Below are 72,089 nucleotides of genomic sequence, written 5' to 3'. Positions count from 1 at the left end.
TGCGGAGCAGACGGCCTGGCCAATCTAATGCGTCGGCAGTATTGCACATCGGGTAAACAAGCACAGCAGTGGAAAGTGAGTGTGTGTGTGTGTGTGTGTGCATGTGTGTGTGTGTGTGTGTGTGTGTGTGTGTGTGTGTGTGTGTGTGTGTGTGTGTGTGTGTGTGTGTGTGTGTGTGGCCACCACAGTGGTCCTCTAATTGATGGCGATGCTTTTTGTTTTTTCTTCATAAGATATCTTCAAGTACATGTATGGATGTGATGAAGGTTCGACTTCCTGAACGCTGTCAGGGTCAGATTGGCTCGGAGTTGTGACTGGAATTCAAAGTTTTCTGTCAAAATTCATCACATTAAACATGAATTATGCGAAATTATTCAGTGTTCTGCCTTAGACTTTATTTTTTAATTTTTTTGTCTCCTGACTCCAGAATCATTTAATATGTGTTTGCTACAAGCAAATCGTCTGCAAGTCTCGCATCACTAAATGTGTATTTATGTACTGTGTGTCTGATGTTTGTGTGTATCTAAAATGTAGGTTTGAATGTATGTATGTGCAACCTGTTTTGAGTTTTTTTCATTCCCATAGTCACGTAAATTAATCTGTTGAAAATGTCCTGGAGCACGATTGTCCGACTTTTTGCATGCTCCACAGAACAAATTAGCATGAACTAGCAAACTAGCATGAAAAAAAAGTGATACTTGTTTCACTTTTTCGTGTTCATAGTTATGAAAATGAATCTATTGAATGGTCTATAAATTCATGGTTGGGCGAGAAACGGATATAGAGTCATACCCTACGTATCAATTAATTCATAGATACTATTCATAGATACTATTGTTACTATATGTTATTTGTACGTCTGTATGTCAGAATTTATTCACGATATACTGCATACATAACTCGCATGTGCGCCTTGCTGAAAATTTGAATGTACCCATCAGCCAGCGCGGTAAACATTTCCAACATTTTCAAGAGCGACCTCCACCAATCAGAGACATCGCTGTTACACCTAAGGATTGTGGGTAGTGTAGTACTTGTCCATGCCATCGCTATTAAAACATTTCTGATACCATACAGACTCGTGGCTTCTACAGGAGTAAAACAAATTATTATATACATTGTGTAATATTTATGCAATTATTGTTCACCCTTTCAAACCCTAATCCAGAGATCAGACTACGTCAATTCTGGCCTGGTTTTCCACTCGCCTACGGGTTTTTGGAGATCGCCGATCAAAGCCCCTGATCGGAGGAAAATCATAGGGCGTGAGCGACATGCGTGCGGTGTGAACTGCTCGAAACGGATCCGACTGCTCAACGAGCGCTTGCCGACGCCGGCGAGATATCAAGCAGGTTTAATATCTGGCCATGTCGGGCTCGACTGGGGAGTGATGCAACAAACGACAGCCAATGAGAGCCGACGTGGGGTGGAGGGGGGCAGTGGGGGAGGGGGTGGAGAAGGAGGGACGGGAGTGCACGGAGCAGCAGTCAGAAACACACAATATACCTATTTCACTATTCTTCTCCGGCTTTTTAAAATCTTTTTAAAAAGTATCATTTATAGTCGGCTTTTTTTTTCCGTTTTTTTGACAAAAATTGTAATCTCTCGCGTATGTTTCCGTGACAAAACGTAGTTTGGAGAGACCCGGCAGACTCGTCGCGGATTTTCATGTGTGACCCCCTGCCACCGATCAGTCATGTAGTGTGAAAGCAGAACACTGCAAGATTCCCGACTACAAGACAGAAAGTCGTGTAGTGTAAACATTACAGCCATCTGACGCCTTTGAATGTTGTGTAGTTATGCCCATGGCATTACCCTCAGCCTAGTTCTAGAAACTACAAAAACTGCAATTTTGTGATGCATCTTGATGCAATTGCCTCATGGGTAAAGTAGTTAAATTATTATAAATCTAAAAAAGAAAACAAGGTTTGGGTGAAAAACGACACGCATGTCCTAATGTAGCCGCATTGTCAGAATTTACACGTCATTTGCAATGTCCTGAATTATTATGTTGGGATAAGTGGCGCCCCCTATTGACATTACCACCCCTTTAAAAGTCCAAAACAGTTGACATTATTTTGGTATCTCTTTTAATTACTGACATATACCGCATATCCCATTTTGAAATGCATAGGTTTCAATTTGGTTCTGTGTTGCACGAAAATGGTTGGACAGTCATTCTCTGGGACATGATTTAATACATTAATTCCACGACTATAAGCACCGATAAAGCTTGATAAGGGGGTGGTATGTATATATGTATATATGTATATATGTATATATGTATGTATGTATATATGTATATATGTATGTATGCTTGGCTTTCTAAACTTAAATACAATTTCCCTGGTGCCACGTACACACAAAGCCAGACTATCTGTTGAATATAGAATATATTAATTCCTAAATTGCCTTTGCTTTGTTTTTAAGTCGAAAAGTGAACATTGTTCTCTGAAAACGCAAATAAAAGCATAAATCATGAAACAAATGCATTGAAACCACAGCGGAAACAGCCACATTTTTATTTATTTTTTTTACTAAATGGACTTCTAATTTAAATGAAGCGTCAGAGGAAACGGAAACCATCCATTGAACTGTAGAGTGTATCCACGCTGGGATTTCCTAGTTTCCCAGTTTCCAGTCACTGGGCTACTTAGCGATATTAAAGTGGAAGAAAAGTTCAGGCATCAGCAGAAGAGCCGGAGCAGCAGTGAGACATTAGCATTAAAGTCTGTTTCCTTTCCATTATTTAGTAGCTTCATAAATCCAACGTAACTCAACGTCTGCTACGGGTACTTATTGTTAAGTTCACACACACACACACACACACACACACACACACACACACACACACACACACACACACTGAACTCTATGACATTAGATATGCGTTAACCCATTTAAATATCAACTTTCATTCTAGTGTGAGACTGTATGGAGGCCTTTAAAATGCAAGCGCTGCAGACTCGCAAACGAGCCGCCCTTATCGAGCAAAATCTCCGGAATGAGCCGGGCTCCAGGCTCCGCTCTCGATTCGCGAACGCAAAGGGCTGAGAGTCGCGATTCACCCAACAAGCTCGGGGAGTGGGTGAGAGCGAGAGAGAGAGAGAGAATGAGAGAGTGAGTGTTCTTCTCTCGAACAGAAAATTATATTCATAATATATTATGTGAAAAAAAAAAAAAAAAAAAAAGCTGAAGGCATTTGACATAAATCAGAGCAGCATTTCCACCGCGGGAACCGTCCTCAGGGACTAGGAACCTTTGGAGGAACTCAGTGCGTTTCCACCGCAGGGACCGGAGTCTAAATTAAGTTCCAGGGACATCATATTACCCCCCCCCCCAAAAAGCCCCCTGCTTGGGGGGTGGGTAGCACTTTTCAAAAGTCCAGGGACTTTGGGGGTGGGGTTTCGCTGCGCCGAACATTTCCGATCGCACGAGTGGTCGCAGCATTTTATTCCGGCCACCGGTTTTTAAAAAATCTGCAGCTGCAGAACCGACTGTACTGTATGTAGAGGTTGTTTTGTTTGTTGGTTGTGCTTCGACACACGAGCGTGGAGAGGAGGGAAATGTCCACTCATCGAAGGAACCTCTTATTCCCTCGAAGACAAAAAAAAAAATCCCCGGACCAAAAGTCACGGGCGCTTTCGGTGGAAACGTGGTGGAATGTGACCGACTACGCTTTGCGTTCCACCCAAAATAAGTAATTGGGACGGAATTAAATGATTCCGGTGAGAATTCCGCTCACGCCTCAGGGCCGAACCGACTCCTCCGGCTGAATCGAACAAAACCCAGGGTCGGAAATCCTTTTGCCGCAACGCTCGTAAAGCGTGGAACGTCGAAGAAGAGACTTTTCGTGGCAGCATACATAGAATTAGGGCATGGATACGAGACTTTGGGAGGAACTCGCTTCTGTGGCTAATTTCGCATCACGTTTTCATCACAACAACCTATTCTACATGGGGCAGATTATGTCCAATGGGTGTAATGGCCCTTTAAGGTCGACGGTAACTGCATTGACACCATTAGAATTTGTTTTTCACCAATTCAGTATTTTTTCACTTCACCTTCAGATTTTTATACCTCTGAAAACCGTTCCCGTTCACAAGAAATAGAGTGAGTGACCCCCCCGCCCCCGCCCCCCAACCCGCCCCCGAGTCAGTCTGAAAACCCGGATTACCGTTGCTCGCCATTTCATAGCGCAGCTCCAGTGTAATTTTCCAAACGCCAGGAACAGATATTGCCTTCAGCGACGACTGTATGGAAGTGTTAATTTTGTCGCGGGGTCCAATTTCTTGTTCTGTGTTTTTTTTTTTTAATCAACCCCCCCCCCCCCCCCCGGCGTACATCAGTAAATGGATGGAGTAAATGGGTGAAGTATTCAAAGCGATCGTGTCCACACTCAAAATGGATCCGCTAATGAAATGTTGTAAAACCTGGATTTACCTTCTGCAGACAATTAGTGCTTGAAATGAATCATTATCATGCCATATATATATATATATACGTATATACATATATATATATATATATATATATATATATATATATATATATATTTCTTTGTATTTCTTTGCTTGAAATGAATCATTATCATGCCATATATATATATATACGTATATACATATATATATATATATATATATATATATATATATATATATATTTCTTTGTATAAATTATATTCCTTATGCATGTTTTCAAGGCCATATGCAATTCAACTTGAGAGTTTAGGAATACATCTTAAAATCAGAATCCCAGAAAAATAAAAAAAAAAAATAAAAAAAAAAAGGTTAAAATTCCAAATGCGAAAAAATGAAATGGAGTTTACGTGGAACCACCAACTCCAAAGGCGTTTCTTTGGAGTTGGTGGTTGACACTTAATAAGCGCCGAGTAACCGCTGACCCACAGCTCCCATTCTGATCCCGCGATTTTTCGACTTCCCCGCCACCCCGCCCCCTCGACACATGCCGGGCAGAGGAAATGATTTGCCAAAATGGGTGTCATCTCATTCGGTTCGGTCCGAGCTCGGGAGATACCATCTCACCGTCTCTCCCCCTCGCCGGTCCCTCCCGCCACGGGCGGGATGAATACAGTACACTGTGCAGCAGCAGTGGCTTCTTTTTTCAAAAGATCTCAATCTTCTCTCTCTCTCTCTCTCTCTCTCTCTCTCTCGCTCTCTCTCTCTCTCTCTCTCTACTCTACCCTCCCATTGCATTTTATTACTTCGGGGGGCGGGGGCGTCTGACTAATGCAATGCACTGTTGGCCCACCGCCACATGCCAATTTATAACACGATAGCCGGGCTCCCTCCATGCATACCAAGTGATGGTGATTTGTCGCGCGTCTCTCCCTCCCTCCCTCTCTCTCTCTCTCTCTCTCTCTCTCTCTCTCTCTCTCTCCCTTCTTTCCACCCCCCAAAAAAATATAATCAGGGACTTTGACAAATAGCGTTCGGGCCCAGAAATAACTCAGACAACAGCGCTGGCGAAGCGATCCGTTCTCGCCGAACAAACCGGGAGTCGGGAGTCGGGAGTCGGGAGTCGGGAGTCGGGAGTCGCGCCGACAAAAGAGCGGCTGGTTTTTGCCTCGATCACGAAAAAACGACCTCAGAGCGAGAGCGAGAGCGAGCGAGCGAGGGGGGTCTTCTCCTCGCATTCAATTCACGACCCAGAGCCGAACCCACCTCCTCCGACCCGTCACGCCGGCTGAATCAAACGAACGACTCGGTGGGGGGGGGGACACAAATGTTTTTACAGAGTCACCCGTGAGGAACCAAACCTCCTCAAAGAGACAAATTCTCATCCCCTGCAGTGCTTCCCACCTCCATCCCAGTCATTAGAGTTTTGAAGAGTGGAAAGTGGACTTTCCGGGATGATTGCCGGAAACGCCAATTTCTAACACGATAGTTGGGCTCCCTCCATTCTTACCGAGTGATTCGTTGTACACTCCCTCTCTCGCTACCCCCCCCCCCCCCCTCTCTCTCTCTCTCTCTCCCGCTCTCTCTCTCGCTCTCTTTCCCAGCCTTCATTTGACAAATAGCGCTTAGGCCCAGAAATAACTCAAACAATGGCGCCGTAACGATGCAAGACTCGCAAACGAGCCATTCTTATCGAACAAATCTTTTAAATGAGTCAGGAGTCGGGAGTCACCCCGACAAAAGAGATGGTGATTTGTCGTACCTCCCTCCCTCTCTCTCTCTCTCTCTCTCTCTCTCTCTCTCTCTCTCCCTCTCAGCCTTCTTTCTTTCTTCCCAGAAAAAAACATCATCAGGGGTTTTGACAAATAGCGTCAGGCTCAGAAATAACAATTTGGGAAACAATAGAGCGCCGTCGTCTACAAAAGCTGGATAGCAATCGAGCCAGGTATTTTTCAACACAGTGTGTGTTATTAAGCGTGTGTTTAGGAAGTGTGTGGTCATTTGGCGGCGCCGACGGTACAAATGTTTAGGCACACACCATCCATCCGCCCGCGCCATTTGCCAACCCGGCCAATCCCGGTGTGGCCTAATTAGCCGCCTTCCTTCGTTAGTGCGCGCAGCTCTGGTCGGCGTGCCAGGGGTCTCTCGCCGTCCACCGCCGATGGGAAGGAGCCCGTGTCCGCTTCGAAAATTAAACCCCGGCAATTAACGCTTTGCTTAGGATTTAGGAGAGCAAAGAAAACCGAGGGAGGCGACGCTTGCCAATTTTGCGGGGGGAAATAAAAACAATAGGAGTGGCTTTGGAGTGAGGGGGAGGTTTTTTTTTTTTTTTTGGAGAACATAAACTGTCTGCTGCGAAAACGAACGCAATGCGCATACTGACGATGCAAGTCGTGCCCCCGCACTTTGTTTTAGCGCCGCGCCGGCGCTGGGGAGAAGGGCCGGCTCCGCCCGCCGTCGTTCTGGTGGAGCGGGGGAAAATAAGAAAAACAACAACGCTCCGTCTTGTTTGTCGTCTTTAAACCGATCCCAATCGCGCGGCGACGTTGCCCTTTGCAAAACAGCGTCGGGTGGGGACTTGCTTCGGTGGAACCTTTGCACGTGCAGAGGCGAGCCCCCGGCGCAAAAATGGGTTGGATCCGTGCGAGGAAAAAGTGATCTCGTCACCGACGGTGTGGAATGTTTTTCTTTGTCAAAACATGTTCTCAGCTGGTACCGAACGGCGAATCACGCGGCTCGTCTCGGAATGGGACGGCCCTTCTCTGTCCATAGGCTGGGTTCTTCTTCTGTAGAACCGGACTGATCAGAACACTGCATTAAAGCATGACTGTTTCTTTTTATTCTGCAGAATAGATCTCTTGAATACTCTCGGTTTTGTTTTCCTGGAGCGGGCGGACTGACCTCACCGACCACGCGGGAGAACTTCAACCTCATATCCCCGCAACAAAAAAAAAAAGAACCACGTAAAACAGTCGCACGTCAAAACGGAGAAGTACGTCGACTACGTGACACCACTTTTACGAGTCGAAAATACAAACATAACTTGGTCATCGGGGACCCGGTCTGGCACAGACAGACCTACCTCCACACTTTGTTTTCGCGCTGTGCCGGCGCTGGAGCGGAAGAGGAGGAGAACTCAAATAGTCGCCCGATGGCAATAACCTCCATCCGGGGATTGAGACTGTACTTTGCCATTCTGTGCTTATTGCTGCTCTTGTTGTGATGTATAATGTATTAGTATTATTTTAATATTATATGTTTTTTTTCAATATTATTTTACTTCAAGGGTATTGCATTGCATTCTAACGAGTGAAAGAAGCTAAATTGATCATTTAATATGTTAAAATGTTTAATATGTACTGTATGCAGTATATATAGTATACAGTATATATCTATATGCATCTATATATATATATATATATATCCATTAATTTATTTATATATACACATATATACATATGGATACATACATATACTGTATATACATAATAGATACATTATATATATATATATATATATATATATTTATATATATGTGTTTGTGTGAATTTATTGGTTATTGTCTACATAGTTTACAATTTCCAAAACTAATGAACTTAATTTCCAAGAGCCTTGCCAGGTAATCAATTCATCCATCATAAGATTCGCTGAAACGGTTTATTATTTTTGCCAACGTGAGAAAAAAAGCTAAATGAGAAACAGTCGCAGGTTTTCAAATGTCACTTGCTCGTGCTTTGCATCTGCCGCGGCGCCGCGGTTTAATGAACGTCAAGCACCTTATTTTCACAGTGTCGGCTTTTTCCCGGCGCGCCCAAATGTCAACAGCTCACGATGCGTCTGTTTGGCACCAAAACCTGCCTCCTCCCAACAGATGCATTTAAATATCGGCTTATTAGTTAAATGGATCATCCTCAAATGCAGCTGTCACTACCCCGTAAATATATTTAAAAATAAATGAATAAATGAAAGAAAGAGAAAGGCATCTGGACGTAAAGTGAGCCAGGGAAAAATCTTGGCATCAGCGGGTCAGCACAGCCAGCTGATAACTTTAAGCTCATTTTCACGTCCAATATGGTTCACAACTCCGTGTGGTTTGTCAGAGCTTGGTGAGACCCTCCACGAGGAGATTTTCCGTAATTGGCGACATTAATCATCACAGGGGGATCGCTCGCTTCAGCTCGGCGCCGACGCCGACGTCAGTTTGCGGTCGGGGCAGCGGCGAAACGATTCGTTCGCACCGAACAACGTCTTTTGGACCGCTCTGGGGTCAGCCGCTTGGTCGCTCGGTTGTTTGTGACTCAGCCACAAGCAGCCAGAAACACGGGCATTCATGAATAACTTTGAGAGAAGTACATCTGAGCGAATGAGGACTAAAGATATTTGAGATCCATGCTTTGCATTATTCCGCCCACATCAAACATTTTAATGTAATTCAACGTTTTGTTTCATTTCCGGCGATAGTTCCGGGTCCGACGGAGCGGGAAGCGGCTTCTCTGACCCTCGATCGTCGCTACAGCAACCGCATCAAACGGACGAGGAGTCGGAAAATCAAACATATATGTGACTCGCCAAGATCCCAATCTCAGAAAAACAAGAGCCGAACCTTTCGAACCTTGTCTTTGGAAACGTGATCAGCCGGTCAGAAACATGATTCACGGCGGTGTTTCCAACAAGGTACGTGTTCAATTCCAGCGGAATGATAAAGCCACGTTACCCAGAGCTTTCCTCTCACTTCCCTCCCTCTGAATGCATTAGTGTTTCATTTCTGGAAAAAGGCAAATTTCATGGCTGCGGGTGCCGGCAGGAAAGGTCGTCCGGACCTCGCCGAGCATGAAACAGCGGCGCGGCGGGTAATTCCCGCTTTTGAAGTCCGGTTGTGGTGGACGCGTTCACGGGTCACCTGAAAATAAGAAGCCGGATCCCCGCGAGGGGCCAACGACCGGGGGGGGGGGGATGCTGAGCTGAAGAGCCGGCGTAATTATCACTTCCACGGATACGACTAGGAGGTACGGCGACAGCCGGAGGCCACTCGGTGACGGAGCCGACGGAGAGTGTGCTTGGACGGCGGCCCGGAAACAAAAGGTTAGCCGGCTAAAAATAGCACGCATGCAGGTAGTGGTAGAGGTAGAGGTGGATGCGGAGGGTGATGGGATAGCCGTAGCGCTTCTAGTGTCATTAACTCAAGCAGCGTTTCCGAGCCGCCCTCCATGGAGGGCTCTCCGGCTCCAGCTCTTCACCTTTGACTCCTTCTTTTACACCTGACGTTATTGAGCCGGGAATCGAGTAAATGCCTCGGAGAATATGGGGCCGACGTACATAAAATGGAGTAACCCCGAAACGCATTGCCTCGATGCGGAAACATACAAGGGGGAGAGCGTGCGGTCTGGGAGTGGAGTGGACCTGGAAGATGGAACGAGTCGAAACAGCATCGTGGATGTTGCCAAAAACCATTAGATCCATTAAAAGAGCCAGTGTTGGGTGGATAACACGGTCCCAGAATTCCATTTTAAAGCAGCAACAGTACCCTTATCTTCGCACTTTGAGCTGTGATGTTGAAGAGCCGGAGATGAAGTCACCAAAATACATCAATAAAATAATAATAATAATAATAAAAATAATAATAATAATAATAATAATAATAATAATAATAATAATAAATTAGGGCCTAATTCGCACATAGTAGTGATCTGTCAAAATACTTTTCGAGTCATGAAAAGGGTTGTTATTTCTAATTATAAGTCGCTTTGGAATGAAGCTAAATGATAGTGATGATGATTTCAAGATTAACAAACGGCTCGAAAAATCGATGCCGAGCACAAAAAGCCGAAAAGACAGAAGACGTGTCAGAGCCGTTGTGGCGCGCCGAGGGGGAGGCCTCCAGGTGTCGTTGGGTGAAGTTGATAGAACGGCGCGAGTCAAAATCGGGATTAAAAATAGAAATGACTTAAAATATTGACTATGGACATGGAATATTATAGCAGGAAGTTAACGCTTGTGCAGCGGACTATTTGAGTCCGATATGAGGAGGTGGCTGTAGAGCACAGTACGTAGGTATTTTGGCAATGTAGGACTCGCGAACGATTCGTTCACAGCGAACTACTCAGGAGCCACTCCGGCAAAAGAGTCGAGCCGAGGTTTAAATGGATGCGAAACAAGGCCAACGCATTTGGCATAATTCACACTGAATGGCTGACGGTTTTATTCGTGGCCTTAACCACCAAAATGAATCATTTCGACGGAGTGAAATGATTCTCGTGGGAATTTCGTTCACAGCCCGGAGCTGAGCTGACTCTTCTGACTCTCCTTACGGCGCCTGAATCAAACGGACGAAGAGCTGGAAGAGAGGAATCGCTTAAAAAAAGAGTCAAACTTTTCGTCACTAAAGTATAGTAAATGGTGCATGACAATAATAAGAATAATAATCTAGTGTACTATGTAATGACAGTACAAGTGAGCACTAGTGAGCGGAATGGTGAAATATGCTGGAGTATAATATATTGAGCAAAGAGTTGTTGTATATGATCCTTGAAGGCTTCACAAGCTGTCAAGTGGATAAAAGAGTCGCATCACCTCTGAGCGTCCGCACATGAAGACAAATCCAGTCCGTCCGTCTTCTCGCTGACGGGCGCCCCCCCCCCCCGCCCCGCGCGCGCGCGGCCGTCATACAACCCCCACCCCCGCTTTACACCACCCCCGGGTCGGTGTGCGCTTTTTCACCGCGGGGATCCAGACAACTGCTGTCACGCGTCTGTCACCGGCCACCCCGCCGCGCATCCGTCACTTTCTGACACCCGCCGCCGTGACTCAGGGCCGAAAAAAAAAACAAATGCCGGTGTTCTCCCGCATCACCTTCCCACTACCAGACCCTCTGTCCCGTCTTCTGACCTCCTCCTCCGTCGGCTCGCGCCTCCGTCACGTCACCCCTTCCCCACAAAATGAAATACCGCTTCGGGGTTCTTTACGTAATGCGCTCCTCAGCGTTATGTGATCGGACGTGCGTAGAAGTCAATGCGATGACATTGGTTAAAATCAAAATGGATTGTTCATTCCAGCGGCGTTTCCCAACCTTTGGTCTGCCGCGGCACACCTGTCTCCATGAACTAGTCCCACGGCACAGCACCACCCTCTATTATCTGGGAGATAATGCAGATGATCAGTGCTTTGAATGCTGTGTTATATAAGACAATAGCCTTTGAGTGTCTTGCCTAGCTTTTTAAAACACATTCTCCTGGGTTTTAATGACTCATTTAGCGCTCACATCGAAGAGAGTGTTTTTGAACTGTAATACTGTGTTGTAAAGACCAGACCACATTCCCCTCTTCACTCGATGTTGTTTGGAGATAAGGGTCACCCCCAGGGGGGCTTGACAGTGCATTGTGGTGTGTTTCATTGCGCAGTAAGATTGTATCTGTGACCGGCGTTTGACTGATAAATCATCGTATGAGGGAAACACCGGGGGGATATGACTGAGGGGCCCAGCCTTGTGAATGACACCTGACCAATGGCACACAACCTCTCATCGGTATACAGGCCTCTTCGGTAGAAGCCAGGGCGGACTGATCAGCGTCACTGTTTTGAAGTGCATGCATCCTTCATACGCTCAGTTGGTTTTTTCCCGTCGCCAAACAGCGCAGTGAGAATTCTCCAACATCTCCTACCCACTCGAAACCTCGCGGACGCGTAGGAGCGGGCTTATTATAAGGGCCCACAAATAGTTATCGATGCGCGACTCGCAACACGTTCGCGCTGAACAAATCTGACGAATGGCCCAGGAGTCGGGAGTTACTGGTAAAAAAACGAAAAAAAAAGAGTTGGGTGAGCGATTTCAACTTGGACTCCTAAATTGAAAATAATTAAAGAGGATTCAATTAAAGGCCAAGGCCGAAAAGGTCAAAGCATTTGGCATAATTCATTTTATATGTGACTTATTCCCTACTTCCATTCCCCCAAAATCAATCATTTTGACAGAATTAAACGGTTCTCGTTAGAATTCCATTCACAGCTCCGAGCCGAAGCGACTCCGAGGAGCTAAACCAACTGAATGAACGTGAATCGACTGAACCTCTCATCGCTACGAGCAGGTCTCACTCTCAGTGTCAAGCTTCCAGCGTGGACGGATGACGTACTATGTCGCCGCAACTTTGATCTTGCAACACCAGGAGCTTATCTCCATCATTCACTTACTTTAAAGGTTTGGCTTATACGATTCGGACGGGTTTCAATAAAAGAGTAGGAAGAAACAGAGCGAAGTGGGGAATAACGTACGCAGACATGCGCACACACACACACACACACACACCCACACACACACACACACACACACACACACACACACACACACACAGTGGAAGTGAGACAGATGCGAGCTGCCACCCACGGCCTCCAACCATTCTTAATGAAGGGCATTCACAGTTGTGTATCGCCTCTCCTGCTGTCAGCACAATTCTTTTACACCGCTCCTCCTCCACCTCCTCCACCTCCTCCTCCTCCTCCTCCTCCTCCTCTCTTCCTCTCATCCTCTCCCCCTATTGCCCATTTTCCCCTCCGTCCTCCCCTGTCTTTTCTTCTTTTTCTCTTCCCCTCTCATTCTCTCTCTCTCTCTCTCTCTCTCTCTCGCTCCCTGCCTCACCTTTGGAGTCACAGACTCTATTTGGAGGGAAATGGAGAAATACTGTCAGAGATAGAGCGCGAGAGGGAGGGAAAGAGAGGGATGTGGAAGAAGGGAAAGAGAGACCCTTCGGGAGAGTGGGAGAGACTGAGAGGGGGTGTAGAGAAAGTGAGAGACCCATAAGGAGAGGTGGAGCGAGAGAGAGAGAGACAGACTGAGCGAGAGGGTGGTGAGGAAGGGAGACAGAGAGAGAGAGAGAGAGAGAGAGAGGGAGAGAGAGATGTAGAGGAAGACAGAGAGACCCATAAGGGGAGGGAGAGAGAGAGATAGAGACAGAGACAGAAAGAGAGAGAGAGAGAGGGACAGAGACAGACTGAGCGAGAGGGTGGTGAGGAAGGGAGAGAGAGAGAGAGAGAGAGAGAGAGAGAGAGGGAGAGAGAGATGTAGAGGAAGACAGAGAGACCCATAAGGGGAGGGAGAGAGAGAGATAGAGACAGAAAGAGAGGGAGAGAGAGAGGGAGAGGGTGGGAGGGAGAGAGAGAAGGAGGAATGTAGAGGAAGGGAGAGAGAGAGAGATGTAGAGGAAGACAGAGAGACCCATAAGGGGAGGGAGAGAGAGAGATAGAGACAGAGACAGAAAGAGAGAGAGAGAGAGGGACAGAGACAGACTGAGCGAGAGGGTGGTGAGGAAGGGAGAGAGAGAGAGAGAGAGAGAGAGAGAGAGAGGGAGAGAGAGATGTAGAGGAAGACAGAGAGACCCATAAGGGGAGGGAGAGAGAGAGATAGAGACAGAGACAGAAATAGAGAGAGAGAGAGAGGGAGAGGGTGGGAGGGAGAGAGAGAAGGAAGAATGTAGAGGAAGGGAGAGAGAGGGAGAGAGAGAGAGAGAGAGAGAGAGAGGGGGGAGATGGAGAGACCCATCAGGAGAGAAAGAGAGAGGGGGGGGCCCACAAGGAGAGGTGGAGAGAAAGGGTGAGAGAGAGAGAGAGAGCGTGCAGGAGATGGATGGAGAGGAACAGAGAGAGACGCATGAGGAGAGGGGGAGAGGGAGGGAGAGGGAGAGAGAGAGAGAGCGAGGGGGAGGGAGGGGAGAGAGAGAAGAAGGAATGTAGAGGAAGGAGCGAGAGAGAAGGAGAGAGAGAGATTTAGAGGAAGATGGAGAGACCCATAAGGAGAGAGAGAGAGAGAGAGGGAGGGAGAGGGAAGGAGGGAGAGATAAAGCCGAAGATGGAGAGACCCATTAGGTGAGAGAGAGAGAGAGAGAGAGAGAGAGAGAGCGGGAGAGAGAGAAAGAGAGAGCGAGAGAGAGAGAAGGAAGAATGTAGAGAAAGGGGAGAGAGAGAGGGATAGAGAGGAAGACGGAGAGACCCATCAGGAGAGAGAGGAAGGGCGAGAGAGAGAGAGAGAGAGAGAGAGAGAGAGTGAGCGAGGGATGAAGAGGAACAGAGAGAGACCCATGAGGAGAGGGAGGGATGGAGGGAGGGAGGGAGGGAGGGAGGGAGGGAGGGGGGGAGGGAGCAGATCTGCTGGACAGCTTGGAGAGCAGCGTGAGGCCATGCTTGTCACTTCTCTTACAGGCGGACCCGTCTATTGGCCCAGAAGAGCGCTCCAGCCCGTACCTGGGCATCTGCGGCGCTCCGCTGGGGGGGTGGCGGCGGATGGAGAGATGGAGGGGCAGAGGGTGGAGACGGCGGAGGAGGGTGGCGGCAGCACCGCAGGACCCGGCACCTCTTTAGCGGCCAGGCAATCTGCTCGGCGAGCTCCCTGCTCGGCCTGCTGGACTGTGGAGGACGCGCACCATGACATACTGTACGACACCCGCTCCCCGCCCGCTCCCCACCCGCTCCCCACCCGCTCCCCACCCGCTCCCCCTCATGCCATGCAACATGGTGGATTAGTGTGTGGTGCAAGATGGCAACATGGTGACGCTGTTGCTAGTTTCGAGAGGGGGGGGGGGGGGGGGGGATGTATATTTTGGAACGTTCCAAAGGGCAGAAAAAGAAGGAATTGACGGTCGTCACGCAAACGATCGGCAAACGATTCGTTCACGCCGAACCTTTTCGGCGACGCGGTCGCGAGTCGGAGAACAAAATGAAAATGTATTGGGTCAGTGGTCGCGTCGCCCCCAGAGACCAGGAGATCTATTTATTGATGAATAAATATGAACCCTCTGCATTTGGGCGTCCTAGACCAGGAGCATTTCTTTTCCTCTTTTTTCATGTCGCTCATCTGTCTTGCACGACATTGCACCAAACTATTTGCCGAAAATAAAAAAAATGTTCTTGGCCCAATGAACCAAACTTGAAAAGTTGATTCCATTGAAGAATCCGAAGCAGTAAATCCAGAGCAGGGAGCAGGACTCGTATGAGTAACATCTTCACCCTTATTTACAGGGGAATAAGGGTGAAGGTGTGGAGGTAGTAAGACAGTAGTACCTGACCTCCACCCTCATCGATGGGAGTCAAGCCAACGATCAGGGTGGAGGTGATTCTCCCCTCTTGTACCGACATACTACTCATATACTACTCACATACTACTACTCACATACTGCTCATATACTACTGACAAACTAATCACACACTACTCACATACAACTCGCTTACTACTCACTTACTAATCACTTACTACTCACTTACTACTCACATACTTCTGACATACTACTCACATACAACTTACATACTACTTACATTCTACTGACATGCTACTCACATACTACACACATACTACCGACATACTACTCACATACTACTACTCGCATACTGGTCACATACTATTCACATACTGCTCACATACTAATCACATACTACTCAAATACTACCGACGTACTACTCACTTACTACTCACCTACTACTCACATACTACTCATATACTACCGCCATACTACTCACAAACTATCGACATTCTACTCACATACTATTCACATACAACTCTCATACTACTGAGATACTACTCACATACTACTCACAGACTACACACATACTACCAACAAAATACACACATACTACTCACATACTGCTCAGATTCTACTCACTAAGTACTCACATACTACACACATACTACTCACATACTACACGCATACTATTCAGAAACTGCTGACATACTACTCACATACTACACACATACTACTCACATACTACACGCATACTATTCAGATACTGCTGACATACTACTCACATACTGCACACATACTACTGGCATACTACTCACATACTACTCACCTACTACAAACATACTATTCACATACCACTCACATGCTACTCAAAAACTACTCAAATACTACTCACATACTACTCACAAACTACCTACATACTACTCACATACTACACACAAACTACCAACATACTACTCACATACTAACAACATACTACTCACATACTACACACATACTACTCATACTACCAACGTACTACTCATACTACCGACATAGTACTCACAGACTACTAACATACTATTGATATACTACTCACTTACTACTCACATACTACTCACATACTACACACATTCTACTCACATACTACTGTCATTCTACTCACATACTACACACATACTACCGATATACTATTCACATACTACACACATAATACCGACATACTATTCACATACTGCATACATACATACTACTCACATACTACTCACCTACTACAAACATCCGATTCACATACCACTCACATGCTACTCAAATACTACTCACATACTACTCACATACTACACACATACTACCAACATACTACTCACATACTACCAACATACTACTCACATACTACACACATACTACTACCATACAACTCATACTACCGACATAGTACTCACAGACTACTAACATACTATTGAAATACTACTAACATACTACTCACATACTACCGACATACTACTCATATACTACTCACATACTACCGACATACTGCTCAATACTACACACATACTAATTACATACTACCGACTTACTACTCACATACAACAGACATACTAGTCACATACTACTCACATACTTCTCACATACTACACACATACTAGCAACATACTACTCAAATACTACTCACATACTACCTCACATACTTCTTTACCTCAATACCACCACCTCCCTTCCTCCTCTTCCACCTCATACATCCTCCACCATTTCCATACCACCTCCATACCTCCTCCTACACCTCCATACCTGCTGCTCCTCCACCTCCATCACCTCCTCCTCCACCTCCAAACCACCTCCACCATCTCCATACCTCATCCACCTCCATTACCTCCTCCTCCGGCTTTATATACTACTTTACATACTACTCACAAACTATCGACATTCTACTCACATACTATTCACATACAACTCTCATACTACTGAGATACTACTCACATACTACTCACAGACTACACACATACTACCAACAAAATACACACATACTACTCACATACTGCTCAGATTCTACTCACTAAGTACTCACATACTACACACATACTACTCACATACTACACGCATACTATTCAGATACTGCTGACATACTACTCACATACTACACACATACTACTCACATACTACACGCATACTATTCAGATACTGCTGACATACTACTCACATACTGCACACATACTACTGGCATACTACTCACATACTACTCACCTACTACAAACATACTATTCACATACCACTCACATGCTACTCAAAAACTACTCAAATACTACTCACATACTACTCACAAACTACCTACATACTACTCACATACTACACACAAACTACCAACATACTACTCACATACTACTCACATACTACTCACATACTACACACATACTACCAACATACTACTCACATACTACCAACATACTACTCACATACTACACACATACTACTACCATACAACTCATACTACCGACATAGTACTCACAGACTACTAACATACTATTGAAATACTACTAACATACTACTCACATACTACCGACATACTACTCATATACTACTCACATACTACCAACATACTGCTCAATACTACACACATACAAATTACATACTACCGACTTACTACTCACATACAACAGACATACTAGTCACATACTACATACTTAGTATGCCTCCCCCTCCCCGAGTTCCATTACCTTCACCTGCATAACTCCTCCTCCACCTGCACACCTCCTCCTCCGCCTCCATACAGTGCCTCCTCCACCACCTGTGTTTCTTCCCCCCACCCGCTGGGATCAGCGCGCCGAGCTCGCAACGAACATCTGTTTGCATTAAATGTGCTCGGCGGACGCGGCGCAGGCGTTACCCAGCGTGATGCCGACCGTCAGATCGATGGAGGACGGGAGGGCGGAGGCGGCTCGGGCTTTTCGCTTTTACAGACTCGACCCCGGGAGCTTCTTTTCTTCTGCTTTTTCTTTTCCGTCTTCGAATCAATTTCATTCGATGGGGAAGATTAGCGCTAATGCTACGGAGCGTGGGGGGGGGGGGGGGGGTGGGTGGGATGTTTGCCGCGGCGCACGGCACCGGCGTTGGCCCGGGCGCAGCCACGTCGTGTTTTCCTTTGGTGCAGTTTCTGGGATTTGAGCACAGCTGGAAGTCGTCCGGGAGGGTTTCAGCTGTCCGCAATTCTGCCGCGGGGCAGTTCCCCCAGGTAGTCCTGATTTTGACTCGGGCCTTATAAAGGCCTTGAGTTTTGCCTTACATTTTGAGAAAGGCTGCAGACAACCGATCATCGTACAGAATAGATGATCCGTGTTGGCTGGATTCCACGACCGGGAATTCCAGTGGAAACGGCAACGTCGGCGCTTCACGCCGGTCTTCGCTCTGGGACGTTCAATGTGTTTTCCCAAAAGTTTTGAATCAATGGATCCGGCGGCGATGATCGCAGCAACTCGCCGCCGTGGCGGACCCCGCCACCCACGCCCCTATCCAGAAGCACGCAAACGCAAATACAGTGAATGTCTGTTCCTCACAAAGTTCCAACTCCAAAGTTCCAAAAATGATCAAATACGGGACGTCTTGCAACAAAAATAATCCCATGGATTACCACTTTAAAGGTTTCTAATTATCACACACACGCAGATTGCAAAGCGGCTTCTATCCTCGATCCTAAAAAGGTTAGGGTCCATATCGAAAAGGAAACCCGGTTTTAGAAGTTAGCATGGAAGAACTTCTCAGTTCTTCAGACCATTCTGTTCGGAGATTACGGAAAAAAAAAAGAAAGAAAAACAATCATAAAACGCAATTGAAGTTAGCCCCGAGAAACGCTTTGAGCCGAATGTGAAATCAGAGTCATTTGTGCATTTTCAAACCCCACGCCCTTTTCTTTCTGTGTGTGTGTGTGTGTGTGTGTGTGTGTGTGTGTGTGTGTGTGTGTGTGTGTGTGTGTGTGTGTGTATCTATGTGAGTGTGAGTCAGAGCCTTTTTTTGCGACCACAGGTAGTGGGTGGCTGCTGTACAGGGGCGGTCGTGGTGATTAGGAGGCCCCAGGCCCCCAATGTGAGGCCCTGACTTAATGCAAGTAAGTAAGAAGTAAGTCAGAAGAAAGCTGTCGGAGGGAGCTCTTTTCAGTGAGGAAAATATAAATGAGAATTCTAACTGAACCATTCAACACTCTTCACTCAGTTAGGAGAAGGCAATGGGACAAGAAAAATATTGTTCCTATTTTAAAAATAGTATTAAATGACTCAGGAGTCGGGAGTCACTCCAGCCGAAGAGTCATTCGCTTGTTTTGTTCTCGACTCGAACTGCGGCGACTCACCGGCTGAACTGAGACTCCAATCCGGAACGAAAAGAGCCGAGATTTTGAATGGTTGAAAAAAATTCCGAAGCCTATTAACTTAGGTTTCAAAATCATGAAAAAACAGTGTGTTCTGACACCTTTCTGTCATAGCAGCTTTAACTTTTTCAGTAATTTGTGCTGCAGTAGATCTTCTGTGTGATACCAGACGGGCAAGGCTTCACTCCGCACGTGCGTCAATGAGCCCATGAGCGCCCACGACCCTGTCGCCGGTTCACCGGTTGTCCTTCCTTGGACCACTTCAGGTAGGTACTAACCACTGCATACTGGGAACACCAACCAAGACCTGTCGTTTTGGAGATGCTCTGACCCAGTCGTCTAGCCATCACAACTTGGTCCTTGTCAAAGTGGCTCGGATCCTTACGCTTGACCATTTTTCCTGCTTCCAACACATCAACCTCAAGAAGTGACTGTTCCCCTGCTGCCTCATATATCCCACCCCTCGACAGGTGCCATGGTAACGAGATGGGCAAAGTTATTCACTTCACAAGCACCACCGCTCTACGTCCTCGAGTCGCGATTCTGTCTCGCCCAAAAAAATGCGGTGAGAAACACGTTAACGGCCCGACCCCACAATTCAGTACTACAGCGTTCAGTCTTTTCACATGTTTTCAGCAATTACTTCCCAACAAGAACAACGTGTTTCGAAACAAATCACTGAATTGACTTTACAGGGACTTCAAGCACTGTTGAGGATTGTGGCCCTTTCTCGATCTGCGTCTCGCACTTGTGTTCTTGCGGAGCAAGTCGCAGCCCAAGCACTGTTCCAATTCAGAGTACGCATCAAGCCAAGTCCAGTCCAGGTGCCCGGATGTGGACTTGCTGCGCCCGTTTTATCGAGGATGCATCGGCGGTGACTTGTGTGGACTTGGGACAGCCCAGTATCCCAGAATGCATTTCGCAGAATGAGCGTCCTGCGTCCTCCCGTCCCTGGGAGTCTGTACTCCCCAGCTGAACTTGCCAAGTCTGAACTACCAAGTCCGCAAGTCCGGACTTTGCGTACTTGGTATTGAGAAAGGGCATGTATCCTCCATCAGTCCATCATATGTAAATTGCGACACATTAGTCAGGGTAATTTGGAAACTCTGGAAATGTTTTTGTATTTCCTTCTTGTTATTTATTTTTTGTACATTTTTTCATTTTGTCTGCCTGTCTTTGGAAACAACTGTTTGGGAATGCGTTTCACCAACTTGCAGATGTCTGCGAGCCAGCACATCTACCTCCAGCATTAGAAGAACCTTTATCAACAAGGGCTTCGCATCCTGCCGTGATTTGCGTCTGCGTTGCACAACAGACCAAGTTGGAAATACATCATCAACTCGGGACGTTTCAAAGCATTGACAGCTCAGGCCTTTGCCTCCAAAAACCCCCCTGGCTCTCCCGGTCCCGTTCACGCTCCGCCCTGTTCTCTCTTAAAGTCGCAAATACCTGCTTCCCTCATTGAGCCCCAGAGTCTTAGGAAGCATGGCCGTCGCTTCCAGTCACCTGGTTCAAGGAGCAGGACTTGACCGGCGTCACAACCATGACCCCACCCGCTCGCGTTTCGCACTCTGCCGTGGTCTCCGGGCGCGTTTCAAGGCGCAGTCGTGTCGGCGGCTTTGAAGAGCTCGCCTGGCATCGAACCCCCTGGTCCTCCAACATTCAAGTTTGTATCCATCCACTTGTCCTCTTTGTGCCGCTGAGGCGAATGAACCTCGATCTTTCTCGATCTCCAGGACTTGAACCTGTGAGTGTCATAAACACATTTTGGGAATTGCGTTCTATATTTGTGTTTTAGGACTAGATATCAGGAATATATTTTATCAAAGCAATTATTGGTCATTTTATACTATTCCGATACCACTCAATATTTCATAAAAATAATTTAAAAAAACATCCCATATTGAACGGTATAATAATGTAATTTATCAGACAAGGTTTTGTACTGATGATAATCCTTGTAGTGCCGCGTAACAAGTTAAATTATTTATTTTGCGTATTCACCTGGTTTATTTATCTTATATAATGAATTCAGACGACATACGTACGTTTGGTTTGCTGTGTTGTCGACGTGGACTAGAATAAAAACTCGGAGCCGCAAGCCCAGCAGCCTGTGACAATTCCATTCACGTAAAGAGCAGAATCTCTAAAAAAGAGACAAACTTTTCACCACCAAAGTCCCAGCACTACAAGTCTGTGTTTCCCCTCCTCCGCCCACCATGTCCATGTCCACTCTGCACGTTCTCTCAGGTCCTGTTTTTATAACTCTAATTCTAGAGATACTTATGGGATGTGAGTGACGCACCGTGCCGATCACCGGAGTTTGGAAGGAAGACAGAGTTTTTATAGAGAGGGGAAAAAATAATAATAATAAAAATAAAAATAAAATAAAAATCCACACAAATTCACAAGGCATGAGGCTCCAGGCAATTGCCTAGCTATGACATATGCAACGACCGCCTGTGTGCGTGAGTGTGTGTGTATCAGAGGTGAGGGCCTGGCGCACGGCTCACTGACTCCCGGGAAAGCGACTCTGACAGTTTGGATTACGCCGCAACCCAACCACCTTCACACACACACACACACACACACACACACACACACACACACACACACACACACACACACACACACACACACACACACACACACACACACACACACACACACACACACGCACGGCGGACGAGTCCCGCTCCCTTTAGCCGGCGTGTGGAAGTGTTAAGGGCCAGTTTATAATTAACTGGCCTGCCAAGTGATACTCTACATCATCATGGTGCTGACAACGGCCTCCAGGAAAACTCCCCCAAAAGACGCCTGTTTCTCTGTTTCTTCCACTAATAAGGTCAAAGCAGCGGTGCGGGGTGGGGGTGGCAGTGCGGTGTGATTCCCACCACTTTCCAAAAGCACAGGCTGGAGTTGGTGTGTCCACTGTAAAAGATTGCAAGGAAACGCCATTCAAACAATGCTCAGCAGAGGGACCAATAATAATAATAATAATAATAATAATAATAATAATAATAACAATAATGATGATGATAATAATAATTATAATAATGATGATAATCGTTACTACTACTACTACTACTACTATAATTATAATTATTCAGATTATAGAATATTTTTTAAATTGACTGATGATAATAAAGTTTTGCTATTTATACTATCAGTACAAGAAGTTGGTTCTAGCTATATTTCTGTTTTAGCTTAGCTTGACTTATCTGTGTATATATATATATATATATACTGTATATATATATACACACGCGGATCCGCCACAACATTAAAACCAGTGACAGGTGAAGTGAACATTGCTCATATCGTTCCAATGGCACCTGTCAGGAGGTGTGATATATGAGGCAGCTGGTGAACAGTCAGTTCTTGAAGTTGATGAGTTGGAAGCAGGAAAAATGGGCAAGCGTAAGGATCTGAGCCACTTTGACAAGGACCAAGTTGTGATGGCTAGACGACTGGGTCAGAGCATCTCCAAAATGACAGGTCTTGTGTGGTGTTCCTGGTATGCAGTGGTTAGTACCTACCTGAAGTGGTCCAAGGGAGGACAACTGGTGAACCCGCGACAGGGTCGTGGGTGCAATGTTACTCCCCATGTGCAATGCACATGGGGAGTAAAGTCTGGCCCATCTGGTCCGATCCCACAGAGTGACTGTAGCACAAAACTACTGAAATAGTTAAAGCTGCTATGACAGAAAGGTGTCAGAACACACAGTGCATCACAGCTTGCTGCGTATGGGGGGAGTGTCCATGTTGAGCCCTGTCCACCGCTGAAAGCACCTACAATGGGCACGTGAGCATCAGAACTGCATCATGGAGCAATGGACAAATGTGGTCGGGTCTGATGAATCATGCTTCCTTTTACATCATGTGGATGGTTGGATGCGTGTGCATCGTTTTCCTGGGGAAGAGATGGAACCTCGGGCCCTGGCATTCATGTGGATGTTACTTTGACACGTACCACCCACCTAAACATTGTCGCAGACCAAGTTCACCTCTTAATGGCAACAGTATTCCCTGACGGCAGTGGCCTCTTTCAGCGGGATAATGCATCCTGCCGCACTGCAAAACATGTTCAGGAATGGTTTGAGGAACGTGACAAAGAGTTCAAGGTGTTGACTTGGAATCCAAGTTCTCCAAATCTTAATCCGATGGAGCATCTGTGGGATGTGCTGGAGCAACGAGCCCGAACCATGGGGGCCCCACCTCGCAACTTACCGGACTTAAAGGATCTGCTGCTAACGTCTTGGTACCAGATACCACAGGACACCTTCAGAGGTCTTGTGGAGTCCAGGCCTCAACGGGTCAGAGCTGTTTTGGCGTCACTAGGGGGAGTTACACAATATTAGGCAGGTGCTCTTAATGTTGTGGCTGATCGGTATGTTTACCATGTCAATTAAGCCCTTTGAATATAATTACATTTTACAAAACTCAGGAATTAACCTACTATATTTATCATAGCCGGAAAAATATACCATCTCTAAGGCAGTGTAATTCCGCATTCTGTAATAACTTGCCACTAAGTGGAAGAAACATGACAATTAGCATGTAAAAACCGTCGCATTTAAAAAAAAAACACATAATGAGTATTTCTGTCGTTCGAAATAATAACCAACAGTGTGATATGACATGGTTATTACGTTATTATTATGTAAGTAACTCATTCTAATAACGTGTAATAACACATTGATGTTTCACTTTGTTATCAACCCCACAACATGTAATAAACACCACACTATGTAACAGGTTATTACACAATGCAGCAAAAAGGCTCATTAGTAAAATGTGGTGGGTGTAATTATTAAATAATATATATATTTTTTTTACATTTGGTTAGTCAATATTTATAATATGTTTCCAAATTATTACAAAAGGTGAAATTACATTTGTGTTTTTAATGTGTTAGGACATAATTGAGTAAACTCAAAAGTAACTTTTTATTTTTATTATATTACAAAACCCTGCATGAGCCCAGCCCCCTGGCGCGAGAGGGACGAGTAGAAAAAAAATAAATAAAAGCAAGCGAAGTTTGTTTTGGATACGCGGGGCTTTACTGTGAAGAGGGTCTGATCCGCCGAAAGTGGGTCAGAGGTATAAGCTGCAGAGAGCGTCCTCACTTTGTTGCTTCTTCCTCTTGTTTCCCTCGCTCTCTCGCTCCCTCCCTCTCTCTCTCTCTTTCAATTATCACTCATGATTATTATATTACTCTCACTGATTTGTATTTATTTCTTTATCCACTGTTGTTCATTGAATTGTCTTCCATTTTTTTGTGCTTGTGCTGCTGGAATCAGTAGACTGTGTGTGTCTTAGTGTGTGTGTGTGTGTGTGTGTGTGTGTGTGTGTGTGTGTGTGTGTGTGTGTGTATGTGTGTGTGTGTGTGCGTATTTGTGTGTCTTAATGTGTCTGTGTGTCTTTGTATTTACGTGTCTATGTTTGCGTTGATGTATGTGTGTGTGTGTGTGTGTGTGTGTGTGTGTGTCTGTGTGTGTGTGTGTGCGTGTTTGTGTTTCTTAATGTGTCTGTGTGTCTTTGTATTTATGTGTCTATGTTTGCGTTGATGTATATGTGTGTGTGTGTGTGTGTGTGTGTGTGTGTGTGTGTGTGTGTGTGTGTGTGGGTGGCTGAGTGTCTGACCTCGAACTCAATTAAAAGCAAATGTTTTTAAGAGTTCGAGTTAGAGTTCGATAGGAGAGTGTGTGTGTGTGAGAGTGTGTCTCTGTGTGTGTGTGTGTGTGTGTGTGTGTGTACCTGGTAGCTGGTATTCCATCCAGGGCCCTTAGCTCTCCCTCACAATCTCGAAAATTAGTGCATTTGGGGATGCAATCATCTTGATTACGTTCTCCAAACAGCACCTCTGCCAATCGCTCCGGTCCGCAGTGGATCAGCTCGTCGTTTGGGCGGAGGAGTGGAGGAGGAGCGGAGGTGTGGAATGTCGCCTCAGCAGGCGGCTGCCGCGTAACGCACCACCCAGATTGAAACAGTATATTACCTCATTTAGAAGTAGGGCCCCGCCGCGGCCGTAAACACCCCTCTCCAGGTCTGCTCTCTAGCGAAGGAAGACTCCCAAAAGATTCATTCATATCAAACTGAAATGAATCGGGAGTCGCTGCGCCAAAAGAGTCGTTCTTAAATTATCGTTTGGTTGACGTTATTTTGGAATCATTTTAATAACAGCAGTCTTGCTCATTACTATTGGGTTATTGTTTTTTATTGTTTGTTTTGCAGCAACCGAGTAATGAGCGGTCCAGGTTCAAACGCTCATTCACGACTGAAAGTGGACCGATTAGTGCTCATTCTCATGAAGTTAATATATGGTCTCTGAGGTCCCCGAAACATGGTTTTAAAGTTTTTTTGCTGAAAATACCACCCAGATTATGCATGCGAGCCATTCTAACACGAGTCAAATCCACCCTGTCTGAAAACGGGCCCTTTCAGTGGGAGGAGCCACCCTCCCGAGGCCCCTGGTTGTGTGAGCCAATGTGGTTTGAGCTTCACTCCAGGTTCCCTCTCTAACGTTCACCGATTTCTCCTCCTCAGTACACTAAAATGTGTTCCTGAACAAATTGAGGCAAGGAATAAGCAATCCAGTTGCTGAGTCTTCACTCATATTAGATCTACAGAACTCGTTTAAAAGTTGGTTCCCACTTTCACCGCGGTGTCGGGAGCAGCGCGAAGCTTGGAGCACCGCGCGATACGACGGGGCTTGGGCCTTTTTTTATTTCATTCAATTACGGAAAAAAAAACAAATGCATCTACGCTTTTGTTCGGGGAAACGCGGAGTGGATCGCCTGCTGCAGCCTACGGTGCGGTCGACCTACCATGGACACACACACACACACACACACACGTACATTACCCTCATCAGCAGTTTTGTCACGGACGGTTACCATCAATTTCTCTTTCTTTTTAAAGATTTGTGCTGGTCTCTGAGCCAGCACCAGAGCACTTCCCATGATTAGCTTTAACTTTTGATGCTCGCGGTTCCGGTGGCACTCCAGCCGCGGGTGGAGTTACACAGATGGGGGGCGTTTCCATTTAGCACTGAAGTACTGAAAAGCACTGAAAAAGTGAGTTTTGCATAATAGGTCCCCTTTACCTTCTATTTGCAGAAAATCATTGCCGCCATTATTGTCATAATTCATATATCATGTGACTTGAGTGTGAAGAGTTGGAAAACTGAAGTACATTTTTTCACCTATCCCGAAAAAGAGCCAAACTTTTCCCCTCTGGTCCGCTCATGCTGGGGGGGCTGTTTCCCTACATCCTCAGGCTCGCAAACGATTCGTTCGTATCAAACCGATCTTTATAAATGACTGGGGAGTTGGTAGTAACTCTATTAAAAGAGTCGTTCTATAAGTGCAATTGTATTTGAAAATGATCATCTGGCTCACTTTTTTTTTTTTTGGAATCAGTATAACAACAGTAAATGTGCTTACTAAAAAAGGGCCGCTCATTTTATACAAAGAACACTCAAAACTCTTACGAAAAGTTTCTTGAGGTTTTTTGTTGTTTTTTTACCACCCTCTTTGTAAACGCCCGTTCGCAATTCGAAACCCATGTGGAAAAAAGGCAAAGACATTTGTCATAATTCATTAAGTGTGATTTATTTACGCTTTGCAATCCACCGAAATAAGAAGTTTTGACAGAATGAAATGGTTCTTGTGAGAATTCGATTCACAACTCGACTGAACTGAATCGAATGAACGATGAGTCGTAAAAAAATTGAGAGAATATTGTTTACAGAGTGACTCCTAAAGAGCTGACTCCCCCAAAAAGAGACAAACTTTTCATCGCTCGTACCCCCCTGTGCTTTAAGGAAACCAACCCCTTCTCCACCTTCACAGACTGGAACGAACCAGCCGGCGTAGGGGGGCCATTGGCGATTCCGTCCCCGGCTCCTTTTCAATTAGCACGCCTGCATACTAATTCCTTCGCCTCGGTCTCTCTTTTTTTCCTCCTCTCCTATAGATATCCTCCCCGAATGACTCCGCGGAATCGCAATAAACTAATTTTAGCCTGTTTTGCGGAGACTATGAATAATGGAGGTGACAAAGAAGGTCGCCAGCCAGCGACAGTCGTACAGGGCTCCCAGCGCTGTTTTGTTAGGCTTGACTGGCTTTTTGTAATTAGGTTTTTCCCTGCAACCAGCCCTGACTACGTATAGCTCCAAACTGTGGAATTCAAATTACTGAGGTATGAAATGCATTCCTCTCTGCAATTTGATTTTCAAACCCGGCCCGTTTCTCTTCGAGGAAAATGCTCGTACTTTTCAGCAATCTCCTGCCGCTGGTGTGTAAATGTAAATAGTCTCCACGGGGCAGAGTGGTTGTCTTAGCATTTGTAACAGAACCGCCGACATCAAATGACAAATCTTGGCTAATAACCGTTTCTTGCTTATTTTAAAGTGGTAATCCATGACAATATTTTGTGAGAAAGAAAAACATGATACAAGATACATCATTTTTTCTGGCAGCTTGCTCGCTCTATCAGAAACAGTGTATTTGTGTTGCGCCCGGTTAAACTGTCGATTGTTTATTTCGAAAATATTAATTTGCATCACTTTTTAAAATCTGTATAATTTAGTATAATAAGTATATAATAGGAGTATATAATGTATGTTTTTGTATATATGCATGAGAGTGAGAGAGAGAGCATGTGAGTGTGACTGTATGTGTGAAATACGTATATATATATATATATATATATATATATATATATATATACACAAGTAGTATATAAGTAAATAAGCGTATATAAGTATATACTGTCAGTGTAAGTGCCAAGTAAATAATATAACGTTTTATATAATTTAATATAAAAGTAAATAATATGTACATTTCTTTATCTTATGACCTACTGCCAATTTTGTCTAATGTGAACAGCTCAATAAAGAAAACAGTGAGAAAATAACAACGACAGTAATCACGCTAATTCCTGCAGCGCGGCTAATTTGACGCCGCCGAAGAAAAAGAAAACCACAACACCAGTTAGAAAAGTTTCTTGAGTCCCTTTGTGTTTTGCAGCAAAAGGGTAATGAGTGCCTCGGCCCAAACGACGCTGATGTCACAACAGAAATGCGACAAAAGATGTGGTTTGAGATATAAAGAAATACATATAAATATATGTGGCTTATTTTCGTTACGGGGTCCTAATTACTCGGATTTTAACGAGCCACAATCAAGGGACGTCGCCGGTCGCATCCTGGTTGCCAGTTGCGGCGCCCGGCGGGTTGACGGGCGGCGCTGGTTGTTGTTGTTGCTTAATGAAAAGCAGCGTGGCGTCTCCCAAAAACAGAGCACAGTGATTAGATGCTGCTTACACAAACAGCTGGAAAGGCTGCAAACAGTGATTAGGGTGTAATTGTAATCCTGCAAGAGGAGAGGGAGTAGGGGAGGAAGAGGAGGAAGAAGGAGGAGGAGGAGGAGTCTGTGCAGAAAGGGTGACTTACAGATAAGAGGGAAGGAAGGGAGGCAGGCAGAGGGGAAGGGAGGAAGGAAGGAATTGGGGGGGGGGCGCTGTTTGAGTGAGACGAAAGGAAAGACGGAAGGAAGGAAGGAAGTTGGGGAGAAAAGAGAGGTAGGCAGGGCTGAAGGAATGGAGGAAAAAAAATGGGGAAAGAAAGAAGGAAAGAAAGGAAGAAAGGATAAAAAGAAAGGTGGCAGGCAGGCAGGTAGGACGGAAGGGAGGGATCTAGGAAAGTAGTAAAGAAAGAATGCACATAGGTGGGAAGGAAGGAAGGATAGAAAGAAAGATGGTCGGTAGGCAGGTAGGACGGTAGCAAGGAAGCAAGGAAGGGAAGGAGGTCGGAAAGAAAGAAAGAAGGCAAGTAGAGAGGTAAGAAGGAAGGGAGGGATGTAGGAGAGTAGGAAAGAAGGGGGGAAAAAAAGACGGTAGGTTGGTAGCGAGGAAGCGGGTGGGAGGAGAAGAGAAAGAGAAAGAGAAAGAGAAAGAGAAAGAGAAAGAGAAAGAGAAAGGAGGAGAAGAAATGAAGAATGGCCTCCTCCAAATAATGATTTCCGTTCAGAGCACCGAGGTGCCGCCCCCACCCTTCAGGACGTCTCAATCAGGGCCCGGCCGCCACTGACAGGCTCAATACCAGGCTCAGCTGCCTTCTGATTGGTCTACCACCACCCCGGCAATGAAGTAAGGAAGGAAGAAGGAAGGACGGAAGGAATGAAGGAAGGAAGAAATGAAGGTAGCATAGCATGGCAGGTAGGTAGGGGTGAAGAAACGGAGGAAGGGAGAAAGTACGGAAAGAATGATTGAAGTACGAAGAAAGGAAAGAAGGATCGGATGAAGGAAGGAAGTTGGCAAGGATAGAAGAAAGTGAATAAGGAATATAGAGAGGGAGGTAAGAAGGGGAAGCAAGCGATATAGGGAGGGGGGGGGTGAAGGAACGGAGGAAGGAAAAGAGAAAGAAAGAATGTCTGTCGGTACAAAGTGAGGGGAAGGATAGAATGAAGGTAGGCGGATGGGCAGGAAGGAGGGAAGCAATGAAAAATTGACCTTAGGAAGGATGGAAGAAAGGGTAGATGGAAGAAAGAGAGGAAGGTACAGTAGGAAGGGTGAAAGCAAGGGAGGGTGGGAAGTAGGAAGTCACAGGAAGGAAGGTAGGGAGGAAGGAGGGGAGGATTGAAGGTAGGTGGCGAGGAAGAAAGGACGGAAGGGAAGGGAAGGCGGGAAGGGAGGAAGGAGGATTTCGGAGCAATCCTCTATCAATCCCCAAGGGGAAATTTGGGAAGGATGGAAGGAAGGAAGGAAGGAAGGAAGGAAGGAAGGAATTAGAATATCCTGAAAAAAGGGCCTGAGCATCCCAGGCTGCAGGCTGGACCCTAACTTGGCACAGTGACCCCAAAATGTGGCGGGGATCCTCTAAGAGGATCCGGCTCGACAGAAAGCCCCCCCCGGGTCTCCCCCCTGAAAGCCCCTACCTCCCAATCCGGCCGAGGTCCACGCCGCGGCCTTTCCGGACTAGGATGGGGCGGTTCCGCCAAAACCTGGGGCGGAGGAGGACGGGTCCCAATGTTTTCCTCACATTCCAATCCATTTCTTTCTCTTCCGCTTGTCCCCCCCCCCCCCCCCCCCCCCGTTCGGCGCACCCTGGTATCTGCACATTATGACCGGATTTGGGAATGTTCTACGCTGAGACGGTCAAAGTAACCATCCCGCCCACCTTGACGCACTGCTCCCCATCCTCTCACACCATTTTAGCTGTGAGCGTGAATAAGGCGTCGGGCGGCGGCAACATTTAACCCATCTTGTGTTGGTGAAAAGGCCGGGATTCAGCTCCCCTGGATGGAAAACAGGAATGTCGGCGACGGAGGGAGGAAGTCGTGAGGTCTCCCCTCCTGCTCTTCTGCCGTCATCTCTCGCCTCGTATCTGCTCTGACATCTCGGAGAGATTATATTTAGTCGTTTCTTTTTTTTTGTTTTTTTTTTTTAAGAGAAATATGGGTCATGTATATTACTGGCCAACAGGAAAGAAAAAAAAAAAAAAATGTGGAGCGCTATCTTGGGCCTCTTCTCTCTGCCCTCGCTCTTTCCCCTCATCTGCTCTCCCTCTGTCTCACTCTCTCTCTCTCTCTTTCTAATTAGCCTCTGCAGCTAGCCGCTTGCCCGACGGCGGCCGATAGCCCGAGCCAGATGTCGGAGGAGATCTCGCCCCGCGGGGGTTGGAGGTTCGGGGGTGGGGGTAGGAGGGGGATGTTTTGTTTACGACGATGGGATGAAAACGACTGCCCCCACGCTTTTTTTTTCCCTTTCGGGGTGGAGGTGAGTGGGGGGGGGGGGGGGGGGTCATTGGGCACCGCTCTCTAACCTGATAAACCCAATGAATTAAAGAAAGACATATGCTAGTTAGGAGGGAGGTAGGTCAGTACACTGGGAGGGAGGAAGGTGGGTAGGTACAGTAGGTAGGTTGGGAGGGGGTTAGATAGGAAGGTAGACAGGTAGATAGGTAGGCAGGTACATTGGGATGGAAGTATGTGGGTAGGGAAGTAGGTGGGGTGCGGGTAGGTCGGAAGGTAGATAGGTAGATAGGTGGGTAGGTAGGTAGGTAGGTAGGTGGGGTGGGGGTAGGTCGGAAGGTAGATAGGTAGATAGGTGGGTAGGTAGGTAGGTAGGTAGGTGGGGTGGGGGTAGGTCGGAAAGTAGATAGGTAGATAGGTAGAAAGGTAGGTAGGTGGGTAGGTAGGTAGGATGGTAGGTAGGTAGGTGGGGTGGGGGTAGGTCGGAAGGTAGATAGGTAGATAGGTAGGTAGGTTGGTGGGGTTGGGGGTGGGTAGGTAGAAAGTTTGTAGGTCGGTATGTAGGTAGGTAGGTAGGAAGTTGGTAGGCAGGCAGGTAGGAAGTATAGTAGGTGGGTAGCAAGTTGGTAGATAGGTAGGTAGGTTGGTTGGTTGCTAGGAAGTTGGTAGGTAGGTGGGTAAGTAGGTAGGTAGGTGGGTAGGTAGGTGGGTAGATAGGTGGGTAGGTAGGTAGGTAGGTGGGGTGGGGGTAGGTCGGAAGGTAGATATGTAGATAGGTAGGTAGGTTGGTGGGGTTGGGGGTGGGTAGGTAGAAAGTTTGTAGGTTGGTATGTAGGTAGGTAGATATGAAGTTGCTAGGTAGGTAGGTAGGTAGGAAGTTGGTAGGCAGGCAGGTAGGAAGTATTGTAGGTGGGTAGCAAGTTGGTAGATAGGTAGGTAGGTTGGTTGGTTGGTAGGAAGTTGGTAGGTAGGTGGGTAAGTAGGTAGGTAGATGGGTTGGTAGGTAGGTAGATAGGTGGGTAGGTAGGTAGGTAGGTAGGTGGGGTGGGGCTAGGTCGGAAAGTAGATATGTAGATAGGTAGGTAGGTTGGTGGGGTTGGGGGTGGGTAGGTAGAAAGTTTGTAGGTCGGTATGTAGGTAGGTAGATATGAAGTTGGTAGGTAGTCAGGCAGGTAGGAAGTATAGTAGGTGGGTAGCAAGTTGGTAGATAGGTAGGTAGGTTGGTTGGTTGGTAGGAAGTTGGTAGGTAGGTGGGTAAGTAGGTTGGTAGGTGGGTAAGTAGGTTGGTAGGTAGGTAGGTAGGTAGGTAGGTACATTGGGATGGAAGTATGTGGGTAGGGAAGTAGGTGGGGTGCGGGTAGGTCGGAAGGTAGATAGGTAGATAGGTGGGTAGGTAGGTAGGTAGGTAGGTGGGGTGGGGGTAGGTCGGAAGGTAGATAGGTAGATAGGTGGGTAGGTAGGTAGGTAGGTAGGTGGGGTGGGGGTAGGTCGGAAGGTAGATAGGTAGATAGGTGGGTAGGTAGGTAGGTAGGTAGGTGGGGTGGGGGTAGGTCAGAAGGTAGATAGGTAGATAGGTGGGTAGGTAGGTAGGTAGGTAGGTGGGGTGGGGGTAGGTCGGAAGGTAGATAGGTAGATAGGTGGGTAGGTAGGTAGGTAGGTAGGTGGGGTGGGGGTAGGTCGGAAAGTAGATAGGTAGATAGGTAGAAAGGTAGGTAGGTGGGTAGGTAGGTAGGTGGGTAGGTAGGTAGGTTGGTCGGTAGGTAGGTGGGGTGGGGGTAGGTCGGAAGGTAGATAGGTAGATAGGTAGGTAGGTTGGTGGGGTTGGGGGTGGGTAGGTAGAAAGTTTGTAGGTTGGTATGTAGGTAGGTAGATATGAAGTTGCTAGGTAGGTAGGTAGGTAGGAAGTTGGTAGGCAGGCAGGTAGGAAGTATTGTAGGTGGGTAGCAAGTTGGTAGATAGGTAGGTAGGTTGGTTGGTTGGTAGGAAGTTGGTAGGTAGGTGGGTAAGTAGGTTGGTAGGTAGGTAGGTAGGTAGTTATGAAGTTGGTAGATACTATAGGAAGGTAAGTAGATAAGTTGGTAGGAAGTTGGTAGTTAGGTAGGTAGATTGGGAAGCAGTTTAATCCTCCTTTTCCTACTTGGAACAACCATTAACTGCAGAAGGGGCGCTGGTACTGGTGTTGGAACTGGTGTTGGACCTGGTGTTGGTATTGGTGTCGGACCTGGTGTTGGACCTGGTGTTGGAACTGGTGTTGGACCTGGTTTTTGACCTGGTGTTGGAACTGGTATTGGAGCTGGTGTTGGTATTGGTGTCAGACGTGGTATTGGACTGGTGCTGTTACTGGTGTTGGACCTGGTGTTGGTAATGTTGTCAGACGTGGTGTTGGACCTGGTGTTTGACCTGGTGTTGGACCTGGTGTGGTATTGGTGTTGGTACTGGTGTTGGACCTGGTGTTGGTAATGGTGTCAGACGTGGTGTTGGACCTGGTGTTGGACCTGATGTTGGTACTGGTGTCAGACGTGGTGTTGGACCTGGTGTTGGACCTGATGTTGGTACTGGTGTCAGACCTGGTGTTGGACCTGGTGTTGCTACTGGTGTTGGAACTGGTGTTGGTACTGGTGTCTGACCTGGTGTTGGACCTGGTGTTGCTACTGGTGTCGAACCCGGTGTTGGACCTGGTGTTGGACCTGGTGATGGACCTGGTTGTGGACCTGGTGTTGGACCCTGTCAGCACAAACCTCCTCTGTGTCCCCGCGTTTCCTACTTTCCTACATGATGATTCATTCAGGGGCGGAATGACTTGATGCAGGACGGCCCCCAATGAGAGAAGAGACGAGAGATGGAGCGATGGAGAGAGTGGGAGGAGGAGGGGAAGGAATAGAATAAGCTGGGATGAATTAATTAGCCTGTTGGGAGCGGGCGGAGAGGGGTGGGGCAAGGGGTCATGATGGCGGGGCTCGGCGATTGGACACTAAATACCCTGAAACCCATTTCTACCGGAAGCTCAAACCAAGGCACACACACACACATACACACTCACTGCTGGGAATGGAATTTGGGAAGGACTCAGTTGGGGGGGGGTTACCAAACGGCGGTCCGTCCGCCCCCTATGGGTCGGTGAAGGAGTTGCTGGTGGTCCATAGGCATTTTTTTATATAGGGAGAAATATATATAAATGCATTATCATGAAGATTAGAATATCTTATATATATATATACTGTTTTACTTAAAATGTTATAGTTCATATTCATAAATGTATAATTATATATATATATATATATATATATATATAAAATTGTATTATATACAAATTTCTTTCATAATTATATTTTATACATTTTTGTAACAGGATCTCAAGCAACTGAAGTTTCAATGGTGAACATGGTTTTATTTTATGTCATATTTTAATATTTAATTAAAAAATATTTAATCAAAACATATATATATATATATATACATATATATATATATATATATATATATATATATATATATATATATATATATATATATATATGTATATTCACTCTTAAAAAGAAGCATCTCACCAAGCAGAAGACAGAATGATTTTTTTTCTGATTCTCAAGGAAGGTAATGATGGAAATCTTTTGGTGTGCATGTAATTGTTTCTCCCGTGTTGTCCATCTGGCACGAGCAGAGTTGTTTTCATATGCACATCAACGCACTTGAAGATATTGCAAGGACAACAATCCAGAAAGAAGCTACCAAGCCTGTCTGAAGCATTTTTGTTTTCCCAGCCTGGACTGAAATAACGACAACAAAACAGATGCCGTGCTGGAAGCCAGGTGAATGTTTAGAAAATAAAGTAAAACTGTCCCCTGAAAAATTAATTTCAGCACAAAATCCTCGCTTTGGCTCCAGTGTTTCTTCGCCTCGTCCCGGTCTCTTACCATGAAGGGAGGAAAGGCGCCTTTCCCCTTGGTGAAATGCCAATCCAATTAGCACGTACCCGTTCAGCTACTCTTTCCTAAATGGAGGTTTTTGCATTTCTTACAAGGATGATGCGCAGTAAGAGACACATCTGAGTAAACACCGCCGCCCCTCGGGCCCTCCTCGGGCCCTTTCAAAGTGGGTGTCTAATGAAACGAGCCCCGTGCAAACAGTGGGAAGCGGCGCGACGGGCCATGTGGAACGCAGCCATCAGGCCACCCTGGGTCCAACCATCAAGGGAAAAGTAAAAAGAATGGGCTCGAACGAACACAATCTTTGAGAAGCGCGGCTGTGGAGGCCTGAAGGTGAGAGGAATTTCCGTTCGTGGAATTTCAATGGGAGCTCAACCCATACACAGTCTGCAAATAGATCGCGATCGCAAAAAACGGTTTTCGAGGAAAGGTCTCTGATATTTGGACAGGGGTGCTTTTACGGCCGTTTTCCCAATAGCGCTGAGGTACGACCGGAGAGAAGCCGTGGAGGTCATGCAGACCTTCAACCGTCATGGGTCGGTGAACTCAATCAAAAAAAAAAAAAACCTCAACTGGTGGACTGAATTCGCGGGAGGGCATTCCCGTGTGGTTCTGTGCGGTCAGTCCGTTCAGGAACGTCCAGCGGATACTCTCAGCGGGGGGGGGGGGGGGGGACCTCCTAATTCGACCACAGCTTTGGTTTCCGCAAAAAAAACCCAGAAAATGAACGAGCGGCTCGGCCGTGTTTTAAGTCCATGAAACCGGGCGGAAAACACAGCTGAAAAAAACGCTGTTGGTCGTCCCGGTTCAAAGGGAATTTCCAGGCGTATTGCAACGTGAACGCAGCCCACGCAAAGCATACACGGGGTCTTGAGAAACAGTTTTCATGAAACGCTTTTTGATATTTGATGAGCACGTAACAGCACAGAAGAGTACTCTCGCGACCATTTCCCCAACAGCACCGGGAGTGCACCTCGAAGGCAAGCCGTGGAGATACATTTAACGGTCATGGATTTTTTTTCAGAGGTCATCGCTTCACAGTATCAGTTTCTGAAAAAAAAACACACGCGAATGAACGAGAAGCTCGACCGCGTTTGACTTCGATGAAAGCGGGCCGAGGGGACGGGCCAGGTCCAATGTTCTAAAAGGTTCAAAAAGGGAAAGTACGGGTTCCAAAGGGTTCAAAATAAATGGTAAGCGGGTTGAGAGAGTAAAAAGGGTCAAAAAGGTTTCGCGATGTAAAAGTCCCGGTTCAAAATGTCCTCTCCGGTGTTTTGAGTCAACCGTCTTTATTTGCTGATGAGCACAACCCAGAGGTAGAGGAAGTCACCGAAACGAGCTGGGTCGAAAGGATGTCGACTTCCTGGGCCTTTTGGAGCCTCTGCCCTTCTCTTCTCCTGCTCTGGCACAACATTTTCAACGGTTTCACGGCTGTTGCGATTTGCCGCCCCCCCCCCACGGAAAAGCGGTAAATCGCAACAGCCCGAGACGACGGACCCCACCGCTTGATAATGGTAATGGGGCCTCTTCACTCCCCCCCGCGCTCCGTCACAATTAAAAGCCAATGCGGGAGGGAAATCCTTTTCAGGCGGGGCGCTCCTCATCTTCCTAGTTTGCATTCCCCCCCGCGCCCCCCGGCACAGTTCGAGATTATTTATCTCGACTACAGCGCTCGTCGCGTGGCCACGGAGCCATTTTCCACATGGGCAACCGTGAAGTGGTATTGATACCGAACATATGGTCGGTCCCGTTTGGAGACGCTCTCGGTTTCGACTCCCAGCGTTTTGCTCGTCTTAATGAACAACACAGCGGTGGATCCTCGCGTCTGGAATCAGGTTGGAGATTGTTCACCGGCAACGGCTTCATGCGTGAATTCAATTTTTTAAATTCCCAGTTATTATGGAGGGAGCATACACGGGGAGCCGTCCCACTCGTGAAAAAAGTTGCCGCTCTTATGCGGATTCCCGATCGGGGTTCCAGTCGACTACACCAAGAGATGGAGGCATTTGAGTGAAAACAAATCGATGAAGGTATCGCCCTTTAAAATGGGGAAGTTTCACTCCGGCGGGGCCTCGGCACGACGCCAGGGCGGACGCCGTTCCCGTGTTTCGCCGAGCGCCCGAAACCCTAATACTAAGCGACAGGATAGGTAATGAAAATAATGAGAAGCAAACCTTCTGCTTCGTCTCAGACAAAAGGAGATATTTGTGTTCCGGGGCCTAATTCCATTGACCTCTCTGGCGGCGGGGGAGGAAGAGACGCTGGAAGAAAGAAAGACAGCCGGCGGGCATTTGAGAAGGCCATTCCCATCGAGCGGCGTAATGACGCGCGAGCAACAATGTCCCTCGGCCAAGAGGAATAGAAAAGGGAAAAGGTTCGGAGGAGGAGGTGAAACGAGCTCGGGGAGCCGGAGCTCTCTAACGATGGAGCGTCTGAAAAGTTGGCGGTCGGGGGGGGGCGTGAAAGACGCAGAGGATTGGTCAGCGGTGGACAGAAGGAAGCAACTTGCTAATGGTTTCGCTGCCGCCACACGGTGGTACGGTGATATGCAGAGGTTATCTGTAATGTGGCTGACATTCAGACTTCACCGTGAACACAGTGAAGCAGACGCCTTTCTAACCTTTTCCAATCCGGCCAAACCCTATCTTACGCCTATTTAGCCCTAACTCTACTAACCTTAACCCCCCTAAATAAACCCGAAAAATATGCTTATATCTAAAACATATCTCCTATCTCTCCTTTCATTTTGAGACTGCCCTCGGAAGATAGGAAGTTTGTGTTTATAACTCATTCACAGGGGGCGCTGCTAGGATGTAAAGACATCAGGGGCTCAGCCCTGAAAGTCTCCCCATTACGCACGGTGCTTGCTCTGTTGCATGAGGAAACGGAGAAATAAAATAACCTACATCCAAAACTGTCTGGGCACAGTGGGTCGCGACAGAGGGGGAGCGACGGGGTCCGCCCCGTTGCGCAATTTTAGATTGGGGGCTATTCATAAAATGCCTACCGCTAACGACGCCCCTGCTCATGAAACTCAATTTGCTCTAACATGAATTATCGTCGTGACATTAAATTTGCGGCGATTACAATGGTACTGATCAAATAAATGAGTACTGGGAGAAATGGAAATCTTCAATTAAATTCAAAATCTAACCATGATACGTTTATTCCAGTAAGTGTAAAGGAGGTATCTTCCTACTGTTATTGTTATTCCATTGTTATTCATCAAATAATTGAGAGAATATTCGGAGGGATGGAAAACTTCAATAAACCCAAAATCTAACCACGATGTTTACATTTTTTGAAAAAGTGTTTTTTCAAACATGGTAACATGACACAGGATAGTGACTAAAACATTATAAATTGCATCTGGTATTCTGGTCGTCTGCTGATCTGGTATTTCCGGGTATCATTGGCCCACTTCAGCACCTTCCTCTCCAAAGTTTCCAGGGCATTTCTCCTCTTTTTTTTTTTTTTTGTCGAAAGTTGCTCTCCACCGTCTGACTCCATCCCGAAATCCGCTGCTCAGCTCTTCCTGGACGTGGCGTCGGTCACACAGTAAAGGGTGTGAGGTACAAGGAGCTGGCGTTAAAGGTCCAGGTCCACTGACAAGCCAGATGGTCCGACCCGCCCCCTCCTTCTTCTCCCTCCCTCCTTAAAGGCATCAACTGCAAAGTCACCGTCAAACTATATACTGCACGTAACGAGTCAACGCAGAAAAGTCCCTCCAGTTGATAAAGGAAAACTCCGCTAAGTCTGATCCCAAGCGGGGTTTGTTTTTTGTTTTTTGTTTGTTTTCGACGGCTGGATTAACACCGACACCGTCTCTGAGAGAATAGATTGAGCCGAAATGTGGCAGCGTTCTAGACACATCGAGTATAATAGATACAATAAAAAAAAATTCTAATAAGAAAATGAGTGTGTTTAGTAATAAACTTCATCATATTAGGCTAAACTAACTAAGCAGGTTTAAAAAAAAAAAAAAGAATGAATCAATGAAATAATTCAAATAGGTTCAGAGGTTCAGAAATACCAGTTTTCCTTGAGCGAACCTCAAAAAAAAAAAAAAAGGGATCTTCCAGGACCGCCGCGTCACTTCCCGAGGCCTCTGTTCCTTTATCCACCGTAAAATCCTGAATGAAGGGCGAAGGAGCCGATATTAATCATCTCATCAAATCCGACTTCCCCCGCCGGCGAACCCAACAACCTTTCAGCGGGAACAGCCTCGAAAAAAAGAAAAACAAAGACAAAAATAAAAAACGCCAAAGAAATAAACACTTGGGGCAACAGTAAAAGCCCAAGGGCAGTTTCATTAATACAATTTTCAAAGTGAATCCGCCGCTCGGCATATTGATATCGAAACCTCGACATCTCCAGCAAACTAAGGGATTTTTCGGCCGCTTCCAGCCTTGTTCCGCCGCCGGAGCTGTCAGGTTGTTTTTGGTGGGGTATTTTTTTTTTTTTTTTTGTGTTTTTGTTTTTTTTTTGTTTTTTATTGTAGAAGTTTACTTAAAATATGAAATCAATCCAGCCTGGGCCCTGTAAGACCCCCGCTTTACTATCCGCCCGGACAGAGTGACAAATTAAACAACGCGCGCACACACACACACACACACACACAGACACACGCCTAGCGTCCAGATGGATATTGATGACGGTGCAATACCAATTGGTGTAATTAATGCCCAGGTTATATTGGGGGGACATGGACGGCGATGGGGGCCATTTATCACCGGCGGGGCTCCCATTGAGCCGTCTGAGTGGAGACTGTGGTGGGGGTGAGGGGAATCTTAATTGCGGACGAAGGACCCCTCGGAAGCGCCCCACCACCGCCCCCACCACACCCACCGGCCCCGTCCGTGCCCGGAGACCTTCAAGGGTACTCGTCATCACCTGCCACACGCACACACGCACACACACACACACACACACACACACACACACACACACACACACACACACACACACACACACACACACACACTGTGTTTGGGAGGGCAGATATGGTTTGGGGGAGGCGCTCGGGGTAGATTACCGAACTCCAGAGGAATGCGAGTCCTCAGCCCTTCTAATAGAAGAGGATTGACCACTGTCGAGCCGCACACGCAACACACACACACACACGCACACGCACACGCACACACACACGCACACACACAAACACAATTGCGCAGCGTTAAGTCCGGCGGTTGAAAAGGCAGATCAGGAAATTGACAGAGAACCTCGCAATCTCTATTTGGCCCAATTGGCGTGAATGTCAGAGTCATTTTCTCGTTTTGAAATGTCTCTCCGGCGATTGGGAGCGGCAGCAGCGGCAGGGGGCTCGGCCAACAGCGGCGTGTTGTTTCACACCCAAATTGGGGGGGGGGGGGGGGGGGCGGGTTTGGGGTGAGTCTTATTTTGTCCCCCCATTCATTTACTTAACAAAATAACTGGGACAAGTTTGTAGTTTGTAGTTTTCTACTCGATACGTACTGCACAGACATATATTTTTGGGGTAACATGCTGGGGTGGTGGGTGCAGAGAAGTGCTAATTTGAAAGCATAGATGTCAGGGGAGGTTCGGGGGAGGTGGTGGCGGAGGGCGGGGAGGGGGATGGAGGATGGAGGATGGAGGAGGAGGGAGCGGCCAGCCAAGCGCCCTGGGAATACCAATGAGCGCTCATTATCATGGCTGTGTTTTTACTGTGTTAGGCCAGGCGGAGGGGGTAACGGAGCTCTGGGGGATGAGAGAGAGGGGGGACGGGGGGGGAGAGAGAGAGAGAGAGAGAGAGAGAGAGAGAGAGAGAGAGATGAACAGATGGAGGAAGTGAGAGCAGCAGGAAGAGGAGGGACGGGATGGGATGTCGATGAGATGGGTGGAAGAATCTGCCAGAACCCAGAAAATTAGATAGGAGGCAAAATGGTCGGGAGGGCCTGCGGTTGGAGGTACGGGATGTGGAAAATGCAATGTAAATGCTAACGCTACTGTAATGTTCTTTCTATCTGCTCTGCGCGACGAGAGGCCGTCCCTCCCTGCCGCCCGACTCGCTGGCGCCCCCGCCAGGCATTACCGAGGGGGCGGGGTGGGGGGTGGAGGCTGGGGGGGGGGGCTCCACGATATAGGGTAATATGATGGACTGCAACCTTTTCCCTGTGATCACAAGTGTCGATGTGATGACAAATAAACCGTTAAGTGGTGGAGGAACGCTGACGGAGAGCAATACGCGGGGAGCGGCGGATTTCCCGACGATTGCATTTCTTTGCTGACAAGCGGGGGCCGCTGCCACGGGCGTGTGAAAATGCCATGCGTACACCTGCTACGCTCAGATGAGAGAGGGAGGGAGAGAGAGAGAGAGAGAGAGAGAGAGAAGAGAGAGAGAGAGAGAGAAGAGAGTAGGAAATGCAATCAGGTCAGACGGAGACAAAGTGGTTGCTGCATCTACATCAGCCCCTCTTCCTCCTTCACTCCTTGGAGCAACATAATATGAGTGAGAGCTCCATGAACGCAGCCGTCAGCAGATCTGTGCTGCCTGAAGAACATCTGAACCCTTTTACCACCTCATATATAGAAGTATGTGAAGTATATGTTTATGCCTGACACAGTATCCATCCATCCATCCATCCGTCCATCCATCCATCCATCCATCCGTCCATCCATCCATCCATCTATCCATCCATCCATCCATCCATCCATCCATCCGTAACCCTATGTGGCCCTCGTGGTTCGTCCACACATGAGAACTCTGATTTCTAGATCTTCCCTCTCGATCGTGGCATCAAGTGTTTTTATTTGTCGCCCAAAAAAATGACCGAATCTCAGCGTCCCCTGAGACACACACCCACAGACGCCCCGCCACACGCAAAGAGTGGCTTATTGCACTCTTCTCCCCTGATAACGCATGTTGACTTCCAAGGAAGGCTGTCACAACCGCTATTGTCCGGCGCAATTATCTGGTACCTCGGAGTGAGTGTGTGTGTGTGTGTGTGTGCGTGTGTTTATGTGTCCATCCTGTGGGTGTGTGTGAATGTGGGTCGCCCGCCTTCCACTTCCGCAGAAACCCATCAGACACTCATTTCATCTGTGGGGCTGTCGGCGAACGCAGTTCGACACGGGGCTGTTCAACTTCCACCGGTTAAGAAGAAAGGAAGCCGGGGTGCATTGTGGGTCACTTGGGTAATGGGCAGCGGTTTTTTTTTCTGGACGATAGAACACGAACAATGCAGAGGTTCATCTCTCAGGCTCCGTCCCACTGGCCTGAGGAAGACGCAACTTTGCTCGCCCTTTTTCTGGACTCCGAGGTGACGTTACCGTCTGTGGCTGTAAATGAAAGCTAATTGGCCGAAAGCGTTCTCCTTCGATGACCGGCGCAAGAGAAAAAGCTTATTTTACCCTTAATGGCGACATCAATCCTGATTTAGAGCCACCCAATAAAGTGATACAAGTATTATTGGCCCCAGTGCACCTATCCCACAGCGGTAGGAAGGTGTGGGGACAACATCGCCGTTACCGAAACTTTAAGACTTCCAACGACCTTTAAAGTAGACAATGGATTCCATTAGGGGGGGGTCAAAGGGATTGGGGGATAAGGGGGTGACGCCCCCCCGCCCGAAAAAAAAAGGCCCACCTTCCGACACGTGGGGGGAAGGGGGGTTGAATCAGCCATCAAAGTCGGTTTCGTTGCGATCGGCTTAACCCCCCGCGATGAAGAAACTTCCCGGCAGGGAACGCGGCTGTTGGCATTAGCGTGACGTCAGTGTTGCCAACATCTGCTTTTGTTGTGTCAAGACGCTCGGCTCCCTGAGGTTCCCGCTGCTCTGGCGTCATCAGACCCATGTGGATCCATGTGCATGAGACTGTGAATTGTGTGGATCTGTGTGTGTGTGTGTGTGTGTGTGTGTGTGTGTGTGTGTGTGTGTGTGTGTGTCTCGTGTTGTTTACGCATACAAGTGTTATGGTTATCAACACATACTGTATATGCTCGTGCGCAATGGGCCCCACCGCTCCGCACGCACACACACACACACACACACACACACACACGCGCGCACACACACACACGCACACAAACAGCATACACCATCTCTTCTGGAGTGAGAAGATCAGCCACTGAACCCAGAGGCAGCATCCTTTCCCCTGGGAAGCGAGCTGCAGCCCTCCACCTTCCACTGCCTCTGCCTGCCGCCCCCACCCCCTCCCCCCCGCCCCGTGGGAGAGCACAACGGGGGCGGGCGGGGGGGGGGGGGGGGGGGGGAGGGGCGGGGGGAGACAATCCGTAAGTAAACAGCGTGCACTGAGGCTGTTGGGACTGCAGGGACCGTGTGAGCGGCGGCAGGGGGGAGAGGGTCAGCCGCGATGAAGATACGACCGCCCCCCCCCCCCCCCCCCCCCTTCCCCAGCTCTTTCATCTTCGCAGGTTCGACTTTGCCTCGGGAAAAGTTTTTCTTTTTCTTTGAGTTTGCGCGATGCCTAGAAAACGCGTGAATCACCGCCGGCACATTGCAGAAACCGCTGCGCTGACGGCTCAATACGATTCCAATCCGGCCATTCTTTTGACGAAACTACATGCAATCGCTGATATACGTAAAACTAAACTCAAAACTAAACTAAAACGTAAAAACGAATCTCCATAAAACTAACCCTCAACCCCAATACCTCCAGTACCATTGATGTGGCCATCAGATCAGCATGCAAATGCACAAATTAAACATTCTCTTCTACACCCCAATTACACACAACCCGTACAGTGCAATAATTATGCACAATAATTATGCAAAAATCATGTATACTGTTACAAGGAAGGACCCCCGCCCCCATCTTGCATGGAACATCAAAGGCAATCCTTGACTGAGTAATGTATGCACGAACACAGATGTTTTTGTTTATGCACATCACAGGAGTGTTTTGTCCTCTGGTGTCGAAGCCGGAGCAGAGATTACACTCAGCCAAAAGCAGGAGTTTCCAGCGAAAGGGGGCCACCGAGGCCCCCCCCCCGCCCCGAGGCACTGACCGAAGGGCCTACAGCCGTCCTCGCCACCTCTACCCGCCTTGAAATTAACGACAAAATATGTCGACGTCTGAAAATCACTGAACCCGGCGCCACCTCAAATTATGAAAATTAATTAGGGGATCAGACACCAGAGGACAGAAAACGCAGACGGACCGACGCCGACTTGGGCGGAAAAGCATCTTCCTGCCAACAAAAAAAGGCCCCTTCTTCTTCTTCTTCTTCTTCTTCTTCTTCTTCTTCTTCTTCTTGTCCTCATAATATTGGCATGGCAACATGGTCACATTTTAGCAGACTCACCCTCTCTGCCTAAACTACAAACGATCAATTAAACTGTTCGTAAACATAAAGAGCTTATAACAATCCATGAGAAATTTACCGAGACATGTCCGAAGATATTTTCACGGAACTCATTTTAACGATGGTAGCGGCTTGATCCGTTAAGTAGCAGGCAAAGGTCAATTATTGGCCGAAGCAACTTTGCCCGGTTCAATTTGTGCAAACCCATCATGGGAGTCTTTTGTGTACCCACTGGATTGTACACATTGGACTGTACACATTGGACTGTACCCACTGGGCTGTACACATTGGACTGTACCCACTGGGCTGTACCCATTGGACTGTACCTCCTGGACTGTACCTCTTGGATTGTACCTATAGGGCTGTACCCACTGGACTGTACCTATAGGACTGTACCTCTTGGACTGTACCTATTGGACTGTACCTATTGGACTGTACCTCTTGGACTGTACCTATAGGGCTGTACCCACTGGACTGTACCTATAGGACTGTACCTCTTGGACTGTACCTATTGGACTGTACCTCTTGGACCCTCCCTATTGGAATGTGCCAATTGGACTGCATCCTCATCATTATTTGCTTGAAAAGGTATTCAACAAATATTTCAGTCCCAGCTTTCTTCTCAGTCTTCTCCCTCTTCTCCGGGTCCATTGTCGCCCGACGAACCTTATGTAAATACCACCCGCTTGAATCATTCATGAGCGCGGCGTTACGGGCAGTACCGGCTTTGGTATGCTAACGAAACGAAACGAGGAGCGGCGGTAAAGCAGCCGCCGGTCACTGGTTTAGAGGAGAAATTCATGGAATGAGGCTTCAGGAACAAGGGTTCGTGACTCCGCGTTACCTTCGCATGTTGGTGTCGGATAACTCACGTGTGTGTCGCAAAGCTCGCGGTTCATGTATATGTACATATACCGCCGCTACCACGTTGGTGGTGGTGGGGTAGGGGAGGGTTGGTTGGCGTCATTAATGCAAATAAGATGGGATAAAACTGTATTGATCCCTAAGGGCGGCGATCCGGCAGCATGAAAGGCCTTATTATGATGTGTTTACAGTACGTTTGCGCTACATTCCGCAGACAACACGGCGTGAAACTAATTATTTAAGTTGGATTATGTTTACACCCCTTCAAGCTATATTTGTTATTACATATTTACGGAGGACAACGCTTGTCGTGTTGGCTGACAGATGGAGGGATGATTGGTTTTAGTTGCAAGCTCTTGTTTTGTTTTGCTTCTGTTTTCTGGTCCGGGGATGGATAGATATATAGCACCGGGGAATATAACTCATATTGTTTCATTGGATTTTCTTCACCCCCCTTTTTTTTTTTTTGTGTGTTGCCGGTCCTCGCACCACCCGTGCGTTCTCCATTGGTCTCCTCGTAATAAGGAGGGCAGCCGAGTGTTAGGAGGCTGGCGGGAAACAGCGGCGGGATGGAAATAGTTTGGTGTCCATCAAAGTGTCAGAGGAAAGAATATAGTGGCGGAGCGCCTTCGCAGCCCAGAGCCACGGGGTGAGTCAGGGAATTCAGCAGGCGCACACACACACACACACACACACACACATAAGCCAACACACATAAGCACACACGCGCTCACCTACAACATGAGGTCAATGCAATCACAGCTGAGTCAACCTCTGAGTCCGTGATCTGGCATCTGAGTCGGCATGTGTGCAGTGTGTGTCCCGGCCGGCACAAGGGGTTACGGCATCCTTGCAGAACTTCGGCTTCAACTTTGCTCTCCCCCGTCGCCATTTGTTTGCCCGTCTTCCCCGAGCTAGCGATGCAGACCCGGCGAAACGATTAGTCCGTGGCGAGCCCGTCTTCTTAAGCAACTCGGGGGGGGTCTGGGGACACTCCCGCAAAAGACTCGTTACGCTTGTTTTGCCTGCGTTTGCGAATCGGCCACCGCAGCCGGACGCGTATGGATTCGGCGAGTCTCGATCCGGGAACAAAAGGGGGCCGCGAGCTGCGAGGCGAGCAGCCGAGCGACGAGTCGACAAAAAGCCTGTTTGGATTCAGTGAGAGAGTCGGCTGATATTCAAATCGCGAACCGAAATAACGAGCGAGGGTTCAGTTCACGTTTGCATTTCACATCAATTCATATTGAACGTGGCTGAGTCGCACTTTGCTTTCCACCTTTCATGGCCACTCCAAACTCTGACCGGTGAGGGTGGATCAGAGATGCTTCAAGCGTAGGCTGCCCATTTAACCCGCTCCAACATAGCAAAATAGAGGTTATGTTCCTTTTGTTCATCGTTTCCTCGAGTTGGAATTGATCAAGTGTTCTTAGCTCGGTCCGTGGATTATACCAACTTAATCAAACAAAACCGCGAGTCGGAATGTTTGAAAATACACTTTTTTGCCTCGTTACTCATCGGGAACCAAGCCTTAAAAAAAAGGGGCCAAAGTTTTCATCACTAATTCAAACTCTGGCAATCCCGACTGTGGGACAGAAGTAGCTTCGTTGCGAGTATAGGCCGCCGCAATGTATTGAAATAACGGTTTTATTCCTTCACCGACGGCTTATTTACTCGGGTTCAAACGCTCACGAGCGTGATTTGTTCGTCGGGAGCCAACTCTCGAAAAAGAGCCAAACTTTTCATCCCCACATCCAAACTCCCACTATGCGGAAAAGAAATAGCTTTGCTTGAGAAAAGGCTGCTGTAATACATTAAAATAACGGCTTCCCTTTGTTTGCTGGGGCCCGAATTGAACGCTCACAAGGCTGTTCAGTTCGAACAGACCGGCTCAGTGGGATGACCCAGATGAGCCTCACATTATGTGTCTGTCCATGTGGGAAATAATGAGCCCGCTGACGCTGGTAAAGAAGAAGAAGGTGGCCAAGGAGGCACCTCCTTTTCCTGTCTTTCTTTCTCGCTCAGTCCGTTCCCTTTGTCTTTTGACTCCCTTCTCATTCTTCCTCTCTCTCCCTCTCTCTCTCTCTCCCTCCGTCCCTCATCCTCTCTCGCCACCTCATTTCCTCTCTCACTGCCCCTCTGTCTCCCCCCCCCCCCCGCTCTCTCATCTTCTATCTCTCCCTCCCTCCCTCCCTCCCTCCCTCCCTCCCTCCCTCTCTCTGTCTGTGCTTAAGACAGAAATCCACGCCATGTGCGAGGGAACGTGCACAGTCCCCGCAGATGGGGAGCGAAGAGAGAGCGAACAAGCAAAGCGAGAGAGAGAGAGAGAGAGAGAGAGAGAGAGAGAGAGAGAGAGAGAGAGACAGGGAGAAATGGAAGACAAACAAGAAGGGGGATTGTCGGCGGAGGTCAAGCTGCGTGAGCGCCTTATGCGGCGTAAGGCATTTAAATCAGTGTCAGACGACCGGGGAAGAGGCTAAACGCCGGCAATCTCCGCCAGTTCCCGCCCGCGCGGGAAAGGGGGAGGAAAGGAAGATGAAAAATTCTTTAATTCCACCGGTGTTCGGGGAAAAAGGAGGCACGGTTCGGCTGATTTGCTTTTTTGGCGTCGTTTACGCCGTGAAAAAATAGTGCCTGTGCAGCCAAATATCACCAGCAGCCCACTTTGTGCATAACGAGACATCCCTCTAAATGAAGCTTTACTGCATGAATATAGAGTTGTGTGCAATATATTGTTATAACTTGGTAATAATTTAGTATTTAATTTATGACATAGAAATAATTATACTCATGCCGATATCTACGCATGTGTTACTGTTTAGATATGTGTTCATCCTGCACAGAATATCATCTATATTTTCATTCCAATCGTCTGTTCGGCACGCTTATGATAAACTCCAAATAACACCGAAAAGGAAAATGGTCATAATTGTTTTGATGGCGTTTTATCGTCAGCATCATTAGTTTGAAAAGTTGACGAACATTTTGGCTCAAATTTTTGCTCGCTGAATGCGAGCGCTGAATGAGTCTTGAGGAGCAGACTGCTTTCGGGGGTTCGGATGGACGGCGTTTGCAAATGCATTGGAGTATTTTGCAGCCACTATTGTGTATTCGTTCATCTTTTAAAGCCATTTTGAACCAGGGAGATTCAATTGGGGGAATGAAATTAACCGAAACAAAAATAGACACGATTGAGGGTGAAACTACCAGGGGAAGGGAAGGTCAAGCCGAGACGCGCGGCTCCACAAACAGCAGCTTCCCCGCATTAATACTTCCTCGATGGGCCGACGCGAAGCCATCGCTCCCTAACTTAATGACGGTAGCGGCTCGGATGGGGATGTTTAATGGGCCTTGCTCTCCTCCCCCTCCTCTTCCCCCTCCTCCTTAGCGATGAGGGATCCGCGACGGTCGCATCGAGCGGGCGCCGAGGACGGTCGGAGCGCCCTGCAACCGCCCGCGCGGAGGGGGAGAAAAATAAATCCCATTTGAACTTGTTCCGCCTCGAGAGAAACCCGGCCCCCGCCAACCGTAACGGCGACAATGACAAACGGCGTGCTTCGCGGATCAAACAGGGTATCAATTACGCAACATCGCCAATCAATCGCATTAGCGGGGACGAGGATGTCAGTGATTAAGCTTAAGCGGCGACAGACAAGTCCTGACATCAAAAGCAGCCGAATGATTGGGCTGTCAGCCGTCAGTCCAACCGCCGTTAGGAAGTCAATCGGATTGACGGTCGTCAATTGGATTCAGAATGATCCGGTCGTGACGAAAAGACGTGTCTGTGCAAGTCTGAAAGATGAAACTCAAAGACAAAAGGAGAAAATGGCTCGGCTTTCAAATGCATGCTTCACCAACGAAAACCGCGTCGGCCAAAGGGACTTGGGGGGGCGACCCGCCATATATTGCGAGGCGGCGCAATTAGATCCAATCTTCCCCAATCAATCATTTTGGCCGTTTCTCCTCCGCGCTCGGGTCGTTTTTGAACACAGAGACGCTTTACTTTCCACCCATTCAAATAAACGCTTGAGCTTGCCAAACCTTGAGTACCAGGTAATGCCTTCTCCAATTAATCATGCCGGGCCGTCTTCGGGCATTGTGCCACGTGTTGGGTAATTGTTCGTCTTTTCCTTTCGACAACCGTGTTGTACTTATTATCATCATCCACGCGTGGGATCTCCTCGCCCTCACCAAACCGCAGCCTCCGCGGCAAACGTGGAGGAGAGGGCTCTCGTCGTCGAGACGTTCGCCTCTCGTCGTGCCGAAACGCGGCGAACAAACAGCCGTGACGGAGGGATGACGGCCCCTGCGAGGAGACTGTTAAAACCTTTCTTGTCGACTTGAAGGTTGAAGGAGGACAGAGATGTCAACGGGGAGATTTTGGCTCTTCCGTCCTATTTTTCCACGCTTCCGCGGCCAAGCGATGGTTGGCGCCAGAGATGGGCGGCGGGGGGCGTGTCAAGGCCTCGGTGCGGGGACTGGGCGTCGCCGTCTCCACCGATAAAACGCTCGTCCATTCTCCCGTCGCCTCCTCTGGGCCCCGTTCCTCCCTCCTTCTCCTCTGCTTTCGTCCACCCCCCCCCCGCTCTCTCGCGCGAACATTAATCAAAGCATTTGACTGGCTGGTCGCGCCGCCGCGGATTCCGGTCACGCCGCTCCAACCCCATAAACGTGGCACCGTATGAATTTGCCCCCGTTCAAAGCAAGCAATTGATGACGGTGATTGATGCGGTTTTCGCACGTCGCCCGCCCTACCCCCGGTACAGTACGTACAGACATCTGGATGGAGTGTTTGGGCTTTCTATTCCGCTGTGTTTCCGTTCTCACGTGCAGCGATCGCGTGCCGTCCGAAGTAGTGGCATCGCAAATGGTCCCCGCCGACGCTCGCCGGGCGTCCTGGGAAATCTATCATTTGCAGCCCGGGCCGACGGAGAGCCTTGCGAGTAATAAGGAATGACCGGCCGCACGCCCCAAAGAAATCCCTCATACTTTCCCCCCGTCGCTCCGCCCCCCTCCCCTCCCTCTTCGCCCTCATTTGCGAGAGACAGAAAAAAATAGGACCGCCGGCCTCCGTTTGGGAGACGAGGAGGCTCGACCGCAGCAGCCAAATTAGCCGTGGGATGTGAATACATGAAAATAATTGGAGAATACGTCTCCCAAATCGATGGAACTTCATCCATGTACTCGGGGAACGACGTAAGAATGCTGCGGCTGAAAAACCTTTTATCGACTTCACCGTTACAGCCGTGTTTTAAATTTCTAAGGAGATGTGATGTTTTATTATTTTTTTCAATCAAAAAAGAATGGATTCCAGACGATCAATGTGTGTGTGTGTGTGTGTGTGTGTGTGTGTGTGTGTGTGTCTACACGCTAAACGTGAAAAACAATAAGATCTGTAATGACATCACGCTCCGGGATCCGATCGCAAACTCAGTCGATGGAATTTCTATGATCGCAATTTAATCAAACTTATTGCAGGAGTCTCTCTCTGCGAGCCGTTGATTTGTTGGAGGCTGACCATGCTTTAGGAAACGCCAATAGTCCAAACATGTCAGGGTAAATGGAAAAGTTTAGGTATAATGTTAGACGGTTAAGTTTAGGTATAATGTTAGATGGTTTAGTTTAGGTATAATGTTAGACGGTTAAGTTTAGGTATAATGTTATAGATGGTTAAGTTTAGGTATAATGTTATAGATGGTTAAGTTTAGGTATAATGTTAGATGGTTAAGTTTAGGTATAATGTTATAGATGGTTAAGTTTAGGTATAATGTTAGATGGTTAAGTTTAGGTATAATGTTATAGATGGTTAAGTTTAGGTATAATGTTAGATGGTTAAGTTTAGGTATAATGTTAGATGGTTAAGTTTAGGTATAATGTTAGATGGTTAAGTTTAGGTATAATGTTATAGATGGTTAAGTTTAGGTATAATGTTAGATGGTTAAGTTTAGGTATAATGTTATAGATGGTTAAGTTTAGGTATAATGTTATAGATGGTTAAGTTTAGGTATAATGTTATAGATGGTTAAGTTTAGGTATAATGTTATAGATGGTTAAGTTTAGGTATAATGTTATAGATGGTTAAGTTTAGGTATAATGTTAGATGGTTAAGTTTAGGTATAATGTTAGATGGTTAAGTTTAGGTATAATGTTATAGATGGTTAAGTTTAGGTATAATGTTATAGATGGTTTAGTTTAGGTATAATGTTAGACGGTTAAGTTTAGGTATAATGTTAGATGGTTAAGTTTAGGTATAATGTTAGATGGTTAAGTTTAGGTATAATGTTATAGATGGTTAAGTTTAGGTATAATGTTATAGATGGTTTAGTTTAGGTATAATGTTAGACGGTTAAGTTTAGGTATAATGTTATAGATGGTTAAGTTTAGGTATAATGTTATAGATGGTTAAGTTTAGGTATAATGTTATAGATGGTTAAGTTTAGGTATAATGTTATAGATGGTTAAGTTTAGGTATAATGTTAGATGGTTAAGTTTAGGTATAATGTTATAGATGGTTAAGTTTAGGTATAATGTTATAGATGGTTAAGTTTAGGTATAATGTTAGATGGTTAAGTTTAGGTATAATGTTAGATGGTTAAGTTTAGGTATAATGTTATAGATGGTTAAGTTTAGGTATAATGTTAGATGGTTAAGTTTAGGTATAATGTTAGATGGTTAAGTTTAGGTATAATGTTATAGATGGTTAAGTTTAGGTATAATGTTAGATGGTTAAGTTTAGGTATAATGTTAGATGGTTAAGTTTAGGTATAATGTTATAGATGGTTAAGTTTAGGTATAATGTTAGATGGTTAAGTTTAGGTATAATGTTAGATGGTTAAGTTTAGGTATAATGTTAGATGGTTAAGTTTAGGTATAATGTTAGATGGTTAAGTTTAGGTATAATGTTAGATGGTTAAGTTTAGGTATAATGTTAGATGGTTAAGTTTAGGTATAATGTTATAGATGGTTAAGTTTAGGTATAATGTTAGATGGTTAAGTTTAGGTATAATGTTATAGATGGTTAAGTTTAGGTATAATGTTATAGATGGTTAAGTTTAGGTATAATGTTATAGATGGTTAAGTTTAGGTATAATGTTATAGATGGTTAAGTTTAGGTATAATGTTAGATGGTTAAGTTTAGGTATAATGTTAGATGGTTAAGTTTAGGTATAATGTTATAGATGGTTAAGTTTAGGTATAATGTTATAGATGGTTTAGTTTAGGTATAATGTTAGACGGTTAAGTTTAGGTATAATGTTAGATGGTTAAGTTTAGGTATAATGTTAGATGGTTAAGTTTAGGTATAATGTTATAGATGGTTAAGTTTAGGTATAATGTTAGATGGTTAAGTTTAGGTATAATGTTAGATGGTTAAGTTTAGGTATAATGTTATAGATGGTTAAGTTTAGGTATAATGTTATAGATGGTTAAGTTTAGGTATAATGTTAGATGGTTAAGTTGAGGTATAATGTTAGATGGTTAAGTTTAGGTACAATGTTATAGATGGTTAAGTTTAGGTATAATGTTATAGATGGTTAAGTTTAGGTATAATGTTAGATGGTTAAGTTTAGGTATAATGTTATATGGTTAAGTTTAGGTATAATGTTATAGATGGTTAAGTTTAGGTATAATGTTATAGATGGTTAAGTTTAGGTATAATGTTATAGATGGTTAAGTTTAGGTATAATGTTATAGATGGTTAAGTTTAGGTATCATGTTATAGATGGTTAAGTTTAGGTATAATGTTAGATGGTTAAGTTTAGGTATAATGTTATAGATGGTTAAGTTTAGGTATAATGTTATAGATGGTTAAGTTTAGGTATAAAATTAGATGGTTAAGTTTAGGTATAATGTTAGAGATGGTTAAGTTTAGGTATAATGTTAGAGATGGTTAAGTTTAGGTATAATGTTATAGATGGTTAAGTTTAGGTATAATGTTAGATGGTTAAGTTTGGGTATAATGTTATAGATGGTTAAGTTTAGGTATAATGTTATAGATGGTTAAGTTTAGGTATAATGTTAGAGATGGTTAAGTTTAGGTATAATGTTAGATGGTTAAGTTTAGGTATAATGTTATAGATGGTTAAGTTTAGGTATAATGTTAAAGATGGTTAAGTTTAGGTATAATGTTAGATGGTTAAGTTTAGGTATAATGTTATAGATGGTTAAGTTTAGGTATAATGTTAGATGGTTAAGTTTAGGTATAATGTTATAGATGGTTAAGTTTAGGTATAATGTTATAGATGGTTAAGTTTAGGTATAATGTTATAGATGGTTAAGTTTAGGTATAATGTTAGATGGTTAAGTTTAGGTATAATGTTATAGATGGTTAAGTTTAGGTATAATGTTATAGATGGTTAAGTTTAGGTATAATGTTAGATGGTTAAGTTTAGGTATAATGTGAGAGATGGTTAAGTTTAGGTATAATGTTATAGATGGTTAAGTTTAGGTATAATGTTATAGATGGTTAAGTTTAGGTATAATGTGAGAGATGGTTAAGTTTAGGTATAATGTTAGATGGTTAAGTTTAGGTATAATGTGAGAGATGGTTAAGTTTAGGTATAATGTTATAGATGGTTAAGTTTAGGTATAATGTTATAGATGGTTAAGTTTAGGTATAATGTGAGAGATGGTTAAGTTTAGGTATAATGTTATAGATGGTTAAGTTTAGGTATAATGTTATAGATGGTTAAGTTTAGGTATAATGTTAGATGGTTAAGTTTAGGTATAATGTTAGATGGTTAAGTTTAGGTATAATGTTATTGATGGTTAAGTTTAGGTATAATGTTAGATGGTTAAGTTTAGGTATAATGTTATAGATGGTTAAGTTTAGGTATAATGTTATAGATGGTTAAGTTTAGGTATAATGTTAGATGGTTAAGTTTAGGTATAATGTTATAGATGGTTAAGTTTAGGTATAATGTGAGAGATGGTTAAGTTTAGGTATAATGTTATAGATGGTTAAGTTTAGGTATAATGTTATAGATGGTTAAGTTTAGGTATAATGTTAGACGGTTAAGTTTAGGTATAATGTTATAGATGGTTAAGTTTAGGTATAATGTTAGAGATGGTTAAGTTTAGGTATAATGTTAGATGGTTAAGTTTAGGTATAATGTTATAGATGGTTAAGTTTAGGTATAATGTTAGAGATGGTTAAGTTTAGGTATAATGTTATAAATGGTTAAGTTTAGGTATAATGTGATAGATGGTTAAGTTTAGGTATAATGTTAGATGGTTAAGTTTAGGTATAATGTTAGATGGTTAAGTTTAGGTATAATGTTAGATGGTTAAGTTTAGGTATAATGTTAGAGATGGTTAAGTTTAGGTATAATGTTAGATGGTTAAGTTTAGGTATAATGTTAGAGATGGTTAAGTTTAGGTATAATGTTAGATGGTTAAGTTTAGGTATAATGTTATAGATGGTTAAGTTTAGGTATAATGTTAGATGGTTAAGTTTAGGTATAATATTTGAGATGGTTAATTTTAGGTATAATGTTATAGATGGTTAAGTTTAGGTATAATGTTAGATGGTTAAGTTTAGGTATAATGTTAGATGGTTAAGTTTAGGTATAATGTTAGATGGTTAAGTTTAGGTATAATGTTAGATGGTTAAGTTTAGGTATAATGTTAGATGGTAAAGTTTAGGTATAATGTTAGATGGTTAAGTTTAGGTATAATGTTAGATGGTTAAGTTTAGGTATAATGTTATAGATGGTTAAGTTTAGGTATAATGTTAGATGGTTAAGTTTAGGTATAATGTTATAGATGGTTAAGTTTAGGTATAATGTTAGATGGTTAAGTTTAGGTATAATGTTAGATGGTTAAGTTTAGGTATAATGTTATAGATGGTTAAGTTTAGGTATAATGTGAGAGATGGTTAAGTTTAGGTATAATGTTATAGATGGTTAAGTTTAGGTATAATGTTATAGATGGTTAAGTTTAGGTATAATGTTAGACGGTTAAGTTTAGGTATAATGTTATAGATGGTTAAGTTTAGGTATAATGTTAGAGATGGTTAAGTTTAGGTATAATGTTAGATGGTTAAGTTTAGGTATAATGTTATAGATGGTTAAGTTTAGGTATAATGTTAGAGATGGTTAAGTTTAGGTATAATGTTATAAATGGTTAAGTTTAGGTATAATGTGATAGATGGTTAAGTTTAGGTATAATGTTAGATGGTTAAGTTTAGGTATAATGTTAGATGGTTAAGTTTAGGTATAATGTTAGATGGTTAAGTTTAGGTATAATGTTAGAGATGGTTAAGTTTAGGTATAATGTTAGATGGTTAAGTTTAGGTATAATGTTAGAGATGGTTAAGTTTAGGTATAATGTTAGATGGTTAAGTTTAGGTATAATGTTATAGATGGTTAAGTTTAGGTATAATGTTAGATGGTTAAGTTTAGGTATAATATTTGAGATGGTTAATTTTAGGTATAATGTTATAGATGGTTAAGTTTAGGTATAATGTTAGATGGTTAAGTTTAGGTATAATGTTAGATGGTTAAGTTTAGGTATAATGTTAGATGGTTAAGTTTAGGTATAATGTTAGATGGTTAAGTTTAGGTATAATGTTAGATGGTAAAGTTTAGGTATAATGTTAGATGGTTAAGTTTAGGTATAATGTTAGATGGTTAAGTTTAGGTATAATGTTATAGATGGTTAAGTTTAGGTATAATGTTAGATGGTTAAGTTTAGGTATCATGTTATAGATGGTTTAGTTTAGGTATAATGTTAGATGGTTAAGTTTAGGTATAATGTTATAGATGGTTAAGTTTAGGTATAATGTTATACATGGATACGTTTAGGTATAATGTTAGATGGTTAAGTTTAGGTATAATGTTAGATGGTTAAGTTTAGGTATAATGTTATAGATGGTTAAGTTTAGGTATAATGTTATAGATGGTTAAGTTTAGGTATAATGTTAGATGGTTAAGTTTAGGTATAATGTTAGAGATGGTTAAGTTTAGGTATAATATTATAGATGGTTAATTTTAGGTATAATGTTATAGATGGTTAAGTTTAGGTATAATGTTAGATGGTTAAGTTTAGGTATAATGTTATAGATGGTTAAGTTTAGGTATAATGTTAGATGGTTAAGTTTAGGTATAATGTTATAGATGGTTAAGTTTAGGTATAATGTTAGATGGTTAAGTTTAGGTATAATGTTAGATGGTTAAGTTTAGGTATAATGTTAGATGGTTAAGTTTAGGTATAATGTTAGATGGTTAAGTTTAGGTATAATGTTATAGATGGTTAAGTTTAGGTATAATGTTAGATGGTTAAGTTTAGGTATAATGTTAGATGGTTAAGTTTAGGTATAATGTTATAGATGGTTAAGTTTAGGTATAATATTTGAGATGGTTAATTTTAGGTATAATGTTATAGATGGTTAAGTTTAGGTATAATGTTAGATGGTTAAGTTATGGTATAATGTTAGATGGTTACGTTTAGGTATAATGTTAGATGGTTAAGTTTAGGTATAATGTTAAAGATGGTTAAGTTTAGGTATAATGTTAGATGGTTAAGTTTAGGTATAATGTTAGATGGTTAAGTTTAGGTATAATGTTATAGATGGTTTAGTTTAGGTATAATGTTATACATGGATACGTTTAGGTATAATGTTAGATGGTTAAGTTTAGGTATAATGTTAGATGGTTAAGTTTAGGTATAATGTTATAGATGGTTAAGTTTAGGTATAATGTTATAGATGGTTAAGTTTAGGTATAATGTTAGATGGTTAAGTTTAGGTATAATGTTAGAGATGGTTAAGTTTAGGTATAATATTATAGATGGTTAATTTTAGGTATAATGTTATAGATGGTTAAGTTTAGGTATAATGTTAGATGGTTAAGTTTAGGTATAATGTTATAGATGGTTAAGTTTAGGTATAATGTTAGATGGTTAAGTTTAGGTATAATGTTAGATGGTTAAGTTTAGGTATAATGTTATAGATGGTTAAGTTTAGGTATAATGTTATAGATGGTTAAGTTTAGGTATCATGTTATAGATGGTTAAGTTTAGGTATAATGTTAGATGGTTAAGTTTAGGTATAATGTTATAGATGGTTAAGTTTAGGTATAATGTTAGATGGTTAAGTTTAGGTATAATGTTATAGATGGTTAAGTTTAGGTATAATATTTGAGATGGTTAATTTTAGGTATAATGTTATAGATGGTTAAGTTTAGGTATAATGTTAGATGGTTAAGTGTAGGTATAATGTTAGATGGTTACGTTTAGGTATAATGTTAAAGATGGTTAAGTTTAGGTATAATGTTATAGATGGTTAAGTTTAGGTATAATGTTAGATGGTTAAGTTTAGGTATAATGTTAAAGATGGTTAAGTTTAGGTATAATGTTAGATGGTTAAGTTTAGGTATAATGTTAGATGGTTAAGTTTAGGTATAATGTTAGATGGTTAAGTTTAGGTATAATGTTATAGATGGTTTAGTTTAGGTATAATGTTAGATGGTTAAGTTTAGGTATAATGTTAGATGGTTAAGTTTAGGTATAAGGTTATAGATGGTTAAGTTTAGGTATAATGTTAGATGGTTAAGTTTAGGTATAATGTTAGATGGTTAAGTTTAGGTATAATGTTATAGATGGTTAAGTTTAGGTATAATGTTAGATGGTTAAGTTTAGGTATAATGTTAGATGGTTAAGTTTAGGTATAATGTTATAGATGGTTAAGTTTAGGTATAATGTTATAGATGGTTAAGTTTAGGTATAATGTTAGATGGTTAAGTTTGGGTATAATGTTAGATGGTTAAGTTTAGGTATAATGTTATAGATGGTTAAGTTTAGGTATAATGTTATAGATGGTTAAGTTTAGGTATAATGTTAGATGGTTAAGTTTAGGTATAATGTTATAGATGGTTAAGTTTAGGTATAATGTTAGATGGTTAAGTTTAGGTATAATGTTATAGATGGTTAAGTTTAGGTATAATGTTATAGATGGTTAAGTTTAGGTATAATGTTAGATGGTTAAGTTTAGGTATAATGTTATAGATGGTTAAGTTTAGGTATAATGTTATAGATGGTTAAGTTTAGGTATAATGTTATAGATGGTTAAGTTTAGGTATAATGTTATAGATGGTTAAGTTTAGGTATAATGTTATAGATGGTTAAGTTTAGGTATAATGTTATAGATGGTTAAGTTTAGGTATAATGTTATAGATGGTTAAGTTTAGGTATAATGTTATAGATGGTTAAGTTTAGGTATAATGTTAGATGGTTAAGTTTAGGTATAATGTTAGAGATGGTTAAGTTTAAGTATAATGTTAGATGGTTAAGTTTAGGTATAATGTTATAGATGGTTAAGTTTAGGTATAATGTTATAGATGGTTAAGTTTAGGTATAATGTTATAGATGGTTAAGTTTAGGTATAATGTTAGATGGTTAAGTTTAGGTATAATGTTAGATGGTTAAGTTTAGGTATAATGTTATAGATGGTTAAGTTTAGGTATAATGTTATAGATGGTTAAGTTTAGGTATAATGTTAGATGGTTAAGTTTAGGTATAATGTTAGAGATGGTTAAGTTTAGGTATAATGTTATAGATGGTTAAGTTTAGGTATAATGTTATAGATGGTTAAGTTTAGGTATAATGTTATAGATGGTTAAGTTTAGGTATAATGTTATAGATGGTTAAGTTTAGGTATAATGTTAGATGGTTAAGTTTAGGTATAATGTTAGATGGTTAAGTTTAGGTATAATGTTATAGATGGTTAAGTTTAGGTATAATGTTATAGATGGTTAAGTTTAGGTATAATGTTATAGATGGTTAAGTTTAGGTATAATGTTATAGATGGTTAAGTTTAGGTATAATGTTATAGATGGTTAAGTTTAGGTATAATGTTAGATGGTTAAGTTTAGGTATAATGTTAGAGATGGTTAAGTTTAGGTATAATGTTATAGATGGTTAAGTTTAGGTATAATGTTATAGATGGTTAAGTTTAGGTATAATGTTATAGATGGTTAAGTTTAGGTATCATGTTATAGATGGTTAAGTTTAGGTATAATGTTATTGATGGTTAAGTTTGGTGTTGGGCTGTCGTTCATGTCCAATACATTTGCAGAATGATCGGGTTTTAGGAACAATGCCATGACACTGATTTGTTTTATCCGTATGTATAAACCCCCCCCCCCCCCCCCGTCATCTCCCTCCCTTACATGAAACCAAACGACCAAATATAAATCACTCCACTTTAACGAGGCCTAACTCGCCACTCCGGGGATAATGTTTCCCTCAAATTTAAAGACAATAAAGAGGGAAAAAAAACAGCATAAATTGGAAGACGACGAACGGCTTAATTTAAGGCTTTTGCGATCCCCCCCCCCCCCCCCCACACACACACACACCCGCTGATGTGATTCCGGGGTCATTACCGCGCACCAGCGAGCATCATAAATGGAAATGGAATTGATATTAAAACGGCATACTTCACGTTTGATGGCGGAGCGGCGATCAATGCTTCTTATTAATTAGCTTTGCATGTAGGACGCTTGGGGAGAAGCTTCCTCTCACTCCTCCTTCTCGCGCTTTCTTTCTTGTTCCACTCGTTTTTTTTCTGCAGAACGATCATCATCCAATAATCGAATCGATCGGTATTATCGTTGCGTCTTGAGGGAGGGTGCATTTCATTCGCGAAAAGACAGCATAGGTGGAATATATTTGTTCGGGCGGAATGACGGAGAGAGATGCAGGCTTGACTGGAGGTTTGCGGGCACTGCAGGGTTTTTTGGGAGACGTTTCAACGTTAGGGCGCTCCGGTGTGGAGGTCCTTGATAAACGGTAAAATCAAGCAGACACAGATGCGTCCGAGTCAGTTGTGGAAGACTTTCTTACGGTTGTCTCTTGCTTTGGAGAGTAGCCGGGCCGTTAGCGGTAGTGTTAGCCATGCAGCTTACACTCAGACTAGCAGCCTGAAACAACCAAATAATCCATTGTCCGTTTGATAATCTGTACAAGACATTGTATTGCAGTGCATTACTGCTCTGATCAAAAAGTAAAGCGATACGGTGTCTTTGCAATAGCGTCGCAAACAATAGTACCACTTGGAAACGCTGGGGGGGAAGGTGAAAAATTGTCTATTGCACCTTTAAACAGAACAAGGATTTAACATTTCCAAATGTTTTGGAAAAAATCAAATAAATCCTTATTTTTACAGCGCTAAACATGCTTTTGCACATGCACCTCCAGACGACGTCCAGACAATCAGGTCCGGACATTGTCCAGAGTTGCCCTTTCACACATGCGGCACACAACCGGAGATTGTCCGTGTCAGACACGTTTACACCTCCTGGAAATACTCGGTTTGGTTTAGACGAGGGGCGCTGTCTGGGTAGAGCGTGTAGGCGGTAGCGCGTGATGCAGTGTCGCTGCAGAGTTTTACAGCAGAGCCAAGATGGCGGACGAGGCTACAGACTTATCAGTAATTAAGACTTTTTTTTTTTTTGTGGACACCGCCCAATTATGAAATAACTGGCCCAGCCTTACCCGCCACGGCACTTCACCTTAGCGTCGACACTTGCTCCTCCTCCTTCGCCTACAGTGGTTTCTCGGCGCTACAGTACCTTCGCAAGGCTATTATCTGGCTGTCGGTCGAGGCGCTATCTCCCGCGCTCCTCTCTCTCTCTGGGTGCTCGGACATGACACCCCTTCAGAGCGGACCTTCCAGGTGCTCTTATCAGGGGCCCGGCAGCTCCGGATGCTGTAAGTCCTCGTGTTCTGGAGGAGAATACAAGAAGCTGTCTTGGGGAAGGTCAACGGGACAAGGCCGCCCTTCCCCCTGTGTGGTCACCTGGCTGTAGCCTCACATGGATCTCGTTTGAAACACCCTGTGTAGGCTACATAGGCTACAGACGTCAAAGGTCAAAATTTCATACGGTATTGCATCTTTATATTGACGATTAAAGGAATCAAATCAAATCATGTTTTCGTCTATAATGGGGTTAGGGTTCTCAATGTTTTTTTGTTAAAGGGGGCCTGGGAGCTATCATGGGGATTTGTCTTTCAAATACTTCTAATTCGAATACCTAATGAGGCTGAAATACGTGGATGAATATCACCTTTTTAGCGTATGTTTAACATTTTGACAAGGGCTCCATGAGACATGTCGAGTCCACCAGCCTCACACCCATTGTAATGCTGAGTACAGGACGGTCCGCCCACCTCCTCTGCGGTCATCCATCACCCTTCGTAATATACTTATCTCAACAGCTATCGATGGGGGTCAGATGCCGACGAGGGATGAGGTCGGCCGCAATGTCTGGCTGGCGCGTTGTGTGGGAAATGAACGCCGGTCTGAGGTGACAAATACAACTAATTCTTACAATGTGAATTCTAGACACACTCGCACCTACAAAGAGAGATGTGACATCCTCTAGTCCAGCGAGTTTCAACCTTTTTCATAACAAGGGTGCTCAATTTCATGGAGATGACTGTAGGTCAGGGACCTCTACTTGATCAGGTTTTGTCTCTGGGACCCCATTCTAAGCAGAATTGCACCGTTCAATATGATTAAGCTCAAACATCCGGACCTTATTTAGGGAGAAAACAGTGAAACTAGGGGTCAAAATAGTCATTATTATACATCCTGTAATGGTACCAAAGCCATATAAGTGTGTTGAGCGATTAAGGATTTTGCTTGGGACCCCCTGGAACCTCTCGAAGGACCCCTGGGGGGGTTCACGGGTCCCCGCGTTGAGAACCCACACTCTAATCCCCCTGAATTTCAGCAGTTCGACAACAACACAAGGAGGTTTTGGTGGACGACAATGACTTTATCCCACACTCAAAGTTTCCGTTTTTTGTCCCGAAATGTTTGTCTTTGTTGTTTTGTTTTTCCTCCTAAAATGGCACTTATTGTTGGAGATTATCTTCATCACACAGACCGTGGAGTTGCACATTGGGAGCCTCGTCCACCAAAAAGTGCTGATGTGAAAGGGGAATAAGTTTGTGTATTCAGACCGGGTTTTTGGGTTCAGTGTGTTTTGGCACAATCGCAAAATGATAAATTGCCTCACGGTTCGCATAAGTGATATCAATGCAGTCTGTAATTTCAGCACAAAGCCACTTCATCTTATTTATGGTATTCATAATATTCAGTCCATGTTTAATTCATAAAAACAAAAAATGAAGCAAAGAATATTCTGCAGCCACTCATTGGTATGCATTGCCTAAACATTAATTACATTCAAATGCATTCTAATTTGTCTTAATTTCTCACAGAAAAAATTACTTTCCGCTAGTTATTCCACGCCAGACGATTCAAAATGCGAGAGGAAAAGCAAATGAGATTGCAAAAATTTGCATTTCGACGCAACTCAAACCTAATAATTTCTTAGATTCAAAAAAAGGCAAAGAAAGAATAACTAAACTACACAAACGCAAAAAACAAAGCAAAAGAAAACAACGTATTTTTGTCACAACTCAAAGGCGAAGCGCAAACGTCCCTTTCGGGAACTATGGAGCCCGAAAAACTTTTCCCCTTTCCAAATTATTGAACTTTGGGAGATTTTAATTTTACGGCGCATTGTAGTTTTCTATTAAGACGCCATTAGCGGTCGGAGGCGACGGAGGGCTGTTAATCAGAGCGGAGGGAGCCGACTGGAATGGATCTCTAATTACCTGGCCTGTAATCGCCTCATACATCAACCAACGTACAGGGCACACACACACACACACACACACAGGACATTCTGGGTGCTTTCACACACACAAATACATGATCAAACTCAAATACATACTCAATGGTGTCTATGTGTATGTGTGTGTGTGCGTGTGTAAGTAAAATGTCTTCATAATAATAATAGGAATCGTTATAATCAATAATCACATATTTTTAATAATATAATCACAATGAGGTAGGCAACATGGTAATCATATTACATTATATAAACATATAGTATAATAGTATAATAATAGTATAGTTAGTATAATAATAATAGGTATAAATGTATATTCTGATGATTAATCATTAAAGTCCCTGCAAAGTCAATTCAGTGATTTGTTTCTAAACACATTGTATATGTTACAAAGTAATTGCTCAAAATATTTGAAAAGACTGAACGATGCAGTACTGAACTGCGGGTGTTTTTGAGTTTTTGGGTGGGGCTAAATCATGACCTGATGACGTATACATGGTCACACTTGGCACGGCCCCTCCCCTAATACCATATACACACCAGTTTGGGATACAACTCGGCTTTCCCTAACCTATGAACGCATGCCGCGGACGCCCGGGATAAAAAAGAACCGTTCCGTTGGTTTGACCGTGCGGGTTTGGTTACTGTAGCATTAGCCACATGCTAGCAGGCCGCGGCAAGCTGCCCCCCAGACAGCTTTGAGGTGAGCAGCTAGACGCACAGGAATGGGTGAAACATGGCAGTTACTCCAATGAAAACAAGATTGGCGGCGGTTTCAGCATGTCAGAACAGAGGGAACTGCCTTCCCCCCCCCCCCCCCCACAATTTTGAAAGCTAATTTAATATACTTGGTGATTTTTTTTCAATCATTCAAATTTGGCTGAGTGGTTAATGACACATTGTTCTGTGGTGTGACAAACTCACAACACATTTATTTTGGCATGAAAGGGACTTCAGTATGTAATGTTCAATTCAATAGGTTTAATGGCGCGCTGTGGCTGCAATCGTTTATACAGGTCATGGGTGGTGGCCGACAGGTAAACAAACATAACAAAAAGCACATGGCTCGGTGACGTCACATAAAGGGGCGCGGCTTGGCGCCACTTACCCGCCAACATAAACCAGATTCTAGATTTCAAAGAAATGGCCTCACAACATCGAACTAAAGTGAATAAAACAACACCATCAGTAATATTAATGAAATAAGTATACTCACGCTCGTAGCAGATGCACACAATGGAAAAGGAACGTTTCGGGACTCTCCAGGCCAGGTGGCAGAAACAGGTGATCTGTGATTATTCGAGATATGAACCTTAAAGGGAAGGGTACATGTCTGATTCAAACCTGTGAGGCATTTTTACTTGCATAGACACACATTAAACACCTGCATGTGCAAAATCATGCATACACACAAACCACATATACAATATGACAGATACATACAAAAAAAATATGTACACATACTCATTAACACTCCCGGACACATTATATTAAACGTAAACACAAAGAAAATAGACAAACAAGAAATAAACTAGCTTATCAACAAACCCATCATAATTGCATAGTTTTACCTAAACCATCCTTTCTCTTCATGTGTATATAAATGTGTGTGTATGTATATTCATATATTCCCTACCAGCACACAGGTGTGTGGTGCCCTGCATATTTTTAAAAAGTGATCAATCTATTGAGAAAATCCTCTGTTGGAGCTGCGGTGGAATCAGGAATAAATTATCAATCAATTTTCTCTCTTTATCAATTCTTAGGAGTGGTGTAATTCTAGAATGCATACATTCTATATTATATATAGTCGTGTGTCCCACACACACACACACACACACACACACACACACACACACACATACGCACACACACACACACACACACACACACCGATCAGCCACACCATTAAAACCACCTGTCTAATATTGCGTAGGTCCCCCTGGTGCCACCAGAGCAACTCTGACCCATCGAGGCATGGACTCGAAAATTTGACCAAACCCTAGACTTTAAAGTTAGGTTTTAAAATCATTAAAAAAAAACAAACGGTTGCCTCTGTTCCGAGACGCTGAAACCACGCCCGGTCGTGTCAATCGTGTTAAACGTTGACATGCGTCCATGTTCAAATGTTCTGCTGAACCCAGTCCTGTGTGTCTAGTTGCTCACCTCAAATCACCGCTGTCTGGCTGCGCGACTCCTTGCTTTCTGATTGCCCCTCACGCCCCCAAACAGCTCTGACCCGTCGAGACACGGACTCCACAAGACCTCTGAAGGTGTCCTGCGGTATCTGGCACCAAGACGTGAGCAGCAGATCCTTTTTTCGGATTTTGGAACGTAGACTTTGGCTTGGCTAGCGCTAGTTGTTGCCGCTGTTGTTGCTGCTGTTTTTGCTGCATGCGTTGTCGTTGTTTTAGCTGTTGTTTTTGTTGTTGCTGCTGGTGTTGTTGTTGTTTCTGTTGCTGCTGCTGTTGTTGTTGTTTCTGTTGTTCTCTCATTTGTTGCTGCTGTTGTTTTTGCTGTAGTAGTTTCTCCTGTTTATCTCGTTTCTGTTGCTGCTGTTTCTGTTGTTGCTGTTGTTTCTGCTGTTGCTGCTTTTTCTATTGTTGTTTCTGTTGTTTCTGTGCTGCTTCTTTTTCAGTTGTTGTTTCTGTTGTTGTTGAGGCAGTTGTTGCTGCAATTGTTGCCGTTGCTGTTGTTGTTGTTGTTGTTGCTGCTGCTTTTGTTGATGCTGTTGTTTTAGGGGCATTCTTTTGAAATGACCAGCTGACAACTATGTTCTTTTTTTGATTGTATTTCTTGTAAAGCGCATTGTGTTGCCCTGTATAAAATGCCCTTTATAAATAAAGTGTGATTTGACTTGACTTGACTTAAGTCCTGTACAGTAAGTTGCTAGGCGGGGCCTGTGGATCGGGCTTATTGTTCCAGCACATCCCACAGATGCTCGATCGGATTGAGATCTTGGGAATTTGGATTCCAAGTCAACATCTTGAACTCTTTGTCATGTTCCTCAGACCTTTCCTGAACAATTTTTGCAGTGTGGCAGGATGCATTATCCTGCTGAAAGAGGCCACTGCCATCAGGGAATATCATTGTCATTAAGGGGTGAACTTGGTCCACAACAATGTTTAGGTAGGTGATACATGTCAAAGTAACATCCATGGAATGCCAGGACCCAAGGTTTCCCAGCAGAACATTGAGCATCACCAGAGCATCATACTGCCCCTGCCGGCTTGTATTCTTCCCATAGTGCATCCTGGTGCCATCTCTTAAAAGGTAAATGATGCACAGGCAGCTGGACATCCACATGATGTAAAAGGAAACATGATTAGTCAGACCAGGTCACCTTCTTCAATTGCTCCATGATGCAGTTCATGGGATACACTATGTCTTTTGACAATATTATACCATATCATATCATATATATTATATCATAGCCAGCATGAACTTTTTGATTTGTGATTTGTGCTACAGTAGCTCTTCTGTGGGATCGGACCAGACAGGCTGGACTTCAATCTCCAGGTGCATGATCCTTGGACGCCCATGACCTGGTCACCGGGTCCTTCCTTGGACCACATTTAGTAGGTACTAACCACTGCATACCAGTAACATCCCACAATACCGGCAGTTTTGGAGATGCTCTAACCCAGTCGTCTAGTCATAACAATTTGGCCATTGTAAAGTTGGTCAGATCCTCACGCTTGCCCATTTTTCCTGTTTCCAAGACACACACACACATAAATATGTATGTATGTATCTATGTATGTATGTATGTATGTATGTATGTATGTGTGTGTATATATATATATATATATATATATATATATATATATATATATAATGTGTGTGTGGTACCTACTTTCCAGCAATGCAATCCTTCATGGTGTTATGTATGTACTTATACATATATAGTTTCGCGCAAGGATATTAATTTGTTCGTGAAAATTGCCTGCAAATTTTCCCGAGTTGAGATGTTGAATGTATTTTCTGCAACACATATTCAATATTAAATTCAAATATGCATATATGTTGATAAAATCAGACCAGTAGGCATTCTTTTGTTTAGTTTTACCATGTTATATTTTAATTTCTGCAGAGACAAAAATGACAAGCAATGTATTTACACAAACCTGTACAAAAGCAACTTAAATTATGTAAAATATCTCATAAATAGAAGTGGACTTGCGTTCAATACATTTTGCCATGTTCAGCTAAGCTGCGTGCATAGTGACTCATATTAAACAATGATAAAACTTGTTCCTCAAATTCTATAGTCAACATCCAAGTCGCAGGACAAATAGTTTAATGGTTAATATTACAAATTCTCATTTAACACACCGTGAATGCTATAGGAATAAAGGAGAGTGCCAGTTGAGCATACACCTCAGGCGGAAAAAAACATGGCCGCCAAACATAGCTCTAATCAGTTAGCATCCGTTAGCATCCGGGGCGGGGTGCGGGTCGTGTTTGCCCATCGCCAGAACCTTTTCATTTGTCTATCGAAACTTATCAGACATGCAGATTTTGATATACGAGAGTACCGCAACCTCAAAGATGGTACTTATCCTTACATGTCAGCCATTTTGTTTTTCATTCTGTGTGAGTGTGTGTGAGTCCTTACTGCTTTTCCCGCCTTTTTCTCCCTTCAAAAGCCTCTCGTTTGAAACCCTAGAGCTTCTGTCGTTCACACCCCAAGACGTGGACGTGACCTCTGATGTCATATAAAAAGGAACAAATCATCATGACGTGATTTCCATTTGCCATAAGTATTTTCGTGCGGTAGCTAGTTCGACGAGCTAACCGAGTCCCAAATGCAACATTCCGACTCGCCGCTTCCGCGAAGGAAAGCCTTCTCACGTCGCATTCCATTTTTTTATTTTTTACGATATGCAAATCTGCAGGATGTGTTTTTTTGTGTATTTGTTATTGAATGTCACCCCCTTGTGTCGATTTTTTTGTAATGCATCGTCTGCATAATTGGTTACGCACCATTCCAATCCAACATTGAATCATACCGATAGGTATAAAAAGGCACAATTTGCATATTTTGCATTCACACTATTTTTTTTTGTACGTTTTTCTTTTTTACAGAAGCACTCAAAATATACAAAGTGGCGCCAGATCGAGAAAAGAAAAGAAAAAGGAAAACAACGCATTGTTGCTTTGATGGTTCCGAATGTTATTGTACGACAAGTTCATGTGGTTGGTTAAACACTTAATAGAAAATTAGGGGAATATATGGTGTAGAAAAAAAGGCAAAACTAACACAGGCATTGATATAAAATTTCAAATCGCAAAGTTCAGAGTGAAATGGGCGTGAATGGAATCCAACTAATGAAAATCATAGAAAAGTAGAGTAAAGTGATATAAATGAGGAAGCCAAACAAAAAAGTCAAACAAAAGCTTTTAGAAATCCATGTTTGAACTCATCTACTCAGCCAAACGGTCGGTATAGGAATAACAAAAGCAAGCAACAGGGTGGACCTTCATGTTTACAGGGACATTTTTTTTTTTTGTACATTTTGTTTTACAGATTTTTTTCATTTTCCTCCCCACGCCTTCCTTCCCTTTTTCTCTTCCGGTTAAGTGAAGTTCCCATTAAACGTGCAATAAAAAGTACATAGTATTCATGTATACAGTTGATAAGTATAGGAGCACTTTCTTTTTGAACAACAAGTGGTTTTACTTACAGACTACAGATCGCTGGACCGCAGAACCCCCCCACCCCCCCACAAAAAACAGCTTCAAACCAAAATCATTTCACCAACGTACAAAAGAAAGCGTTGTTTTGCATCTGATAATTATTTTGCTTTTGAGACGCCGCGCCTCCTTATCTTAAAAAAATATATAAGAAAAACAATAATAAGAGTAAATAAGGCGGCCCGGCGTCTCGGTTTGACTGTCGTTTGGGCTGTGAAGTGTCTGTCGTCTTGGTTACTATGCAGCCTCAACTCTCGAGTGCACACTTAAAGGGAGATTGGGGGAAAAATGGAAACTTTTTTGTTCGATTTGATTGATTTCTGATTTCCGTCCCAAGCCTCAAAGCCGCCTTGTTTGATGAAGCTTTGGTTTCACTTTAATGCCTTTAGACCTTTTCCCTAAACCGGCCCCGGATTTTGGTCCACTGAGCGACCGACTGACTCAGACTCTGAAGTCCTTATATAAGAGGCGATGACGTTCAATGCTTACTGTTTGCATGTAACGACTTGATATTTATTGCTTAGTCTAACACACAACGAAAGGTATTCACAATTTAAAAAAGGGGCCGTCGTGGCCATGTTGACATCTCATCCCTAAGCCGAGCCACTGGTCTACAGTTCTACATGTATCCTTCATATCTGGTTCAAAAACAAGCCTCCACCTCGTGGTACCAACGTAATATTAGCATGCCACAAACCATTCATTGTCCATTCATCAAAACCTACACCCGTGTGTGTGTGTGTGTGTGTGTGGAAAGCTGTTTGTGTGTGTGTGTGTGTGTGTGTGTGTGTGAACCAGGATCAGCACTTACATCACCATTCACATCCATGTGCACAAAACTGTCCTGACCTCCATTGATTGATTGATAATACCTCTAAACACTCACATTGGTCACCAAGCAAGGGGCAGGGCAGGTGCGGGGGGTGGGTATTTGGGTTAGGACTCAAACTTGCCATCGATGCAAAGTATGCCACTTGAAATGTATAGAAATACACAGAAGGGGGTGGGGTTGGGGTTGGACCGATGCATTATGTACAATGCGACCCTCACCGGCGTTTTATGAAAGCGGCGTAGACTATACACACACTGGTACGTAAGAATCCTTTACATCATGTCCATTGGTTTAGGCGCATGTCATCGGCGTAGAAGATGCCGACGGCTCCAGTCGTGAGTCCAAACAGAGAAAAAGACGTGTCTTTGTAGCTCTCTTTCTGGCCTAGAATGCCTAAAGCTTAGTCTTTCCCAAACTCAAAACGATGGAGATGCAGTCCCCAGATATACTGGGGAGGGGGATTTGGTCTTCTACTGGACAACGTTCATCACACGCAGTCAAAAAATGCTCGGGCCATCAGATGAGTCACTAAGGACAAAGACTATTGGTACGTCTGCGATATACATACATGTCTGTGTGGGTGTGTGTGTGTAGATATTGTGGCCGTGATACATCCTCATGGCCAGAGAGTCACACGATCCTTAAAAAAAAAGGCAGAAACGGACGCACTTCAAACTAGTCCACAGGTACAACTTGCTTTCTAGAAAATAAATCAACTGGTGGGGGGGTATTTGTACACTGTCAGATTTGTCCGGTTTTTCCAAGGGGATGGGCGTTAAATGTCAATGACTTGGGGGGTCTTCGTATGGTGTATGCATGCATGTTTATGGAAAATGAGCGAAATATTGTACAGATTGACTGTCAGGCAGCAGAATATGTCGCAGCAGGCCCAGACCCAACCGGCGGAACCTCGTCCCAAAGTCCAGGCGACAGACTTCCTCCCTAAGGTTACGACCAGAATTAAGACTCAAACAAAGAAAAGGTAAGGTTTTCGATCCACTTTGCTTTTTCGCCAGGCAGCGGCCATTCAAGTCTATGGAGAACGTTTTGCCTAGTGCGCAAAAAAAAGCATTTGGAGCGTCGTAGTGGCGGTGGGTAATCTACCGTGCTAACTGTCGTCGTACTATAAATGCCAAGGGTGGAGTAGCGCAGCGAGTATATCCAGCGCCCCCCTACCCCCTGCCGCTCACAGGTACACCTCCCGTCGCGTCAGCGTGCCGCAGGAGGTGGGCTTGTACTCCCCGGTGGGCGCTAGGGGGATCTCCTCAGTGGGGTGGCTCAGCACCTCCTCCCCTCCGCCCCCGGGCGAGCCGTAGGAGGGCGAGCCGAAGGCCTCGTAGGAGGAGGAGGAGTTGGCCATCTTCTTGTTGAGCAGATTGCGGTTGCGGTCGCCCATCATTTGGGTGGAGGCGGGGTCTCCGTTGGCCATGGCGGACATGGGGAGGGCCTCCTGGCCGCCGGACTGCTCAGCGCCACTGCTGCTGCCGCTGCTGCTGCTGCCACTGCTGCTGCCGCTGCCGCTCATGAAGGTGGAAAGCTTTGGTTGTTGGGGGTTGGTGGTGGTGGACTTTGATGGCCGCCGCTCAGGCGACGTGCGCACGGGCATCCAGCAGGAGTCCGAGTGGCCGTACTCGTCGCATTCCCGGGTGCACTTGCCGGTCATGGCTACGTCGGGCAAGGGCCGAGAGTCTGGAGGGGAATGAGGAAAGACCAGTTAGTGACGGGGTTTTGTTCGCCAACACTAAGACACAATTTGCTCATTAGTAAGCTAGTCCTCCTGCTAAAACAATCCTGACGCTAGACATTTGGTGTGGTATGTGTTGTTTGAAAGTGGTGTGGTTATCAATATTTCCGCCATCAGATGCGTGAGTCTATGCTGCTCCCTTCCACTCGCTAGCGGGATCGTCATCTCATCTGAATTTTTAGCGTGGTGGGATAACAAGTTCAATTTAGAATGTTTTGTGACTAAACTTGCTTTCATGCATGACTCATACAACACGACAAAGCAAAAACGGACAAATAACAATAGAAAACGATGACTACCACCAGCCAGCACGACATCCTCAAACCGGAAAGCGGCGGTGGTTAATTAGAGGCAAAACAATGTCATGCTTCAAAACACGTTTCAAGTGGGAGCTTGGGAAGGGACATGGCAGGGGATTGGGGCGTTGCAATGGAGGACGTCAAAGAAGAGGTCAGTTTGTGTGCAAGTGCTTCCAGAATCTAAAGCCCTAAATCATTCCGTGGGGTCCGATCTGAACGTGTCGTGGCGTGTGTGTGCACTTAAACATGGCCGAATGTGGTTGGCATGGCGGGAGTGCGACAGAAGCCCCCTTATCTT

The 72,089-nt window shown here is 44.5% G+C and overlaps 1 protein-coding gene across 1 annotated transcript in view; it reads right to left on the bottom strand.

The window, feature by feature from the left end:
• Positions 1-70,934: 70,934 nt before the first annotated feature.
• Positions 70,935-72,089, bottom strand: part of pcdh7b (protocadherin 7b) — a gene marked incomplete at both ends in the record, with an annotated part of 122,678 nt that continues 121,523 nt past the window's right edge. The window contains one exon of the mRNA XM_080022860.1: positions 70,935-71,437. Coding sequence (XP_079878986.1) covers positions 70,935-71,437 — 503 coding nt within the window. The remainder of the gene's footprint in view (positions 71,438-72,089) is intronic.

The sequence above is a fragment of the Zeus faber genome, assembly GCF_960531495.2.
Source record: "Zeus faber genome assembly, chromosome: 22".
NCBI classification, from domain to species: Eukaryota; Metazoa; Chordata; class Actinopteri; order Zeiformes; family Zeidae; genus Zeus; species Zeus faber.
Note: the sequence above shows the minus strand (reverse complement) of the source record. Positions and strands in the feature narration are given on the sequence as shown.